Source organism: Ylistrum balloti, unplaced genomic scaffold (genome assembly GCF_031769215.1).
Source record: "Ylistrum balloti isolate Yb309-2 unplaced genomic scaffold, AGI_CSIRO_Ybal_v1 Utg369740, whole genome shotgun sequence".
NCBI lineage: Eukaryota > Metazoa > Mollusca > Bivalvia > Pectinida > Pectinidae > Ylistrum > Ylistrum balloti.
Window position 1 is genome coordinate 240,124 of NW_026781950.1, and position 72,089 is coordinate 312,212.

Consider the following 72,089-nt stretch of genomic DNA (forward strand, 5'->3'; position numbering starts at 1 on the left):
ACAAAAGTCGTTCAAATGTGAACGGAAGTGAACAATTATGAATAAATTATCTTTCTGAGAGAGACACAACATATATAAAGATTTTGTGAATATACTGTCGAACCTCGTTATGTCGAACTCCGCGCAACCACGGGAAAACTTCGAGATAACATAGTATTCGATTTAAGTGAGTTCGATTGTTTTGTGTGACGTTAGGCCGCGACCGACGAAATACTTCGAATCTAACATGGTCTTCAAGTTATACTAGATCGAGATAATGACTTTATGTCACTTTTTTCATGGCGCAGGTCAGAAATAGACAAAAATAGACTTGTTTTTAATAATGTCTGTTATGAGAATAAAGTTAGTGTCGTCGGTGGCGGTCTCTGTTTAGTTAGTTGTGACTGCGGCTGTCTATGTCTGTTAAGTTACTTGTGAACTAAGTGTTGTCTGTAGTCACCTCGGTCTGTTAAGTTACTTGTGATGTAAGTGTTGTCTGTAGTCACCTCGGTCTGTTAAGTTACTTGTGAAGTAAGTGTTGTCTGTAGTGACCTCGGTCTCTTAAGTTACTTGTGAAGTAAGTGTTGTCTGTAGTGACCTCTGTCTGTTAAGTTACTTGTGAAGTAAGTGTTGTCTGTAGCGACCTCTGTCTGTTAAGTTACTTGTGATGTAAGTGTTGTCTGTAGTGACCTCTGTCTGTTAAGTTACTTGTGATGTAAGTGTTGTCTGTAGTGCTGTCAATCTGTTAAGTTACTAATGAAGTAAGTGTTGTCTGTAGTGCTGTCAGTCTGTTAAGTTACTTGTGAAGTAAGTGTTGTCTGTAGCGGCCACAGTCTGTTAAGTTACTTGTGAAGTAAGTGTTGTCTGTAGTGACCTCTGTCTGTTAAGTTACTTGTGAAGTAAGTGTTGTCTGTAGCGGCCACAGTCTGTTAAGTAACTTGTGAAGTAAGTGTTGTCTGTAGTGACCTCTGTCTGTTAAGTTACTTGTGAAGTAAGTGTTGTCTGTAGCGGCCTCAATCTGTTAAGTTACATGTGAAGTAAGAGTTGTCTGTAGTGACCTCAGTCTGTTAAGTTACTTGTGAAGTAAGTGTTGTCTGTAGTCACCTCGGTCTGTTAAGTTACTTGTGAAGTAAGTGTTGTCTATAGTGACCTCAGTCTGTTTACTTACTTGTGAAGTAAGTGTTGTCTGTAGCCCCTCAGTCTGTTAAGTTACTTGTGAAGTAAGTGTTGTCTGTTGCGATCTCGGTCTGTTAAGTTACTTGTGGAATAAGTGTTGTCTGTAGTGACCTCAGTCTGTTAAGTTACTTGTGAAGTAAGTGTTGTCTGTAGCGGCCTCAGTCTGTTAAGTTACTTGTGAAGTAAGTGTTGTCCGTAGCCCCTCAGTCTGTTAAATTACTTGTGAAGTAAGTGTTGTCTGTAGTCACCTCGGTCTGTTAAGTTACTTGTGAAGTAAGTGTTGTCTGTAGTCACCTCGGCCTGTTAAATTACTTGTGAAGTAAGTGTTGTCTGTAGTGACCTCGGTCTGTTAAGTTACTTGTGAAGTAAGTGTTGTCTGTAGTCACCTCGGCCTGTTAAGTTACTTGTGATGTAAGTGTTGTCTGTAGCGACCTCTGTCTGTTAAGTTACTTGTGAAGTAAGTGTTGTCTGTAGTGCTGTCAGTCTGTTAAGTTATTTGTGATGTAAGTGTTGTCTGTAGTCACCTCAGTCTGTTAAATTACTTGTTAAGTTTGTGTTGTCTGTAGTGACCTCGATCTGTTAAGTTACTTGTGAAGCAAGTGTTGTCTGTAGTCACCTCAGTCTGTTAAGTTACTTGTGAAGTAAGTGTTGTCTGTAGTGCTGTCAGTCTGTTAAGTTACTAGTGAAGTACGTGTTGTCTGTAGTCACCTCGGTCTGTTAAGTTACTTGTGAAGTAAGTGTTGTCTGTAGTGCTGTCAGTCTGTTAAGTTACTAGTGAAGTAAGTGTTGTCTGTAGTTACCTCGGTCTGTTAAGTTACTTGTGAAGTAAGTGTTGTCTGTAGTCACCTCGGTCTGTTAAGTTACTTGTTAAGTAAGTGTTGTCTGTAGCGGCCACAGTCTGTTAAGTTACTTGTGAAGTAAGTGTTGTCTATAGCGGCCACAGTCTGTTAAGTTACTAGTGAAGTTAGTGTTGTCTGTAGTGCTCTCAGTCTGTTAAGTTACTTGTGAAGTAAGTGTTGTCTGTAGTGACCTCGGTCTGTTAAGTTACATGTGAAGTAAGTGTTGTCTGTAGTCACCTCGGTCTGTTAAGTTACTTGTGAAGCAAGTGTTGTCTGTAGTCACCTCGGCCTGTTAAGTTACTTGTGAAGTAAGTGTTGTCTGTAGCGATCTCGGTCTTTTTGTTTCCTTTGTTGAAAAGTCATTTGTAGAGGTCTTTGCCAGTGAGGTTTCTTGTAAAGTTAGTGTCCTCTGTAGGCATATAGGGTTTTCCATTTACGGATAAAGTGTCAGAAAATAACGTATGAATTTTATATCTAAACTGTCTTTAATTTCATCAAAATCCTGTCATTAACCAGACTGTTTATTCTGTAAAAAGTACAACGACATTACATTGTTAAATCAAGTTGTCACTTGTGGAGAAAATCTAAAGTTTAAAAGACAGATTTAATAGTTCGCACGAGTCCTAAATACGGCTTGAAGAATACTATTTGGTCATTTGGCCATTTTGATAGCGTTACTGAAACTGCTGAATTAGCTCCGCTGATCATTTTCGTGTCCGCCTATTGCGGTTGGCATATAAATTACTGCACCTTAATGAATCATTATTTATCCATTGTATGTGAATATATGTTTTTACAATCTTCGAAGTATATATATTTCACATTTACTAAAATCGGAAGTGTATCTATATATATGGAGAACTTCTAAACAATACCTCCTTGATAATCAGTCTTATATGTATGTATTGCCGTCTTCCAGTTTTTAAGATCAATGGCACTATACATTGTTATTCTATCGGGTAAAATTATTTCAATAATGATTTTTTTTATTAGTAAGTTTACACATGGCTGTCTTATACATATCAATTAATACGTTGATGTGTTGATCAAATCGGAAGGTGTCCAGATGTTTTTCGTCCCCTTTATACACTTCTTTGTTGCCTTATTTCACTACAATGCAATACACTTAAATAATATTTCAACAGTTAACCTATATATCTAATCTGTCTGTCTGTCTGTCTGTCTGTCTGTCCTTCTTTCCTTCCTTCCTTCCTTATACACTCACCTTCGAAAAAGAGAAACATTCCTAGAAATGTTTCGTTTTGTTATGATCGTTTGAACATTCTTTCGCGAATTTGCGCCTTACGGTGTTTCGGTTCTTGAAATGTAGGATGTTTTTATCAAAATGGAACTAGTTGGACAGTCACGCGCATGGGAACTTTAAATATAAAACATACTTTTTTAACATTCCCAGTTTGTTAGTAAAGATTTACAAGTTTGTCATTGTAGTAAAACCAACGTTATATTCTTGATAAATATTTTGAAAACGTGAAATAGAATAAATATAAGAAAAAATAAATAAACAAACAAAACACAACAAAAAAACAAACAAACAAACAAAAACAAAACAAAAAACAAATCGGTGAAAATAAAAACACACACACTCACGCACATTTTTATATTTGGATTGCATGAATTTTTTATGTAAGTTTTCCATCGTCTTCGGCCATTATGTCGTGCTATTTCTCACGCCGAAAATTTGATTTAAGTTTCGTTTTGATTTCCTTTACATGCGTTTGCGAGATTTGTTTTTTCTATCGCGATACCGACTGAAATTACATTCTTTGAAAAATATTTTGTCAAAGGAATAATTATCTCGTTTCCATACTATGTCTTAATTAAAATAAGATTTTATTTTGTAAAAGTCCCATTAAACACATCTCAGTAAGTTTCCCACAGCGGCTGAAACTTCCCCTGATATATGTAATTAACTTTTTATCTTAATATTGTTTTGACACAATCTAGGAGAAATGCGATCAAACAGCCATCAAACGATAAAACGATGATGATATATTTTGACTGTATACAAATACAACGATCTTATACCAACGTAAAATTCCATTAGTAAGCAATAAATCAGCTTTTAAATATCTTCACGTTATCTCAATCGTTTTGAGAAAGTTCTGTGGTGAAATTCTTAAAACAATTGTTCTTCTGGAATTAATTTGCCCCTATAATTAAACAACCCATTAACTTTAATCAATTTACATAATATCTTATCTCTATTTTTTTAATCTCTTCGCAAGCCATGCATATATCAAAACCTAATTCCTGACTATTTCGGAAATATGCACATAAATAGATCTTTTGTACATCTCCAAAGAGAAATTGTGGTAGTTCAAAAATCAATATATTGATTGCCACATTTGATATTTATGTAGTTTAAAAGAAATATATCTGCATCCCAACTAGACGGAAATCAGGTATAAACTCAGAAAGAACATTGAATTTCGAGTTACCTACCCAACCACGTGGGTTTCTCAGGGCACTCCGATTTCCGTTCAATATTCAGACCCTCACGTGCTTCAGCGCGGACAAACAAGACTGAATAATACTGGTGTTCTTTGTTCCGCATTTGTTGTAACATATATCATGGTTACGTGCAATCAAATTTACGGGGAATGGGCATAAAATTCAAGACTAGGAAAATAAGCTGAATAAAACGGCAAATAAAATTTATTTGCGTATCTAAATATTTAAGATCAGAGAAAGTCGATGCGTCCACGATTGACATTATTGAACCAAATGAGCACTGGAGGTGTAAGTTACGCTAGAACAACATGTACAATATTACATCGTATATTGTAACTTACAGCATTTCCTTACTACAAATTGCGAATGCAAACTAAAATTTAAATTTTCAAATATTCAAGTCACATTTCGATGTTTCAGCACTATATTTCGTCGCGATTTCTACAATTGAAATACTACTTCCGGTTTTCGGACCATCAAAATGTAAAGGTAACAAATATTGGAAGGGAGATAATTATGTAAAGACTCTGATTTCTTTTTAAAGTAAAAAGTATAATACGCAATACAGATTGATGGGCACAACATATTCTGTGTCAAGAGTTCCTCGTGGTACTTATTGTTATGAATTAGCTCCCTTTAATGGGAGTATCATATCTCTGTTTCACTTGCACTTCCTGTAAACCCCGGCTTCTTGTTGGTTTCATTTGTGTCTAGGTCAGTTACAAATGGAGCTTCACTATTTTGCATTTCGAGGAAGGATGTTGAAAGTGAAAGTTCAGTCCCAGGAATAGTGTTGCTATGGAAATCTTGATCTTCAAAATTTGCGAAAAAAAATAAGCTCGTCATATACATGTAACCCCTAATCTACTTACTATTTAGGCAAATAGATACGTACACTAAAGTGCATAGAAAAATAGTTTCTAGTGTTCACAAGCACATATATTTTATGTAATACCGGGTTGTTTTTTAAGTTGATAATACATTTCTGTACTGAAGGGAATCGATGATATCATTCATTCAGTACCAGCCTAGCGCAAACGATTTTACTTCAACTATATCGCTATTTTTGATTTGTTTTGTTTGGGTTTTTTTTTTCTGTAATCTTCATGTCAATGTTAATTCTAAAATCACAAGGTGTCCGTTTTTCGTGACGATTATCGGCTTTGAGCTATAATATAGATACCAATTCTAGATACATATCTTCTTACCAGAAATTATATAGCAGGGTATTTAATCAGAATGAAATGTTCTTGTTGACACCAAAGATGTTAGTTGTTGTTGTGGTTGACGACGACGACGACGACGACGACGATGACGATGATGACGATGATGATGATGACGATGATGATGATGATGATAATGATGATGATGATGATGATGATGATGATGATGATGATGATGATGATGATGGTGGTGGTGATTGTTAACGTGGAACGAGCGTCGGTCAGTGATCCGGGAAACAAAAACTGACGAGATTGATTACAAAATAAAATGTTTATTTACAATTGAAAATAATGAAGAATTATAAACAACAATCAAAACAAATCACATCCGCTATTTCACACACTTCCATACACAATCGCTATAGTTCATGTAAAGTAGCTTTGCCACGTCAGTAACGCCAGTAGAGACCAACCACTGACACAAACATGAAGGGACTCCTAGCCGTCACGTAACACCCAGTCACTAGAATGCGTTCCAGACACTCAATCCAGAGCAGCAAGCAATACCATGCTTGGGAAAACTAAGTAGGCTGTATCACCGCAGCCAAATCAGGCAGAACTCTTGCCTGGGAACACCACAAACCTCAGCCTCCAGTGTAGGTTGCACGTGTCAGGGTATCCATGTCGGGGCCGTTCAGCTGGTTCTGGTCGCCAAGAAGTAGACGCTGGTTATTTTGGTCCACCATGCAAAGCGCAGACTGTCCTCTGCGCCAGTCACATAGTCCAAAATCCCAATATACAAAGATATCGCGTAAGCGAATACCAACAATGGCCATTCAAAAAGTAACGTCCATCATGTGTCTCCCAAATACGTAGATCCTGACAATGGTACTCAAATATTAAGGTTACTTACCTCGTACAATAAAATGAAGAACCACCATACAAAGTATATTCATGCTTACGTGACAAATATCCCCCCGGTTCCGAAGAAAGCGGTACACTTTCTCCACTGATAGCACGAATCTTCACCCGGTATGGTTGCAGGAGTAACGCCCATCTCATAAGTCTTGCATTTGCTGTCTTTGATCTGTGCAAGTATGTCAATGGGTGATGGTCCGTCTCGAGGATGAACTCTTGTCATTAGATGTATGGTTCAAACTTCTGGACCGCCCACACAATCGCCAAACACTCCTTTTCTATAATCGCACAGTTCTTCTCTCTGGGAAGTAGCTTCCTGCTAGCGTAAGCGATTGGTGTCTTATCTCCCTCCTCCTCTTGCAGTAGCACCGCCCCAAGACCAGTGTCTGATGCGTCTGTTCGAAGGATGAACTCTTGCTTCAGATTTGGCAGTCTAAGGACCGGCTTGGCAGTCAACATTTTCTTTAGAGTACAAAACGCTCGGTCACGCACATCACTCCATATCACCTAATTTGGACATCCCTTCTTCGTCAGATCAGTTAACGGGACAGCGATCGCCGCGAAGTTCGGTATAAACCGTCGATGAAATCCCGCTAATCCCAAAAATGATCTCACTTGCTTTTTTGTACCTGGTCTTTGTGCGTTTCCAATAGCCGTCACTTTAGCTTCTTCTAGTGTCAAACTTCTCTTCCCAACTAAGTGACCCAAACAAGACAAACTTGAGAATCCAATCGAGCATTTGGTTGGGCGTGCTCTCAGGACTGCTGCACGAAGTCTGGCAAACAGATCGCGAAGGACTTCCATATGTTCCTCCCATGTATCCGTGTAAATCAAGATGTCACCAATAAAGTTATCGATGTGCTCCATCCCCACCAACAGCTTCCTCATCAGCCGACTAAATGTTGCTGGAGCGTTTACAAGACCAAACGACATTACCTTAAACTGGAAAGGCCTTGTTGAGTTGAAAACGCCGTCATCTCTTTTGCTTCGGATGACAAAGGAACTTGCCAATAGCCTTTGCTTAGATCCAGCTTTGAGAAGTACTTAGCCCCTTCTATCCGCGAAAAGATATCATTGGTGTTTGGCTTTGGCTCAGCATCAAATATCGTTACTCGATTCAATCTCCTGAAGTCGATACAAAAACAATTTGATCCATCTTTCTTCTTGACCATTACTACCGGAGCTGAGTATGCAATGATGACGGCTCGATGACGTCCATTTCCATCATCTTCTGAACTTCTTTGATAACCTCCTTAGTGGAATAGGGCAACGAGTATGGTTTTACATGAACTGGTACACCCGTGGTAGTCCTTATATCATGTTTGGCGAGATTTGTCCGTCCTGGAAGGTCTGTTAACACATCTTCATTGCTGTCCATGAGCTCCTTTATTGCCTTTAGTTGAGACGTGTTCAGATCTTCCCAAACCTCAACATCCTCTACATGTCCTTTTCCCCTATCACTAGGAAGAGACTCTAGTCTGCTTGGGAAAACTGTGTCTTCACTAACGTCCTCTTCATCAGAAACAACACTTGTGACGGCACATGCAAGAACTTCCCCCGTATCTTCATCAACATCTTGCTCCGCTTCCATATACTTCTTCAACAGATGGATATGTAAGGTCTTGATCTTCCCATCCCTGTTCACGCGTTAGTCATACGGTCCTACCTTCTATACCACCTCATTAGGGCCTCACCATTGCATCAGTAACTTGTTTGTCTTGGTATGTAAAAGCACTAAGACTTTATCGCATGCTCTAAGCTCCCTTGACTTTGCTTTCCTGCTGAAATTTCTTTTCTGGACTCGTTTAGCATCTGTGAAGTTACCCATTGCAACTTGGCAATTTCCTTCCATTCTTTCTCTTAAATCCATCACTTATTGATAGGTTGTCTTAATGTCGTCATCTGGAATCTCCTTGGTGAGCAATTCTCTTAAAATCACATAGGTCCCCGTACCACTCTTCCGTACAGCAGTTAAAATGGTGAAAAACCCAAGCTTTTCTGTGGAACTTCTCGGCAGGCAAACAACAGGGCGTTGATGTATCTATCCCAGTCCTTGGGTTTCTCAGCAGCCTTCTTCCTCATCATCTGTTTCAATGTACCATTGAACCGCTCGACTAATCCATTACATTGAGGATGGCACGGTGTCGTTGTTAGTTGGCGTACCGACAGTAATCTGCTGACTTCTTTCATCAGTCCAGAGGTAAATTGTGCCCCTTGATCTGTCAGCATCTCAGTTGGCACTCCAACACGACTGAAGATATCAACCAGTGCCTCTGCAAAACGTTCTGCCTCAATGCCTTTAAGGGCAATTGTCTCCGGATATCTGGTTGCGTAATCCACCACCGTCGGAATAAACCGGTTTCCTCGATCAGTCGCCGGCTCGAGAGGTCCCACTTTATCCACTGCTATCCTCTTGAATGGTGTGTCTGTCAAAGGCATGCTGCCTAGTGGCGCTTTAGGAACTATGCCCTTTCGAATAGTACGTTGGCACACATCACACGAACGACATAACCGAATCACGTCCGTTTGAATTCTCGGCCAAAAGAACTCTGTAAGGATCCTGCTTGATGTCCACTTTGCCGCAAGATGTCCGAACATAATCGGTGACAATGATGATGATGATGAAGATGTTACAAACGCCGATGTATCTAATTATACCAACAATCTTTTCATCAGAGAACAAAATATTTCACTCTGAAAAAAATAATGGTATGAAATGACGTAACACGGTTAAGAAGGAGGGGCTCTAATCTAATTTCTCGATTTAAAATAACACTATTTGCCATCGTATGGCATTCCTACGATGTAACCTTACCGGAGCCTGTTGTGTATTACCAGCTCATGAATTCCCAACAGCGTCGAAATATTACAAATAAAGAATTAAGGTTTTCGTCCGTCATAACAAGTATGAATAAAATGGCTGAACTGCTTTCAATTGGCATTCAAGGACACATTAATGCCTACTGAAAACAGTTCAATTGTTAGATATTTTCAGAGGAAATCATATGCCGAATAAAAATTAAATGTTATAATTAGATTTATTTTGTAAAAGTGACGCCAAGTATGGCACTGTGTGATACAAAATACAATTTATATACAGTGGGCTTATTAATGCACACCTACTATTGGCACACAGAATTTCTTTCTCCTTTTTTTCATAGTGGGCGGATTTTAGTCCCTAGAAAACTAACCTGCATGGTGCTTAGGAATGAAATTCATTTAATAGTGTTAGGTCTATGATGGCTTAGCCTTAATTGGAAGGTCAGACCCGTTGTCGTTCCTTGCTCACGTGACATGTTCGCACGTTCCATAACCTTTGCTAATTAACCACTTTCTTTGTTCTCCATTAGTTCCAATAATTAGCTTTGTCAACAAAAATGTGTTTCTGTTTTTTTCAATGTCTGCACGAAATGAAAGCAAACATGTTTTCGTCTCCAGTTTATTGGAAACCAATAAACAAGATTTTTGCAAATTTTAAAACGTTCTTAATTATTTTTCTACACATTAGTTTTAACAGTTAGCTGGCATTTATTGTGTTGAGAGTTTGATTTTAACGTCGAAATAGATTTTAACAGTCCTCGAAAGCAAATTAAACGAGTAAAGATTATTTTTAAACTTCTTTAATTTGAACAGAATATTTTATGAGGACTTTGTATGAGGATCAAATCAGTTGTTTTTACCCATTGACAAAGTGAACAGAATTCATAAACATCATCTTTTGTACAAACAACACATATTTGTCTTGTCTGTTTTTCTCTCTCGTTTTTCTAATTTTCTTACTGATAATTAAATGCAAAATTGTTTGAATTTACAGAAAACCAGGAAAGTAACACTTTTTCGATTAAAGTTTTTATTATGATTTTCCTATGTTTTAACGTGAGAATGACTTGTTTAATATATTGATATTTCTGCAACTACGTGAACTGATGTTACAGGAAGATAGCGGGCCGTTCAGAGAGAGCGCGTATCTCAACTGGTTCTAATCAGTTTTACATGTAATCATGAAATCCGTTAGTTAGGGCAGGTCCATTAAAATTGTACACGGAATAGATTTAACGGTTTCCCGTTGCACAGAATATGATTTAATGGGTATGGTAGAGAATCGGATACTGGTGAATAATGTATTTTCGTGGGATTCATATTTTTGTGGTTGTTTTTCGAAAAATGCTATTTCATGGACACTTGATTTCATTGATGGATATATATGTAGCTCAATCAATCGACTGATGTCAATTTTAAGAGGAATTTGTGTATTAAGAGAATCCATGAAATCAACGAATATAAATATCCCACGAAAATTATTTTTTTACAGTATCATGTAAGATTTGTTTATAGAAAATCAGAAACCAGTAACCTATTTGAAAGTTTGTTCATTTATTTTTGAAACTGGATGTAAGAAAGCTAGATTTGAAAGCAGTTAATAGGAAATGATATGTTAGAAACGGAGATAAGAACAGAAATATATGTGTTTTTGGCGTTTCTTCCCAAAAATATTTTTCGATACATAGATGTTTGAATGAATCTAAATGTTAACTCGAGTACGTAAATACAATTCCGTATCCAACATCACGGCCAAAATATGAAAATAAACGGCATTACTTCTTATCGTATTTCTTGTCTCTCAACAAATTTTCCGAAGAAAACAAATTATGGTAAGAATATTTTTTTTCGATTTCCAATAAAAACTAGACTTCTTAAATTTATGTCATTCCTTTCCACTAAGCGTCACTCTAAAATCGTCATGGATTTTTTTACAGCAAACATTAACCGATTTTCATAAAACTGTAAGGCACATTGGTGAGATGTTCATCACGTAAATATTTCGCAAAAAATACATTTGAAGGGAAAGATGATTTAAATATGAAATATGATTTTTCCCATGACATTGGACGTTAGAAAAGTAGCTATAGCGGGACAAATATCTAACGAATTTTAAAACACAGAAGAAAAATTTCCGTATAGCATATGCGTTTTGATTTTACATAATACCCATATGGTTTTTTTAATTTATCTGACAACAGTTAAGTGTTATGATAGCGTCAATTCACTAGGACATGATGAAGACAACACTTCATGAAACTGGCGGTACACTATATCGTCAGTTAATTAACATACGAGACAAAGAGCGTGAACAATAGGTAATCAAAATAAGCTTTGATTAGATTTAAAATATTTTCCCTTCTTAGGAGACCCCTAAGATGTGCCTAACTCGCCAGCTACGGGGGTAATATAGACAGACATTACCTTGTAATGTGTCTAGCTAATGATGTATCATTCTATTGTCAATGTTGTCATCAAGCTTCATGCGTCTGTAATCTTTCGATTTGTTTCATGTCTCGTGTCTCTTCCCATGTCCACCTGTCTCATGTTCTAAGTATCGTTACACTGTCCCAACTGTCTCGTGTTCTGTGTGTCGCTATACTCTATACGCTATACACTCTTCCAGCTGTCTAGTGTGGTGTTCTTTACACTATTCCATCTGTCTCGTGTGATGTTCTTTACATTATTCCATCTGTCTCGTGTGGTGTTATTTACACTGTTCCATCTGTCTAGTGTGGTGTTCTTTACACTGTTCCATCTGCAACGTGTGGTGTTCTTTACACTGTTCCATCTGTAACTGTGATGTTCTTTACACTGTTCCACCTGTCTCGTGTGGTGTTCTTTACACTGTTCCATCTGTCTAGTGTGGTGTTCTTTACACTGTTCCATCTGTCTCTTGTGGTGTTCTTTACACTGTTCAACCCGTCTCGTGTGGTGTCCTTTACACTGTTCCATCTGTAACGTGTGGTGTTCTTTACACTGTTCCATCTGTCTCGTGTGGTGTTCTTTACACTGTTCAACCTGTCTCGTGTGGTGTTCTTTACACTGTTCCAGCTGTTTAGTGTGGTGTTCTTTACACTGTTCCATCTGTCTAGTGTGGTGTTCTTTACACTGTTCCATCTGTAACGTGTGGTGTTCTTTACACTGTTCCACCTGTCTCGTGTGGTGTTCTTTATACTGTTCGATCTGTAACGTGTGGTGTTCTTTACACTGTTCCATCTGTCTCGTGTGGTGTTCTTTACACTGTTCAACCTGTCTCGTGTGGTGTTCTTTACACTGTTCCACCTGTTTAGTGTGGTGTTCTTTACACTGTTCCATCTGTCTAGTGTGGTGTTCTTTACACTGTTCCATCTGTAACGTGTGGTGTTCTTTACACTGTTCCATCTGTAACGTGTGGTGTTCTTTACACTGTTCCATCTGTAACGTGTGGTGTTCTTTACACTGTTCCATCTGTCTCGTTTGATGTTTTTTACATTGTTCCATCTGTCTAGTGTAGTGTTCTTTACACTGTTCCACCTGTCTCGTGTGATGTTATTTACACTGTTCAATCTGTCCCTTGTGATGTTCTTTACACTGTTCAACCTGTCTCGTGTGGTGTTCTTTACATTGTTCCACCTGTTTCGTGTGGTGTTCTTTACACTGTTCCATCTGTCTAGTGTGGTGTTCTTTACACTGTTCCATCTGTCTAGTGTAGTGTTCTTTACACTGTTCCACCTATCTCTTGTAGTGTTCTTTACACTGTTCCATCTGTCTCATGTGATGTTCTTTACACTGTTCCATCTGTCTCGTGTGGTGTTCTTTACACTGTTCGATCTGTCTAGTGTGGTGCTTTTTACACTGTTCCATCTGTCTACTGTTGTGTTCTTTACACTGTTCAACCAGTCTCTCGTGATGTTCTTTACACTGTTTCACCTGTCTCGTGTGGCGTTTTTTACACTGTTCCATCTGTCTAGTGTAGTGTTCTTTACACTGTTCCATCTGTCTAGTGTAGTGTTCTTTACACTGTTCCACCTGTCTCGTGTGATGTTCTTTACACTGTTCGATCTGTCTAGTGTGGTGTTTTTTACACTGTTCCATCTGTCTACTGTTGTGTTCTTTACACTGTTCAACCAGTCTCTCGTGATGTTCTTTACACTGTTTCACCTGTCTCGTGTGGCGTTTTTTACACTGTTCCATCTGTCTCGTGTGGTGTTCTTTACACTGTTCCATCTGTAACGTGTGGTGTTCTTTACACTGTTCCATCTGTCTCGTTTGATGTTTTTTACATTGTTCCATCTGTCTAGTGTAGTGTTCTTTACACTGTTCCACCTGTCTCGTGTGATGTTATTTACACTGTTCAATCTGTCCCTTGTGATGTTCTTTACACTGTTCAACCTGTCTCGTGTGGTGTTCTTTACATTGTTCCACCTGTTTCGTGTGGTGTTCTTTACACTGTTCCATCTGTCTAGTGTGGTGTTCTTTACACTGTTCCATCTGTCTAGTGTAGTGTTCTTTACACTGTTCCACCTATCTCTTGTAGTGTTCTTTACACTGTTCCATCTGTCTCATGTGATGTTCTTTACACTGTTCCATCTGTCTAGTGTGGTGTTCTTTACACTGTTCGATCTGTCTAGTGTGGTGTTTTTTACACTGTTCCATCTGTCTACTGTTGTGTTCTTTACACTGTTCAACCAGTCTCTCGTGATGTTCTTTACACTGTTTCACCTGTCTCGTGTGGCGTTTTTTACACTGTTCCATCTGTCTAGTGTAGTGTTCTTTACACTGTTCCATCTGTCTAGTGTAGTGTTCTTTACACTGTTCCACCTGTCTTGTGTGATGTTCTTTACACTGTTCGATCTGTCTAGTGTGGTGTTTTTTACACTGTTCCATCTGTCTACTGTTGTGTTCTTTACACTGTTCAACCAGTCTCTCGTGATGTTCTTTACACTGTTTCACCTGTCTCGTGTGGCGTTTTTTACACTGTTCCATCTGTCTAATGTAGTGTTCTTTACACTGTTCCATCTGTCTAGTGTAGTGTTCTTTACACTGTTGCACCTGTCTCGTGTGATGTTCTTTACACTGTTCAACCTGTCTCGTGTGGTGTTCTTTACATTGTTCCACCTGTCTAGTGTGGTGTTCTTTACACTGTTCCACCTGTCTAGTGTGGTGTTCTTTACACTGTTCCATCTGTCTCGTGTGGCGTTTTTTTACACTGTTCCACCTGTCTAGTGTGGTGTTCTTTACACTGTTCCACCTGTCTAGTGTGGTGTTCTTTACACTGTTCCATCTGTCTAGTGTAGTGTTCTTTACACTGTTCCACCTGTCTCGTGTGGTGTTCTTTACACTGTTCCATTTGTCTAGTGTAGTGTTCTTTACACTGTTCCATATGTCTCGTGTAGTGTTCTTTACACTGTTCCATTTGTCTAGTGTGGTGTTCTTTACACTGTTCCACCGGTAACGTGTGGTGTACTTTACACTGTTCCATCTGTCTAGTGTGGTGTTCTTTACACTGTTCCATCTGTCTAGTGTAGTGTTCTTTACACTGTTCCACATCTCTAGTTTGGTGTTCTTTACACTGTTCCACCTGTCTAGTGTGGTGTTCTTTACACTGTTCCATCTGTCTAGTGTAGTGTTCTTTACACTGTTCCACCTGTCTCGTGTGGTGTTCTTTACACTGTTCCATTTGTCTAGTGTAGTGTTCTTTACACTGTTCTATCTGTCTCGTGTAGTGTTCTTTACACTGTTCCATCTGTCTCGTGTGATGTTCTTTACACTGTTCCATCTGTCTCGTGTGGTGTTCTTTACACTGTTCCACCGGTAACGTGTGGTGTTCTTTACACTGTTCCATCTGTCTACTGTTGTGTTTTTTACACTGTTCCACCTGTCTCGTGTGGTGTTCTTTACATTGTTTCACCTGTCTCGTGTGGTGTTCTTTACATTGTTCCATCTGTCTCATGTGGTGTTCTTTACACTGTTCAACCAGTCTCTTGTGATGTTCTTTACACTGTTCCACCTGTCTCGTGTGGCGTTCTTTACACTGTTCCATCTGTCTAGTGTAGTGTTCTTTACACTGTTCCACCTGTCTCGTGTGGTGTTTTTTTTTTTATACATTTCCACCTGTCTCGTGTGATGTTCTTTACACTGTTCCATCTGTCACGTGTGGTGTTCTTTACACTGTTCCATCTGTCTCGTGTGGTGTTCTTTACATTGTTCCTGCTGTGTCGTGCTTTACGGATCAGTTTCGTGGCATTTGTCTTTGTAATGTTTCACCTATCGTGTCTATAAACCTTTCCAACAGTCTCATGACATGTATGTCTGCACTGTTCCGTCAAGTGTCATGTCTTACCACACTGTTCTATCTGTCTCGTATTGTGTGTCTCTATACTGTTCCACCTGCCTCGTGGCATATCTCTGTATATTGCTTTACCTAATCCTTGTTATGTTTCTGAACTCATCTGTCTCGTGTCGTGTCATTCTACACTGTTCCATCTGTTTTGTATTGTTTTTCTGTTCTCTGTTCTCTGTTCATGGGTCTCGTTTCATGTGTCTCTACACTCTTCCATCTATCTTGTGTTGTGTCTCTATTCGTCGGTCTCGTGTTAAGTGTCTTTCAATTGTTCAACCTATTTTGAGCGTGACTCTAACCTTTTCAAAACGATCTCGTGACACTGTTTTATGTGTGTCTCTTCACTGTTCGACTGTCTAGGGTTATGCTTATATGTTCCCCTGCATTAGTCTAACTTTCACGTGTTCGATGTGTCTCTACACTGTTCACCTACCTCCTGTCATGTGTTGGTTCAATGCTCAAACTAGATTGTGTCATGTTTCTGCACCTTGATCCATTTGTCTCATGTTGTTGGTCTCTAAACTGTTCCACCTGTTTGGTGATCTTAACACTGCCAATAGTGTGTCATGCTTTATGCATCTGTTTCTTGGCATTTTGTCAGGTGTCTCTAAATTTTTCAGCAACCCCGTGACACTGTTTTATGTAATGCGTCTCTACGCTGTTCATTTTTTCTCATGTTCTTTGTGTTTCTACATTGTTCCACTTGTCTCGTGTTGTGTTGTATCTCTGTACACTGTTCAATGTGTCTCGTAAGTTGTGTCCTTAAAATGTTCCAACTGTTTCATGCCATCTCAATCAACACTATTCCATGTTCTCGTTTTATGTGTCTTTACTCAGTTGCGCCTGTGTTGTGTTTTTTGTGTCTATTATGTTCCGTCTGTGTCGTGTTATTTGTGTATACACTGTTCTGTCTGTGTCGTGTTAATTGTGTCTGCACTGTTCCGTCTGTGTCGTGTTATTTGTGTCTACTCTGTTCCGTCTGTGTCTTGTTATTGGTCACTACACTGTTCCGTCTGTGTCGTGTTATTTGTGTCTACACTGTTCCGTCTGTGTCTTGTTATTGGTCACTACACTGTTCCGTCTGTGTCGTGTTATTTGTGTCTACACTGTTCCGTCTGTGTCGTGTTATTTGTGTATACACTGTTCCGTCTGTGTCGTGTTATTTGTGTCTACACTGTTCCGTCTGTGTCGTGTTAATTTTGTCTACACTGTTCCGTCTGTGTCGTGTTAATTGTCTCTATTAGGTTCCGTCTGTGTGGTGTTATTTGTGTATACACTGTTCTGTCTGTATCGTGTCATTTGGGTCTACACTGTTCCGTCTGTGTCGTGTTAATTTTGTCTACACTGTTCCGTCTGTGTCGTGTTAATTGTCTCTATTAGGTTCCGTCTGTGTGGTGTTATTTGTGTATACACTGTTCTGTCTGTGTTGTGTTATTTGTCTCTACACTGTTCCGTCTGTGTCGTGTTTATATCTACACTGTTCCGTCTGTGTCGTGTTATTGGTCACTACACTGTTCTGTCTGTGATTTCGTTTCGGGTGGTTTTTTTTTCTGATAAAGAAACTAAATGCTTGTTGGTCAAACTACAATGGCAGGAAAGTCTTCGACTCTATCAAAGTCCTAACAATGGTTGGTGATGACGGGGTTTTTTTTAATCATAACGTTATAGAGAGATCCAACAATATTTTTCACAACTTCACAATATCGCCTTTTCATCCCCGCGTATATCCCTTTTCAAACTAATTCGCATTGGTGAATCAGCTGTGACACGTAATTTCAGATTTACATGTAAATACAGCCTGTCCACCAGTATTGAAAAAGCTTCGCAAAATCAAGTACTCATCAATGAACTCTACAATCGGACAGATCGTAAAAATATAGCACACGTAAAATAACGTTTTTACAGTATAGGTACCCGAAGAAAGTTTTTTTTTTTTCGAATTAATACTTTAATAGTCATATATAACTAAATGTATATGTTGCAAACTGAAGAGAATGAATGAATAAATAAATAAATAGATAAATAAATACATAGATAGTGATTCCGATCAAATATGAGGAAAAAGTCATTTGTTCTATTTACATTTAAAACAAATCAAACTTTTAAAAGAAAGTAGACGCAGAATCCAAATCAATAAAAGTGTCGTGCCTTTGATCTAATAACAGTACTTATGACGTTTAAATTAGTATGGACTTAATATTCTTATGAATGGCTGCTAATTGTGAGCGAGTCGATTTTCTTTAATGAGAAGGTAGTAATTGGTACCCTAGTCAACAGCGACTTGAATCTTACTACACGTTTTCGTTCTGAAACACAATTAACTTACTGATTACAGGTAGACACAGGTGAAAATCAAAGATAATCGACGTCCACCTGTCTGCTAATTCGCTTTGGTTATTAAGAAAGGATTGTATCTTTTTTTTATTTACTAACGAAGATGCACAGTTAAAATGTTCGACATTACTATCTTCAATGTCGAACAAGATATTCTGTTACATATAAATACTAATACAAGTATAGAATAAGTTGACAATAAGTTGTTAATATTTGATTTTTTTTATACCTTTGATTTATTTTTTTCTAATTAAGCTCGTAAAAGATGCTGATTGGTAACATCGTTTTCTTTTTATCATTTGGCATGAAACGAGCATTGATTGTAAGAATGTTGTGTAAATATTTTCAATGAGATCATGATTTGTTTGTTTCCGGTAAACAGACTACAAAACAACCCGACTAGTACGCAGGGTAGAGGAAACGTCTCTGAGTTACACACGTGGAACATACATGGTAAAACCTGAATATAATGATTAATTGTGGAAATTGTGAAGAAAAAATATGTATTTATTGATACAAGAAAGAAAGAATTAATGAATGAAGAAAGAAAGAAAGAAAGACTCAATAAAGAAGGAAAGAAAGAAAGAATCAATGAATGAAGAAAGAAAGAAAGAAAGACTCAATAAAGAAGGAAAGATAGAAAGAATCAATAAATGAAGAAAGAAAGAAAGACTCAATAAAGAAGGAAAGAAAGAAAGACTCAATAAATGAAGAAAGAAAGAAAGAATCAATGAATGAAGAAAGAAAGAAAGAAAGACTCAATAAAGAAGGAAAGATAGAAAGAATCAATAAATGAAGAAAGAAAGAAAGACTCAATAAAGAAGGAAAGAAAGAAAGAATCAATGAATGAAGAAAGAAAGAAAGAAATTAAGAAAGAAAGAATTAATAAAGAAAGAATCAATAAATGAAGAAAGAAAGAAAGAATCAATGAATAAAGAAGGAAAGAAAGAAAGAATTAATAAAGAAAGAAAGACTCAATAAAGAAGGAAAGAAAGAAAGAATCAATAAAGAAGGAAAGAAAGAAAGAATCAATAAAGAAGGAAAGAAAGAAAGAAATTAAGAAAGAAAGAATTAATAAAGAAAGAAAGAAAGAATCAATAAATGAAGAAAGAAAGAAAGAATCAATGAATAAAGAAGGAAAGAAAGAAAGAATTAATGAAGAAAGAAAGAAAGACTCAATAAAGAAGGAAAGAAAGAAAGAATCAATAAATGAAGAAAGAAAGAAAGAAAGAATCAATGAATGAAGAAGGAAAGAAAGAAAGAATCAATAAAGAAAGGAAGAAAGAAAGAAAGACTCAATAAAGAAGGAAAGAAAGAAAGAATTAATAAAGAAGGAAAGAAAGAAATTAAGAAAGAAAGAATTAATAAAGAAAGAAAGAAAGACTCAATAAAGAAGGAAAGAAAGAAAGAATCAATAAAGAAAGGAAGAAAGAAAGAAAGACTCAATAAAGAAGGAAAGAAAGAAAGAATCAATAAAGAAGGAAAGAAAGAAAGAAATTAAGAAAGAAAGAATTAATAAAGAAAGAAAGAAAGAATCAATAAATGAAGAAAGAAAGAAAGAATCAATAAATGAATAAAGAAAGAATTAATAAAGAATTAAAGAAAGAAAAAGATTAAATAAATGAAGAAGGGAAGAAAGAAAGAATCTTTAAAGAAAGTAAAAACTTAAATAAATGAAGAAGGAAAGAATGAAATAAATAAAGAAACAAAACGTAACAGAATCCTTACGTACACGTATAGATGATATATGTATATTAATTACTTCTCTAGATTTGATGCTGATCTGCTGTATAGAAAGTGATGAAAACTTAAAATTATAAATGTGTTAATAGTTAATATTTAAAACATACCAACAATGATACTTGAATGAATCTGCTCTTCCTTACCAAAGAAAAGCCTACCAACAATATTTACACAGTTTAATTACTCGTGGATATTTCTTCTAGTTCATAAATACTAAATATATGTGAATAATGCTTATTAAGAAAAACAATTAAGACCTCAACCTGCAAAAAATCCAAGGTAAATTTCGAAAGCCATTCCACATATCAAGAACGGCATACAATTTTCTCTTGTCGAAAATTCGAACTTTTTTAAAATTCAATTCATTTGTGCCTCAATTGAATCAGTTGAATTTAAAAACATTGTTTCAGTTCACAAAAGACAAGTTGATAGATTGTTTCCAATGAGATAAATTTCATGGCGTTTTAAACATAATTTTCCTTGATTGTCCGTCTAGCTGAATCTGTGTTGAAAACATGTTCCTTTTTGAGAATTCCGCGTCCCAGTAACTAGTGCAAATTGGCTTTAAAACGCTTAATTGGCGTGTAAGAGCGACGGGCGCTGTCTCTTTTACCAATCGGCACTTATGTTCAGGCCATCGGCTTTATAGTTTGAATACCCACACTCAACGCCGTTCTCGACGGATTAGCCGAAGTCTTTGGTGCCTCTAGCTATTCAGGGGACTTCTATCATACTCATTTGATCAATTTTTGTGTTAATACCGTGTGCGAGGTTTTCAATCACTGCCTTAATTTATCAATTTCCCTACTATATAAAAGCTTTTAGATGATAATGTAACTGTCCCTTTCGGTATGTCTTCCGCAAAATGGTCAAATTCCCTTGACGAATGAACAAATATTGAGACACAATTTGATCAAATGAATGGCTTTTACAACAACGAGTATGTCATTTTTCCGTATTTGCATCAATTTTGTATGTCACGTGACCCCATAACGTGAGCCTACGATTTAACAAATTGAGGCGCTATAATGATAATTTTCTATTCACTAATGATCGTGTAGCGACGAGTATGCGTAAACATTTTTTGTTTAGGGTATAACAATACAGTGCCCTTGTAACGCCGAGTAAAAGAGAATCGCATCTATACCCTGAGGAATCGGTAAATCATTGAGTAGCGCGGAAGAATTTCCTTGCCTATCCCCTCGGTGTAAATCGGTGGTAATTGCTATGAACTCTATTACCATATATGGTGTCTGCCGGGAAATTGGTCAGGAATCACGCAAAACATACACACAGCATACAGAGTCATAATTTAGTATCTGTTATTGGTGTAGAAGTTCCTTCCTAAATTAGCAGTGTTAGGCGGATATGTCACACGATCAAGATGTGTGAAAAACATAAAAACAGGCAAGTGACGGTTTGTGATTATCAATCCTTGATATTTTCTTAAAAAACCACAACTAACGACAAAAACACCACCAATACATCAACGACGACGAAAACAACAACAACAACAAAATTAACAACGTCAATAACAACACAAGTACAACAAAGACAACGAAATTAACGACATCCCCCCCTCCTCCTCCTCCTCCTCCTCCTCATCATCATCATCATCATCATCATCAACAACAACAACAACATCATCAACAACATCATCATCACCGTCATCCTCATCAACAACAACAACAACAGGAAGTAATGCTTGAGTTAAAGTAACAAATCCATCTGGACATTTCCATGCAAAAAAGTGATAAGAACATTTATGTTTTACTGGGACATATTTAGATGGGTATTAGGATGTTAATGCACAATTTGGTATCAATGTATCTTATGCTTAATTTGAATTGAAAGGTGTCTTAACTTGTGTGTCTTTTGTACAATCCTTGAGATGGCAGATGGCAGAAACTGCTCGTGGATTGTAACCTCGAGGTTTACCGTAACCTGTATCCCAGGTTTTAATTATTTGAATATTGCTAAGGTTCAGAATAACGGCATGCATTTGACATTCATTTTAATACCTAAATATAAAATATTGAAAAATATCCGATTGATTGGATCTGAGGATTAGTGCGCCTCCCTACCAGGGGTTTGACAATTCTTTTCAACCATTTGGAATGTCCTCAGTAGCATCATGGTGTAAACATCTTAGTGTCACTGACGAGTCCTAGAAGGATGAAACAGGTGTATGATGCAATTTTAACAATTATCTAGTGACTATTTTGTACAATGTTAAAGGAATAAATCTTGTTTTATAATGAATTTGGCGTGGAGTCTGAAATGGAGATTCATTCAGAACTCGATAGCATTGTGACATTTTCAGGTACATAGCCATTTAAAGTGTTGTCAGTGCAGTGCGAGTAATTTCTTGGTTAATAAGTCCCTGTTTAGTCTGTCTGTTGTAAGTAAACGTGTTTTATTGCATCACTTATGCTCCATAATGGTGCACAATCCCAAATATACATTAATACAAACATAAATAATTAAAGTTATCAAGAAACATCCTCATTAACATCATCTGATGAAATGTAAACAATAAGTTTGTATTTAATGTAGATTTCGTTAGGTGAAGTAGTTAATCATGTTATGAAATATTTTATATTTTAATATCTCTTCAACACTTTTTGTAAATGCCACAGCATTTATGTAAAAGGATTTTTATTTTGCTTTAAAATATAGAATAATTGCTAATCGTTGAAATGTAAGATTTTCAGTGTAAAATGTATATCAAATAATTCTTTAAACCAACGTAAGCTATAACTGATATCAAAAAGATACAAATCAATTGGCTACATGTATCGACTGCTCCGATCATTAGATATGTCTTATGGCATAAAATCAAATATATTTATCTATATCAAATCAATGATAATATTAGGCTTACAATGATAATTTGCAGATTTATCAAAATTATTCAAAATGCCTTCATTAATCAAAATATTAATTCATTCATAATAGATTTCACCTAAAAATCCCTTCATTAAATCAAAATTTGCATAATATTATTGTGATTAAATCCTATATCAAATATATGTCAACTATATATGTAGTTTTAACTCTTTTTGTTGGCCTCAGATCGTGATCATGATATTAGAAAAACACAAAAACAAGAAAAAAAAACCCGGAAAACCCAAACAAACAAACAAATAAAGCAAAAAACAAAAAAACAAAAAATTCCCACAAAAATCTACAACAAAACAAAAACAAAACAGATTTTTTTTAAATAAATAGAAAAACAACACAAAACGAAAACAAAAAAAGGAAACAAACAAAAATTTACAACAAACAAAAAAACAAAAAACAAAAACAAAAAAAAAAAAAAAAAAACAAAGAACAAAAAATATGTAAGAAAGAAAAAAACATAAATATAATTGCGTCGACAATTCTGATTCAGAAGGAACAAGTTGCTAATATTCCTGGCGAGTTGAGATCCATTGTACAAATGTATGTATAAGTAATCTGTTACTAATCGTTTGAACCTTTTTTATCATAAATCAAATAATTATATATGGTTCCGTGCAAAAGCCACATTACCATTTATACCGGGCACTGTTAATACGTTCTCTCAGACATGTAACCATTTCTTAAGCAGTCTGAAATGTCATCTACGTCAAAATGTTTTCAATCTTGTATTCTTGATTTTACCACAGATTTGATAGTAGCTCACTGTACAAAGTAAATTGATTTAATATGTCCAAATAGGAAACACTGTTGATCCATTAAAACTCCACAAATATGTTATCTGACAAAATTTCAATTTCACCAATGTATCTTAAAACCGATAGTTGAATTGTGGCGACCTATGGATTACGTTAAAGACATTCTCTTGCCATCATCAGCCAGCGATTAATTGGTATTATTTTGAAACAGTCGCACGCAACGCGTCTCTCAGATCGAAGTAAATTATACCTGTTCTTTTGAAGTATCCTGTTTTTTCTTGACGATCCATAGGCTTTATATTAATGTTATATCTCTCTACAAACGTGTACTTTAAGGATTTGTGTTTTTTATTCCCTTCAGTATTCTCAGTTTCCCGAAAAAACTGTTAGATATTGCGCTGTTTAAAGATTAAACTCGTTCATTTGATACAATTGCCTACAAGCAAATAATATCATTTCAACACGTAAATGATATTACCTCTTATAACATTTTGCTAAATCTTGTTTTAGGCGTTTTTTTTTTTTTTTTTTTTTTTCGTTTCCGCATCAACTGGGGATATAAATTAAGAAAGGTTACAACGATTTGACATTTTCCCTTTGTGACCAATAAACTTCAATCAAGAATTACTTTAAATCTTAGATGGACGAAAAAATAAATGAAATTACCTGATTTTATCCTAAAGTTTAGACACCGAGAGAAATTCTTAATAGCGAAAGAGATTTTCGAATAAACCATAACAACCTTCCGTTTGTTCTTTTAATGACAATCGCACCGCGCCAAATTTGACAGGAATACAATGGTGTAGCTTAGATGTGTTAGAAATAAGTGTTCCTAGACGTACCTTAATTAACTTTTGCTAGTTTTATTGACTTATTTGAATAATCCAATTCTAGGAAATCCCTTTAACGGGTTGATCCTTCTTCTACACAAGTTTCAGAGCTTTCTTGATATACAATATTGTTGTCATCATCCCATTTCCTATCTATCAAGAAGATTTTTGTCTTTCTGCTTTCTCGTCTCTTATTAAATAACTGACAGATGATATATGAAATTTGAAAATTTATCAATGATATCATGTAAATGTAAAAAATATGTGTCATATTAAAACTACATTTATATAACCTTAAAAAACACATGTTATCAAATGATTTTCATCTGTTTCGTTCCATTTTAACTTCCCTCCGTCTTCTTGATATGGACCCTTCAGAACCCTAGCGTCCCTGACTAGCTCTACGAAAGTTTTTGGGGCTTTCTTTTCTCTGATTCTAAATTCATACTGAGCCTTTGTTCTTTGTTCAAATAATTTTCGTCATCGTGGTAGACTTGTTCGACTAATCTTAGTCAATGTATGTCTTTTATTCAGCCATCCTGAGTAAATATGTGTCTTTTATTCAGCCATCCTGAGTAAATATGTGTCTTTTATTCAGCTATCCTGAGTAAATATGTGTCTTTTATTCAGCCATCCTGAGTAAATATGTGTCTTTTATTCAGCCATCCTGAGTAAATATGTGTCTTTTATTCAGCTATCCTGAGTAAATGTGTGTCTTTTACTCAGCTATCCTTAGTTAGTACGTCTCTTTTACTCAGCTATCCTAAGTCACTGTGTGTCTTTGACTCAGCTATCCTGAGTCATTTTGTATCTTTTACTCAGTTATCCTGAGTCATTTTGTGTCTTTTACTTGGCTATCCTAAGTCACTGTGTATCATTTACTCAGCTATCCTAAGTCACTGTGTGTCTTTAACTCAGCTCTCATGAGTCATAGTGTCTTTTATTCAATTATCATGAGTCATTGTGTCTTTTACTCAGCTATCTTAAGTCACTGTGTGTCTTTGACTCAGCTATCATGAGTCACTGTGTAACTTTTACTCAGCTATCCTTAGTCATTGTTTGACTTTTACTCAGCTATCATTAAGTAATACGTGACTTTAACTCAGCTATCATTAGGTAATACGTGACTTTTACTCAGCTATCCTTAGTCAATATGTGTCTCTTATTCAGCTATCCTGAGTCACTGTGTGACTTTTCTAAGCTATCCTGAGTCACTGTGTGACTTTTCTAAGCTATCCTGAGTCAGTGTGTGTCTTTTATTCAGCTATCCTTACTTAATACGTGTCTTTTACTCAGCTATCTTAAGTCACTATGTGTCGTTGACTCAGCTATCCTGAGTTACTATGTGACTTTTACTTAGCTATCCTGAGTCTGTGTGTGTCTTTTACACAGCTATCCTAAGTCATTGTGTCTGTTACTCAGCTATCTTTAGTCACTGTGTTTTTTTTTAACTTAGCTATACTAAGTCATTGTGTGTATTTTTCTCAGCTATCCTGAGCCACTGTGTGTGTTGTATTCAGTTATCCTGAGTCATTGTGTCTTTTACTCAGCTATCGTTAGTGTTTGTGTGTCTTTTACTCAGCTATCTTGAGTAATTTTGTTTTTTACTGAGCTATCCTAAGTCATTGTGTGTCTTTTACTCAGCTATCCTAAGTCACAGTGAGTTTTTTACTCAGCTATCCTGAGTAATTTTGTTTTTACTGAGCTATCCTAAGTCATTGTGTGTCTTTTACTCAGTTATCCTTAGTCAATGTGTGACCTTTTACTCAGCTTTCCTGAGACATTGTGTGTCTTTTACTCAGCTATCCTTAGTCACAGTGTTTTTTTTTCACTCAGCTATCCTGAGCAACTGTGTGTCTTTCATTCAGCTATCTTAAGTAATTCTGTCTTTTATTCAGCTATCCTCAGTCATTGTGTCTTTTACTCAGCTATCCTGAGTCACTGTGTGTCTTTTACTCAGCTATCCTGAGTCAATGTGTGTCTTTTATTTAGCTATCTTAAGTCATTGTGTGTCTTTTAGTAAGCTATCCTAAGTCACTGTGTGTCTTTTACTCAGTTATCTTTCGTCATTGTGTGTCTTTTACTCAGCTATCCCGAGACATTATGTCTTCTATTCAGCTATCCCGAGTCATTGTGTCTTTAACTCAGCTTTCGTAAGTCATTGTGTGTTTTTCATTCAGCTATCCTTAGTCATTATATATCTTTTACTCAGCAATCCTTAGTCATTGTGTCTTTCCCTCAGCTATCCTTCGTCATTGTGTGTCTTTTACTCCGCTATCATTAGTCACTGTGTGTCTTTTACTCAGTTATCCTTAGTCACTGTGTTTCTTTCATGCAGCTATCCTGAGTCATTGTGTCTTTAACTCAGCATTCGTAAGTCATTGTGTGTCTTTCATTCAGCTATCTTAAGTAATTCTGTCTTTTATTCAGCTATCCTCAGTCATTGTGTCTTTTACTCAGCTATTCTAAGTCATTGTGTGTCTTTTACTCAGTTATCCTATGGCACTGTGTGACTTTTACTCAGCTCTGCTAAGTCATTGTGTCTTTTACTCAGCTGTCCTAAGTCATTGTGTGTCTTTTACTCAGTTATCCTTAGTCACTGTGTGTCTTTTACTCAGCTATCCTAAGTCATTGTGTCTTTTACTCAGCTGTCCTAAGTCATGGTGTCTTTTACGCAGTTATCCTTGATCACTGTGTGTCTTTTACTCAGCTATCCTTAGCCGCCGTATGTCTTATACTCAGCTATACTGAGTCTTCGTGTGTCTTTTATTCAGCTATCCTGAGTCAGTGTGTGTCTTTTACACAGCTATTCTAAGTCATTTTGTCTGTTACTCAGCTATCTTAAGTCATTGTGTGTCTTTAACTCAGCTCTCATGAGTCATTGTGTCTTTTACTCAGCTATCTTAAGTCACTGTGTGTCTTTGACTCAGCTATCATTAGCCACTGTGTGTCTTTTACTCAGTTATCCTTAGTCATTGTGTTTTTTACTCAGCTCTACTAAGTCATTGTGTGTCTTTTACTCAGCTATCCTAAGTCATTGTCTGTCTTTTATTCAGCTATCCTAAGTCATAGTGTGTATTTTTCCCAGCTATCCTGAGCCACTGTGTGTCTCTTACTCAGCTTTCCTTAGTCGGCGTGTGTCTTATACTCAGCTATACTTAGTCTTCGTGTGTCTTTTACTCAGCTAGCCTTAGTCATTGTGCGTCTTTTACTCAGCTATCCCGACCACTGTTTGTCTTTTACTCAGCTATACTAAGTCATTGTGTGTCTTTTACTCAGTTATCCTGAGTTATTGTGTGTCTTTTACTCAGCTATACTGAGTCACTGTGTTACTTTTACTCGGCTATCCTTAGTTAATGTGTAATATTTTACTCAGCTATCCTTAGTCATTTTGTGTCTTTTACTCAGCTATCCTAAGTCATTGTGTGTCTTTTACTCAGTTATCCTTAGTCAATGTGTGACTTTTACTCAGCTCTGCTAAGTCATTGTGTGACTTTTACTCAGCTATCGTAAGTCATTGTGTTTATTTTTCTCAGCTATCCTGAACCACTGTGTGACTTTTACTCAGCTATCCTAAGTCATTGTGTCTTTTACTCAGCTATCCTGAGTCACTCTGTGTCTTTTACTCAGCTATCCTTAGTCGCCGTGTGTCTTATACTCAGCTATACTGCGTCTTCGTATGTCTTTTACTCAGCTAGCCTTAGTCAGTGTGCGTCTTTTACTCAGCTATCCCGAGCCACTGTTTGTCTTTTACTCAGCTATACTAAGTCATTGTGTGTCTCTTACTCAGCTTTCCTTAGTCGGCGTGTGTCTTATACTCAGCTATACTTTGTCTTCGTGTGTCTTTTACTCAGCTATCCTTAGTCAATGTGTGACTTTTACTCAGCTATACTAAGTCATTGTGTGTCTTTTACTCAGTTATCCTGAGTTATTGTGTGTCTTTTACTCAGCTATCCTGAGTCACTGTGTTACTTTTACTCAGTTATCCTGAGTTAATGTGTGTCTTTTACACAGTCATTGTGTGTATCTGAGCCACTGTGTGTGTTTTATTCAGTTATCCTATCATTGTGTCTTTTACTCAGCTATCGTTAGTGTTTGTGTGTCTTTTACTCAGCTATCCTAAGTCACAGTGAGTTTTTTACTCAGCTATCCTGAGTTATTGTGTTTCTTTTATTCAGTTATCCTATGGCACTGTGTCTTTTACTCAGCTATCCTGAGTCACTGTGTGTCTTTTACTCAGCTCTGCTAAGTCATTGTGTCTTTTACTCAGCTGTCCTAAGTCATTTTGTGTCTTTTACTCAGTTATCCTTAGTCAATGTGTGACCTTTACTCAGCTTTCCTGAGTCTCTGTGTGTCTCTTACTCAGCTATACTAAGTCATTGTGTGTCTTTTACTCAGCTATCCTTAATCATTTTGTGTCATTTACTCAAATCTCCTAAGTCATTGTGTGTATTTTTCTCAGCTCTCCTGAGCCACTGTGTGTGTTTTATTCAGTTATCCTTAGTCATTGTGTCTTTTACTCAGCTATCGTTAGTGTAGGTGTGTCTTTTACTCAGCTATCCTAAGTCACAGTGAGTTTTTTACTCAGCTATCCTGAGTTATTGTGTAATTTTGTGTCTTTTACTCAGCTATCCTGAGTCACTGTGTGTCTTTTATTCAGCTATCCTAAGTCATTGTGTCTTTTAGTCAGCTATCCTGAGTCACTGTGTGTCGTTTACTCAGCTATCCTAAGTCATTGTGTCTTTTACTCAGCTATCCTGAGTCACTGTGTGACTTTTACTCAGCTATCCTAAGTCATTGTGTCTTTTTCTCAGCTATCCTGAGTCACTGTCTGTCTTTTATTCAGCTATCCTAAGTCATTGTGTATCTTTTACTCAGCTATCCTGAGTCATTGTTTGTCTTTTACTCAGCTTATCTAAGTCACTGTTTGTCTTTTTCTTAGCTATCACGAGTCACTGTATGTCTTTCACTCAGCTATCATGAGTCCATGTGTCTTTTACTCAGCTCTGCTAAGTCATTGTGTCTTTTACTCAGCTCTGCTAAGTCATTGTGTCTTTTACTCATCTATCCTTATCCGCGGTGTGTCTTTTAGTCAGCTGTACTAAGTCATTGTGTGTCTTTTAATCAGCTATCCTTAATCACTGTGTGTCTTTTACTCATCTATCCTTATCCGCGGTGTGTCTTTTAGTCAGCTGTACTAAGTCATTGTGTGTCTTTTAATCAGCTATCCTTAATCATTGTGTGTCTTTTACTCAGCTATCATAAATCATCGTGTTTATTTTTCTCAGCTATCCTGAACCACTGTGTGTGTTTTATTCAGTTATCCTGAGTCATTGTGTCTTTTACTCAGCTATCGTTAGTGTTTGTGTGTCTTTTACTCAGCTATCCTAAGTCACAGTGAGTTTTTTACTCAGCTATCCTGAGTAATTTTGTTTTTTAACTAAGCTATCCTTAGTAATTGTGTTTTTTACTCAACTATCCTTAGTCATTTTCTGTATTTTACTGAGCTATCCTAAGTCATTGTGTGTCTTTGACTCAGCTATCCTGTATCAATGTGTGACTTTTACTCAGCTATCCTAAGTCATTGTGTTTCTTTTACTCAGCTCCTTAGTTAATACATGTCTTTTACTCAGCTATCCCGAGTTACTGTGTTACTTTTACTCGGCTATCCTTAGTCAATGTGTAATATTTTACTCGGCTATCCTGAGTCATTTTGTGTCTTTTACTGAGCTATCCTAAGTCACTGTGTGTCTTTTACTCAGTTATCCTTAGTCAATGTGTGACCTTTTACTCAACTATCCTTAGTCACTGTGTTTTTTTCACTCAGCTATCCTGAGCAACTGTGTGTCTTTTATTCAGCTATCTTAAGTTATTGTTTCTATTATTCAGCTATCCTGAGTCATAGTGTCTCTCACTCAGAAATCCTAAGTCATTGTGTCTTTTATTCAGCTATCCTGAGTTATTGCGTGTATTTTTCTAAACTATCCTGAGTGTATCTTTTACTCAGCAATCCTTAGTCATTGTGTCTTTTACTCAGCTATCCTGAGTCACCGTGTGACTTTTACTCTGCTGTAAGTACGTAGCATAAAGACCAATATAAAGATATATTTTTATATCAAAATCGTTTACAATTTAGATAACAGAATTTAAAAAAGTGTCTTCAAATTACTCTTCGCATCATCGTAAAAGGATTTTTTTCGCAATAAAAGATGTAAATGTATTGCACATATATTGAATAAAATCCACGATTGGGGTTTGACGTTTAAACTATAAAAATTTGTTATTTTCCTATCATTGTTTTGATGATCTTTGTATGAATCATTCCTTTGATAAATGGCTGCCCTCGTTTTATCGATTTCGACCTTGAATCAAGATTTTGTCAACATACTGGATGTGGGTTCAATGTGATAATTGATAAAAACCCTCGACCTCAAATCTTAACAATGATATGATATAATGTAACATTGCGTTTAAACTATTACTTCAAGACAAATGTATTTTTGTGTTTCTTAGTCCAATATGAGTCTGATCGTCACTGGGAATTTAAACAGTAAATATCATCAAGCTTATCTATTACTGTTTGTCATTATCTCATTCACTCACTGTCTTCTATATGTGATCTACATGTAAACGACTTTGTCCTCCTTTTAAAACTCTACCAAGCTACCTCTTCACCATGCCAGTTGAATTCATGTATTAAACTTCAAACACCTATTTGTCCATGTTTTTTTTATCACAGCTGAATTTACATAGTAGTTATTTGGTTCATGTTAATCGAAACAACAAGTTCAGCAACATGATTTTTAAAAAATTTAGAATCGATGGCAACACCTTAATTTTTTTCTGCTATACGATTACAAATGTACAATTTAACGACACACGGATTCAGAAATTGGACAAAATGGACGATATTGATTGTAACAACAGTTGTATATACTTTTTAAAATTATCATCTACGGAAGTTCCAACAAATATGGTACAAAAGCCACACAGGTGAATAATACCTTTCAGCATCAATTCACAATTTCGATATTCAATTAATGAAACTGCGCCATACAGATGTTTCGTCCTTTTAGGACTCGTCAGTGATATCATAAGCTTAAAGTGTTGAAATCAAGGAGACGACCCAAGAAGATCGAAATTGGCATATGTTTGTAGGCTCTGTTGCAAATGTTTGTATGGCGCAGTTTAATTCCATATTTGATACTACCATATCTGAATATGAATTTGTAATGAAAGGTACTTGTCACTTGTGTGTCCTCTGCGTCACATTAGAAACCATGTGTTATGTCTATATCACGCAATATATATATATCTTTCTCTATCTAATCATAGGTATGAAGGTAAGACATTTTCATAAAATGTTGCAATGTTTGCCTTAGATGATAACAATTTATCGAGATTATATTGATGTTTCATTATTTCCGTTTTTCTACGTGCATTACAGAAAAAACGTCACTGAAGTCACGTGGTTTAAGCTAGTTTTTTAATAGTGAAAAGAACATGAAATCACTGTTCTTTAAATATTCTTTGTCTATCAGACCCAATTAATCTACTGCCCATGTGGATGTAAATACCGTTGTGATAGATTCTGTTCTCAGAGAACTGTTACTAAGTAATATCGTGGATTCCCAAGAGAATGCCTCACAGAGGAAAACACTTTGTAAATAGAATCTATCTATTTGTTTCTTTGTTCTTGGTTGGCCAAAAACTTCTCTTAATATCCTGGCTGTTTGTTTTTCATCCATATTTCACGTGGTCGAGGCGATTCCATCGTTAAAGTTCCCGCACTTAGATAACAATCAGGCAATGCTATCCAGAAGTCAAGCGTGCCCGCTTAATCACGCGCAGATTCAATTAGCACGTGCTGAAGGAAATATTTAGCTTTTCGTGTATTTTTTGCTATGTATATATGTTTGTGCACGTTTCATACATGACAGTCAATACGTTTCTAGTGAAGATAAAAACAAACAAAGATTAATACACGGGTTACCGTATATTTACATTATTTTTAATACCAAGACGTTATGGTATATAACACTGATAAAACATTTAGCATTTAAAAATAAATTGTTGAAATATTATAAGAATATCATAAGAATATCATTTTCAATGAGAGATTAATAAACTGTAATATATATTTATAACATGTGTGATAAATCTAATCAAATTATAGCATTCGTATAAAATATCAAGAAAAGGAATGGTTGTTTTATACATAACAGATAGCGGCACGGTTCAGAATATACATATATACTTTTCGTTCTTCTGAAATGATCAAATATTTGAAAATAACAAAATTTATTGAATTATGAAGCTATTTCATGTCCCCATTTTATATTTCGAAAAAAAATCAAATTAATTTTGATATTTTCTTTCCTTCAATTTCGGCTTTTGCTCAATCGCATCCTATGTTTCAAATTTTAGGCTCTAAGCATTAACAGTGAGTCAATGAAGAATAAAATGGTTGTATTTATAATTCAGTTCTTCTGTATCTAACTTCGAATTTGTAACGAACGTACTACTCACTTGTGTGTCTTTTTATACAATCTTTACATTATTTGACAACAAACATGGGCATGATAAGGAACATTAAAGGTAAAACATCATGAATTCCAACCTCTGACCAAACCTCTTTTCGACAAAAAGAACAAAAACATTCTATCGACCCTTATGTGATATTGAAGTACTCTGTGAAACTTGAAAACGAAACATTTATGACAATAAATATGAATTAATTACAAGTCGCTTTTTTATCATTTAATTTGATACAACACATGATTAAACAAACAATAATTGTATTATTATATTTTTTTAAAAGTTATCTCTCTCTCTCTCTATAACCCAGATTTCATCACATGTAAATGTTTTCAATGTACGCATCATTGTTCTGTATTACAGATGATATTGCATTTCGTATCTGTACGTGTGGTATCACAATAGACCTTTATTCAAATTTCTTTTAAACGTTTTGGCTAAACCTGAATTTATACGACCTTACTATTTTAAGAATGATTTCTTATAATACGTAGTTATGGTTACATACAAATCCCGTATTTACATATAAATTCCTTTAGTTTATATATAATTCATTATTAGTAACTCATGCCCCCCTTGTAATCGATCTGTACTGAATCACATGCTTTTTGGCAAGAGTGGTCGCAAAAACAAGCAACTCATTTAGGAAAACAAAATAAAATATGTATCCGGAAAGAAACTAGCCATAGAATCTAACGGCAGCTATCTGCTTTCATAACCAATTAGAGAGTCTTCGAGGTGCCATGTCATTTTCAAAAATGATGTATAATTCATTGATAAGTGCAGACAAAGGTATTGGTTAACTTACTTAAAAAACGTGTATCTCGTCAAAACGTCTATAATAGATGAGATATGACGTCACTGATAAGGTTAAGTTCTAATTACCATTGAGTAAATCAGATAGGAAGGAATCACCACGGCACCCAGCATGTTATCAATGTGTTTGTGGGCTGACTGAGGAGAAAAATTTTATTGCAAGAAAGCGTAAAATATTCTAACTTTTTTGCCTGTATTTATTGTTTAACAGGTGTTCGGATCGATTGAGAAGTCTAAGAGGCCCTTTTTCAATCTTCTCTTCAGCCACTTCGTAGAACGGTGCGGTGAACTTACACCTTGTAAAAGTGCTCCAACAGACAGGTCTGCAAGGGTGATGCTCTCAGTAATTCCTCTTCTGTAAATTACTTCGGCAGCTATAATGGTCAATTTGTAGGGGTCACTCCAGTACCAAGCCACACCAGGACGGCTTCACGTGGTAATAGAAGGATCAAAATGGATGATACTTGTGCCTAGCAAGGTCAGCAATATATATCAATTCTACCAAATATACAAATATGTGTAACATTGTCATTCATAAAATAAGAAAATATGTACTAATAAATAGTACATGACTGGCATGTTTAAAGATAAAAAAAACTCAGTACGATGCACCATACAACCCAGGATAATTAATACAAATTTATAATTCGTAAGCATTCTATTTTTCAAAATTTAAAAGTGACATAAATCATTGACTAATTAATTATCTTTCGGAGTGGTTTTAGACCATATAATGAATCGAAAGTATTAGTTTCTTAACTAGGCATGAAGAGAGGACATTTTCTTTTAAAAAATTAGGTATACCGTTTTATGACAGGAATACAATTATGATATTTTTTTTATGTCGGAGTCCTGATATTCAATAAAAAGCATTTTCAGTTTTTCGATCATAGCATTATTCAAAAATGGATAGAACAATTTGGTAACAAATTTTGTAAGATAATTATAGGTAAGAAAATCGGAACACATAGACGATTAAATCTGGATATTAATCAAACTCCTGGATCTGATGATAATTCGGTAGTTTTCGGATACATTGTTCTCACTAATGTTATTGTCTTTTCGGATGGTTTCTGTATTAGACTAAATGTATCGGAGAGGTTTTGGGAGGAGATAATAGGGTTGTAAGCCCCACTTTCGAAGATAACGGCGATTAGCCTTTTGGAATAAATAAACGAATGAATAAAACTAAAACGTGCAAATGTTTGACTCGACAGAGTTTGTTTGATAAGAATGATGACGTCATTTTTTCCGTTCATAAAACTTTCTTTTTCTGCTAACAAGAGTTATGTTTCCCTCTTGAATACGATAAAAAATGCCATTTTGGAGGATTTTTTTTCTCTTTTGGAGAATTACAAATACGCGTTAAATTCCTGAAAAGGAAATTATTAGACGTCTTCAATCATTTAGGCTTCCAAGAAAAATACGTCTTTTATTATTCAAAATTTTGGATAAACCGCGAACATTTTAACTTTCATTTTAAAAAAATATGTACAGAAGTAGACTAATGATGATTATCAACACTTTTAATAATCACTGGAATTGATGCTTTGAGGCCATCCTTAGCTTCGATATATTAAGGTACAGTGAAAATTTCATGTAGACTGGATGGTCTTTGACATTCGCTTGTAAAGTGTGACATCTGCAAATCAAAGCAGTATGCTTTTTCACCTTTAACTCAAAAATATAAAAGACTGAACTTTGTCATCCCTAGGCAAGTAAAAATAGACAGAACCTTCCAACGGAAATGTATCCAATATTTATTTGAAAATGTAGACATGACTTTACTTTTGCCGTTCTTAATTTTGATTACCGTAATAGTATATCAAATTAATGGTGTGAAAGTATTTGTATTCACATATTCAAATCATGTTTCGCACGACTGTTTAAATATTTAATATTCAATTAAGGAACGTGGTCAGGTATTTTCTCTCTTATTTCGTGGATAGTCTTTCTTTGGTCACCCTTAATTTGTTCCAAGTATCACAAAACGAACTTTAGCGCTATTCTAATGGTCAGTTGATGGTCACTTAATGACTGGAACGTCCAGTTGTCCCTGTGATTTACTGGTGCTGTGAAACGCGCTGTCCAAACTCGAGGCTTCTCTTCGTCCCTATATCGACACTTCATTTTGATTGGATTAGGCGGTCGTCTGCGCCGGCACATTTTGTGTAAAGCAATAAAGCGGGGCGATTGAATATTGTTCTATAATCGTGATCTTGAGGAGCTTGGTGACTAATTTGAGAAGAGCTCCCCGAACTGAGGAACAATAGGCATAACACTGACAAATCCAGGCTCTTAATTTATGGCACCTTAGAGACTACAATTTGCGGAGAATTGTCGTCTGCTCATAAGACCGTTTTCAGTCGTGAGTGAACATCGTGTGGCGGGAATGGAGAAAACTTGATTAGGAACATCATAGTTCTTCCCTCACCATATGTTAGGTTTAAAGGGGAGATAATAACAGTCAGGATACTTTGTGATTGGATATTTCCAGTTGTGAACAGTATTTACCATTGCATTTACAAGCAATTTGCTATATTCAGACGTTTGTAATCAAGGGGAAAATATGATCAAACTGGAACCATTTTTCTGAATTGCTCAATCAACCGGCAACCCGGCTATTTAGGTCGGTATATAGGCCCTACACATTTGATTATCCATGTATAACAAAGTGAAAATCGCTCCCTGTAGACAATGTTGGGGGCAGAAAAAATTGTGTGAAACAGCTTGAGGGAGTATACATCACTATTACAAACACGCTATTACAAACATCAGGGTTGGGGTTAAGTACAATTTGGATATCGGAAGGAAACCTCGATTCTCAATAGCATTGTTATCTTGACTTAAACATCCAAGATTTGTTTGTCCTAAAGGTTTATCGTTTCCTTAATTACCTAAAATATCCAATTTAACGACTTTCTTTAAAACAATCAAAGGTCATGTAATTTTACGTGTTATCTTGAAAAAAAACCCCAATAAAATTCGTTTAACGAAACATTGTACATTATAATATAATAATAATAATAATAATAAATTTATTCAGGATAAAAATGTACAGATTTGTATACAAAACATATGAATATATGGCACATATAACATGTTATACATATTCATGAATAATTATAACCTAATTAATAATAATGTTTAATTTACTAGCAAATATTCCATTTGGCAACGGATTTTTTTATGTTAAGAATAACACGTATAATTTACATTTCTTTTATATTTTCTCAAAATATATGATGAACCTTGTATTGTATAGACGCTATTGTTTTATGTTCTTAATGTTGTTCATAAAACATCAATAAAGGTTAGAATCAGACAAAGAGTGAAAACATCAATTCACTCGCAGCTCCTTAATAATTCAACTGTTATTTTTTGTCGGGTGTATGATCTTTTCTCTTGGTATTTTGATTACAGCTTCTTTTAATTATTCGTAGTCTGCTTTTAACAGGAAAATCTCTTCTGGTCAATATGCAAGTCTCGTGAAAATTTCAGCTTCTTTCCAAAAACTTATACATATGAATTGAAATCAGTTAAACGATTTATTCCAAGGCAAGATCAGAAGAGAGTATAATTATAAGAACGAAATGTTTATGCAATAAGATAGCAAATGGGCTTTTATAATTTTAGAATTGTTAATCAAATCCACTCTAGTATTTTTCTTCCAGTTGCGTAAATATTTATTTTTAAAAAATGTCTGTGTTTGAAATATTATCTATATGACGTGTATCCAAAGTACTGTTTAAAACTTAACCAAAAGTCATTGCTTTAGTCTTCAAAAGTGTTTTCTAAAATTAGTATAAAGGTCATTGAAAGTTTTGAACATTAACCAGGAGACGAAGAAAGGCAATAGATATCTCCGTGTATGTTGTGTTTAAATCTGTTCTATATATATATGATGAGTGCTATATGTAACGTTCTGTCTGGACATATCAAGGAAATATTCTTTTGAACATCTTGAAATAAATATCCAAAGCAGTCATTGGATTGGATACCAGAACGTATCTAGCTGATTATTCTCCTAAATCATGCTAGTGAACACTGGATCGATAAACAAAAACCAAATTTTTAAAAATAGTAAAAAAAGTATCATAAATAGCAAGAACTGCCTCTTTTTTTCGTTTTTTATTTTTGGGGGGTGGGGGGGAGGGGGTATCTTTTATTTTTGTTTTTGTTTTTTGTTTTTTGTTTTTGTTTTTGTCTTTTTTTCGTTTCATTTTACCCAATTAATTTAGGTTTAAATCAAATTCCATTGTTGTTTTCGATTGTCTCATTTTCAGAATGGCCAATCGATATTGTATACTTTGTACTTTGAATCTTTCGGTCACTTTATAAGTAACTACAAATGTAACAGTGAATTTTAGCTTAGCTTTGTTGATACAGTTAACGGCTATTAGCGTGTGTATATATACTTCACATTTGCAGCCTTCGTCTATTATTCCTTAATCTTCCGGCGATCTTATACTTAAATAACACACTGTACTAAAAGGACATATTAAACAAATTAAATTTTAAGGGCATTGATTTGCTTTTAATTCGTATCGCTGTCTTTTGTAATTTTAATCTCCATAAACCGTTCCCATATTAAATCATACCCAGCTCTTAAACTTGTTTTATTATAGTTTGTATTGTTCCTTATAGAACAGCAACGCTTTTGATGTTGAAATTTTGACGAAGAAAAAAATTGCTGAAAAATGTTAAATGAGACTCGGTTGCTAAGCCGTTAAAGCGATTTGGTTTTATAACCCTGGGGCGAATTTCCCCAAACTAGCATTATTGTTCATCAAGAAACGTATGGATTTTTCTGCATTCATAATTATGTTATTTTACTACACGGCTAATGAGTCTTCTTCCGATGTGGTATTCTTTTAAACTTCAATGGGATGTATTTAATATCGGTTTAAACTATTCACGAGAAAGACAATCTTTTGATACAGCAACAAAAGATTTCTGCCTATAAAAAGTTAACAAAAGCACAGTTACACTGACTTTACGATCACAACATCATTTAACCGCTTTGCCGCCATATGCCTACCCAAGCAGACGACACCTTGACTCGCGTGTCGAGCTCGAGAGCAATGGTGGACTCCATTCATAACACTTGCCGACGAGTTTGCAATTTTTACATTGCAAATTAAGAAATTTGATACAAATTCTAGCATACCTCAAAGAAGGATGTGTTTATTTAATTATTGGGTATTAAAATTGGACAACTTATTCGCTCACTCGCAGTCATAGATTTTCTGGGAGTAATTTTGCAATCCTAGTTTAACAAGCAATTTAGTCTGTGAGCCAATTCGGTGAGGATATTTGAGATTTGGACTAATTATTTCACGTCGTCTTAGATATATGAGGTATCACTAAATTTCAATGTTTTCACACCAACCCTTTCTCACAGTAATGGGACCCGCCTCTCATGATTGATGAACTTTATCCGGAAACAACTGCCGTAAAATATTGGCCCCTTTCCTTTTTAGCAATTTGTTTGCAAAACATTTGAAATTCTCCTCGCGGTACTATTAATTAGCTACGTGTTATTTTGAACAACATGCCTAGAAATTGATTAAAAGAACAATAGAATATTTAAGAATTATTTATGTCTTCGAGACCAAAGGATGTGTTAACTTGAAACATAATATTTTTCTCGGCTTCCGTTTTTTTAATGATTCTGTCTATGACAGTTGGCATTGGCGTTGTTTTCACGGCAAAGTTTGTATTTCTCTTTAACATGCGCAGATTTATGCGATCGAAAGAACACGCTCTCAACTGTCTTGTATCGTCTTAATATCTCAACTCTGTTTAAGATGTCATGCGGTTATAACGGATAGGATATTCTTAACCTTTAATGATTAAGTACGTACTTACTGTGAGATACGAAAGGTATTAAGGTATAGTTAACACTTTTGACGGCTACCTGAAATTTTTGGGGACTTGTGGGGATTCTGATCACAGTATTTGTTTGATCACACAAACCCATGTTTGCATGTTTTGTATACATGTGTGAATTTAATTAGTAGAATAGAAAGTTATCAACATAGTTTTAAAAAATGTACAATTAGATATTCGAATATATTTTGAAAACTGCTGTGAAAAAATCAGTTTTGATTCTAATACTAAAATACCTAATTTCATTCTGTAGTAATCGGTCATCTAGAAGTTAATTAGTAAATTTTAAGAGTCAGTTCTTTTTAAAAACTTTATGTCTTCAATAAAGCAAAAGACACTTTCTCTTCCGTAACACTACGCCCAAGTCGTTCAAAGGCTCGTATGAGATGAACAATGGTTAGTATAAAATTCTTAATTTGAATGAAACAAAATTAGAAACATTTAATGATTTTCATGGCTGAGACTCCGTTGTGTCACATCTGTTTGGTATATTTCGAGTGTTAATTTTTGCCTTCAATGGCAATTTTCCCCATAAACCACTGGTTGGTAAATCAATCTATAAAACCTTCATGCATTTTTACAGCGGTGTCCGTGTATATGATCACTCTGTTTGGGTTTTCGCTGTCGATTTGGAGTTTGAGAGAGGATTTTATAGAAACGTAGGTATTCTCTTCTTGCTTTTAATGTATTACCTACAAAATGGATTTTTTTAAAAATTATTTGGTGTATTGTGTCCAGTTCTTTGAGTTAACTTCCTGGAAAACTTTTGTCCTTGTAGTTTGTAGTAAATCTGAATGTCAAGTCTATGTGAGGAATCATGGTACCATTTCAGAATACAGCGCATTTGTTGTTTTTTTTTATTAATTTATTTCTTTTTTATATTTCTTTATTTAATTGATTTGATATTTTCAATCTTGATATGATCCAATGTCTAAACTTTACAAAAAATGAGTGAACAAATTGTTTTTTACTTTGCTATTTTCCCTTTTTTAAACATGTCAAGCCCCTAACATCACTTAGGAGTCGGAGAAGAACGAAACGACTGTATGTAGTTTAATCCACTATATGTAGTGTAGAGTATAGAAACTGCTGTGTGTCTTTCGTGTGCCATTTGTCCTTAAAGTTTGCATGTCTTGATAGGCTTTCTTAAAAGGGCACTGTGACATAGTTATGCTTAAACTGATAGCTCAGAAAAAATTATTAAAAAATAAATAGATAAAAAAACTTGTGTGCCATAATGATATTTGAAGCTTAATTTTACTGACTGGTGACACGTATAGATACTTATTGGGACACACCCACGTACAGGAGATGAACTTAAAGCGGATTTCACCTTACTATGATTTATCCGTTACAAGAAATAAGACACTATTGTATATTACATAATAATTATGTCGATCAAATTTCGCATTCTATATTGTTCAGGTGCTTGAATTATGCTTTCCTACGTAATTGGTATTTCTTTGCTTGGACAAATGACGGCAGTAAAACGGAGGTTGTTTGGACAAATGACGGCAGTAAAACGGGGGTTGTTTGGACAAAGGACGGCAGTGAAACGAGGATTATTTGGACAAAGGACGGCAGTAAAACGGGGGTTGTTTGGACGGAGGACGGCAGTAAAACGGGGGGTGTTTGGACAAAGGACGGCAGTAAAACGAGGACTGTTTGGCCATAGGACGGCGATAAAACGATGTTTATATGGATAAATGAATGCGGTGAAACAAGGGTTGTATGGACAAATGACGGCATTAAAACGGGGGTTGTTTGGACAAAGGACGGCAGTGAAACGAGGATTATTTGGACAAAGGACGGCAGTTAAACGAGGATTATTTGGACAAAGGACGGCAGTAAAACGGGGGTTGTTTGGACGGAGGACGGCAGTAAAACGAGAGATTTCCGAACAATGGAAATCTGGAAAAAATTAAACCGAATGATGTACAAACGATGGCAGCAAACCGAGGGCTTAACACGGATTGGCTCGGCGACATATGATGACAACATACTGACGTGATGTATATGTGTGTTTATAACTGTACATTATTTATAATTAAATGGACCAGGATTTTTATCTAACCATGACAATACGTTTCAGCAGTACCTAATAATATCTTAAGGATGGGCACTACTAATTTTATCTATCCAAATCTAACTAAGAAAGAGTTTCAACTTCATTAGATGATAACATGCAAAGTACGTTGTAGCGTTTTGTTTTAAAACTTGCTAAGGGAGGTAATTCTTACTTATAAAGGTGAAATGAAGAACGCTGAAACAACTTTAACAGTTTTAATTTTATTGATAAACATCGTGAATTTTACGTGGAATGTCAGCTACATTACGGTGTTTAAATATCAGCCCACCCCCCAACCCCACCCTCACCCCTCCTAATTGAAGTAATTCAGTATTTAATGTGTTGCATCTATTTATAGTGGCAAAATATAAGTTGATTTGTGGAGGTCACTTGTCAAATGAATAACGATTGTATAATTCATCGGACGTACAACGTTAGTTTGTTACAGCACCAAACGATATTGGTGGACATTCATCTACAAAAACCTGATTATTTTTAACTGATTTTTATACAAGGATAGCTGAATCAAATGAAATTGATTAGAAATAAAAACAAATCACATTTCACGTACTCACTTCATCTTTTATAATGTCGGAAATATTTGCTGGTTTTGTAACGTATATTTATGTCCTTGGTTTGACTTATTATTGCTTTACGTCCTTTTGACAGTCTCGGTGACAATTAAGGCCATGCTAGGTTTGGATGGTTGAGGAAAACCGGAGTTCCCGGAGAAAAACCACCAACCTGCGACAAGTACCTGGCAACTGCTACATGTGGGGGATTAGTGATAGAGACGCTCAGAAGCCCTTTTGTCTACACATTCATGTCATATTACATGACTTATCAATGGGTTTATTCTGTCCGACAGAAAAAAATCACAAAGGAAAACTTTAGGCAGTAAAACAAATATGAAATGCGAGTTGATGTAAATTAACATTTTGGGAACGATTTGTGTTCACCATCACCATCTGTAAGAGAGAGATATACCATTCCTCGATTCCTTGAACGATGGTACTCGATGTACCTGATTAGTGTAAGTACGCCAATTGATTTATTTATTATTACACTGTTCTTAGTTTTAGAACGTGACATTATTGTAATCGATCCACATAAGAAGTAAAAAAGGACGCTTAAATCCCCAGAATAATCCGTGATATTCTCCCGTACTAATAGGTCTCATATAAAATGTTTCCAATCTGATTATGTTTCCCTTAATTTTGTAAAATTTCAGTTAGATATACACGTTTCTGATGGGGCGATGTTTTCTTGGTATTTTAAAACAAATCTACATCTGTTATATTCTATGACCAACTTCTCTATACAAAAAGCAAAGTTAATTCAAGGCCTCGACTGTTTTCGTATCGTTACAACACCTGCAAAATCTGACATAATATGTTTAGACAATTCTTTGGCAAATATCAGAATGTAAATTAGGGACGAAAAAACATTAACTTTATCAAATTATTCTGCACTGTATTCGAATAAATCTGTATGAAATGACGCAAAATATATATAATTTTTTCTTTATTCTATACTATTTTCCCCTTTTGACAGTGTCTGTGACCTTCTTGATGGTATCGTTATTTGTTCAGTTGACAAAACCTAATAAACATTTTTTTTATAATTTCATAGCAAACTAGACAGCTTTTAAACACATAGGGAGACAGGCATAAAATAATGATGATAAAACATTGGAAAATAACAGCTCAAAGTTGTACTTAAGGGCATAAAGCAGGGGCGTAGCTATCCCAGCTGAAATGTGTAAGCCCTGACGAGGGGTCTGGTGGGGGATCGGGGTGGGGGGGAGGGGGCGAAGCCCCCCGACGGAAAACGAATTTCATGATTTCAAAGATGTTTTGAATCGTTTTCTGAGACAGTTTTTTATTTATTTAACAACAAACTTCAACCCCTGATATCTATTTTCAACCTCAGTTTTGTAATTTTGTCCGACATACTCTATGCACGGATTTTCTATGTGTAAGCTCGGGCTTTTTCTTTCTATGGAAGCTACGCCCCTGTAAAGTACTAAACATTTGTAAAACTCCACTATATTGACAAATCTACCTAGATCTGTGACGTCATTTTTCTCCAGGTTCGTAATTATATTGACGTTATATATGTGATGTTTCGATGGCTGCACTGTCACCTTCATCAGTCAAATGACCAGGTCTTAAACACAGCGTAGCCTAATCGACTTTCGATTTCAGAATATTTTATTGTCTTGGTGGTATTGACAATAGGAATTGGGCAACAGGCAGAGCCTATGAAAGCCCTCTCCTTACAGTGCATAAACAAGTATACAGACACATCAATCAAAATTAAAGATAACAGATAATAATAATAATAGGAATAAGAATGTAGAAGATAGATTCAAATGGATGATTATATAACCGAAATGCAAAATAGGCATCACCATCATTTGTATTATTGAGTTCCAGAGCAGTAACATAAACTAAAAAGTACAATTAGGTATCACAAGATATTACAAGACTGGGTCCAAATATGTCCATTTGTGGTGGGACAGGCTGCAGGTTCAGACAGTCCATTTGCACACAATCCTGAGCTGAGTCCCTAAAATGGACAGGCGGACCCACACTAGAGACATCAAATACAAATGAGAGATAGAAAAGATAGAAGTATAGAATGGGATGTACATTTGCTAAAATAGGCGACCAGTGTCAGTTATGAATCTCTGAACTATATCAAGAATAAATTTATTCATGTTTGCATCAAGTATAGGAGAACCTTTAAGAAATGTATCAATTATAGAAGGTATAGAATCACTAAGGTCAGAAAGGGAATTAAAGAGGAGTTGTCTCTGGTTAGTGAAGAGGGACAGTGGAAAAAGAAGTGAGTACAATCTTCAACTGGGTGGCCACAGTTACAGGCAGGGTTATCTTTAAGGTGGGAATTGAATAAATCAAAATTCAGATTACTTGCAGAGTTTCTTAGTTGACATAAAATTATGTTAGCTTTTCTTTGTCCTTTATATTTGAAAGTATCATTACAGTGGAAAGGAGAAATGGTAGCTTGCTGTAATAAAAAAGTTTTTTTATCGCATAAATGGAAGTTAATGAGGGATACAGACAAGATGGGCCATTCCATTCATTCATAAGTTTTGGAAAGAAGCTAGTACTATATTGACAAGTTATTGTATGGGGCACATCAAACAATCTATTGTGTCGAAGTGGATAAGGAGCAGTATTATTGTTTATAAAAGGTTGAATAGAATCAAATACATGAGGAGGGCATCTGTCATTTAAAATCTTAAAAGAATGGATATTTTGATGTAAGTGTCTTCTTTTAGCTAAGGGTATTAATCCAGACTCATTATATAGAATTGCATGACTGGTGCCCCGTCTTAGGCCAGTAATAATGTGAATTGCCTCTAGTTGAATTGATTCTAAGATGTTGCATTCCCTTTCTGTGCAATTAGCCCAAACAATATCAGCATATTCTAAAATAGGACGAATAAATGTAATATATATTAATTCAAGTGACTTTCTGTCAATTTTATACTTTAACATTCTAAGTACATTTATTCGTTTATAAGCTTTCCCATAGATAGAGTTTATGTGGTTTGACCAATTAGCATGACTATTAAAAGTTAGACCAAGGTGCTTATGGAAGGTAACATTTTTAATAACTGAATCATTAAAGTACAGATTTGGATGCAACATCTCAGAATCAACTCTCCTTGAAAAAAGTAGGGATTCTGTCTTGTCAGGATTAAAAATAACACCCCATCTATTGGCCCACCTAGAAATTTTTTGAAGATCATTATTGAGTATATTAGCCGCATCTTGCCTATCGCCCTCAATTAAGCCATTTAAAGATGTGTCGTCAGCAAATGATTTCACATTAGATAGTAAATCATCACCAATATCATTAATATATAACAAAAACAGATAAGGACCAAGAACTGAACCTTGAGGGACCCCAGCCTGTAATGTTTTCCAGTTGGACTTGTATCCATCCAAGACCACTTTCTGTCTCCTGTGACTTAAATAAGATGAAAACCACTTTAACATGTTATTACTAATGCCATACTTTTTCAATTTAAAAATTCACCCATCATGTCAAACTCTATCGCACGCTTTGCTTATGTCACAGAATATCATTCTTGCTTCTTTACCTTTATCCAAATGCTTAGTAATTTCATCATATATAATTAATAGTTGATTAACAGTGGAATCTTTAGGTAAGAACCCTGATTGATTTCTGGAGATAATGTTATGTCTTGAGAGATAATTATAAAAATATTTAAAGACAATTTTCTCAAGGATTTTACTGAAGATGGGAGTAACAGAGATTGGCCTGTAGTTGGAGGGGTCACTTTTTCCTCCTTTTCCTTCATATATAGGTATTACATGAGCATTTTTCCAGGAGGTAGGAAGTACACCTGCAGAGATAGATTTATTAAATATTATTGAAAGAGGTTTAACAAGGGATTGAGAAACACCTTTTATGAATTTGGGAGGGATGGAATAAGGACCTGCAGGTTTGTTAGTATTTAGAAGCTCAAGTTGGTCGATAATGTTCTGTTCAGTTATATCAATAGAGGAGAAGTTACTGTTTGGTGGGGGAGGGTCAGGTGGTAAATAGTCAGCATTCTTGTCTATCACAGAAATAGATGTGAAGTAGTCATTGAAAGTCCTGGTTGGTTCAGTAACAGTATTTTGAAGTCCATATTTTAACAAGAGTCTATAAAAATGAGAGTTTGGACTAAGGTTTAGCATATCTTGATTGACTTTCATGGAGTATCGAAAAAATTCACCTATTCGACCTGTTTTCATTAAAATTTTATCCTCGTCTCGTCACACTACTTTCCGTCTTGATGAATATAAGATTATATACAACCGAAAAGTCCCTGATGTTATTACCATCTCATCACACAACATTCCACCTTATTGTATATCAAGATCATACTACAGAGCCGAACTGTCCCTGATGTTATTTTCATCTCGTTACACTACTTTCCATCTTGATGAACAAAAGATTATACTACAGACGAAAAGTCCTAGATATTATTACGATCTCGTCCCGGTATTTTTTACCTTATTGTACATAAGGTTTTACACTTCACACTGACCATTTGTCTGACGAAAGTAATTGTGTAGTCATTGAAATGTCACCCCTTTTAACTTTTAACTATTGAATCTATGATATATCTGCAAAGTCTGTCTTTTCTTTCATTTCATTTACGCCTACCAACAGCATCTGACCTCTATTTTGAACCGTACATCATGGGATAACTTGAGGACATACTTGCTCGTGTTTTCTTGACGAACCTATCAAAGTATAACTTGAAATTGTAGAGTGTATTCAACGCCTTATATAAAAACAGTTTCACATTATCCACTTACTTTCGCTCACTATCGTATATATTCCTGATCTGATACAATACTTTTCATTCCCTAAGGTGATAAGATCATGCCGCCAGTTAAATACGAGATTATCCTCCCGCCGGTAGTGGTTATCTTGTATGTATATATCTAAAAAATACCAGCAGGTCAGCATAATCATGATCCAAACTCAAATTATTTTTTCTTTTATATTGAACAAAAAAAAAAAAAAAAAAAGATTTACACGAAGACTCCTGAAAAGTGACAAGAATATTAAGACCAGGTGTTCTGGAAGTGTAAGCGTCTTCTGCTTCCTCGACGACATCTGCCATATTTATCCTAGTCGATCAAAGTAAGTTATGTCACGTTCTCAAATAAGAAAAGGTTTGCAACAAACGAACCAACTGGCAAACTAACGAGCATCAGACACGTCCAGGTTTACATGAAAATTTGTCTATGAATACGATATGTTCACGTGATTGAATAGTAACTATGAATATTAATTAGATTGAAGCGTCACGTTCTCAAATGAGAACAAGATACACTACAGTAATGAAATATCCAAAATAGTAAACTATCAATACTCCAGCTTCCTACTATGTCCAGTCACACACAGAGAAAAACGACATTTAGGTGAAAATACCATAAGATATATTGTACTATGTTAAATACATATCGTATATATATATATATATATATATATATATATATTGATTTTATAGTGAAATACAGAAAAAAATATTTACTGACTATCCTGAAATTTTATTTGGACTACATTCTTGTGCAACAATCCTGACGTTCAAACTAAGGATCTGACTCAATACAAGTACATGTACTATACCTATGTATCGTGTCTCAGGCTTCTTAATATTATCATTTGATATTTTTTATAATTGTATGGCTTTGATTTTACAGGCGAAATCTGACATAAAGTGATAAATGATATAATATACTTTTAGATGTTAGATGTTTTAGATATTTTGAAGATACAATATTTTTTCTATATTCCCTTGGGAATATTTTTACGTCATACATGCTATAAAAAAAATTACGATTCTAAGAAACGATTGAATTGATGTCTGTAGCCCATATGGCGGCAAAGTTCACGTAAATAGCAACGTTGCTAAATACAGGGGAGGAGTATTTCAATAAATGTCAAACTACAACATAGAAATCAGTGAAACGAGGATAAAACGCTATTAAGGAGATTCTGGAGAAGGTGGGGTTTTATTTTCTTCTTATTTTGTATTTTTTTTAATGACACAAGGGATTCTTACTTCAAAATCAACTCTCAAAAGGAAAAAAAAAAGTTTAAAAAAAAGTAAAACCCGAGAAGCGAAGGGCTGTGGGAACAAAATATCCTGGAAAAATAATAAAATTACTATTGAACACGTTGAATTTCATGTTTCAAAAGTATTTCCCAAAAAGATAAATATAACGACTATTCAATTTCTCAATAGTATTTGTTCTTTACCGTACGCGCATCTATCTTGATATTGTGTTGTTACAAAAATATGTCCTGAAAGTAACCAAATAAGGGGGAAGGTATGAAATTGATACAATATTTCAATATTTACCAGGAGATCCTGGAGAAAGCGCCAGACAATAATATGACATTGTTTTCCAAGACAAACACTTGCATTCATTAACAGAAAACCGCTCAATAAACAGAAGCATTGGTCCTTTACACAAAACATAGTGGAATCAACTGGTCAGAAAAACTTCGTTAAAAGTTCTTTAATTTTTTTTTTCTTTGTGAGAGTAGTTTCAGTTCCCTTGGAAAATTGCTTTTGATGAGTGGATTTTTCAAAATTAATTTCCTTAACTGTGTGTTTCTCTGTCAATGCCTTCCCACACCATGTTTAAAACAAGATGTCGGTCATAGTCACTCTTATTTAGAGTAACCCTAATATTCAATACAGAAAGGAAAATATATTTTTGATGTGAATTTTGATATGGTTTTTGTTCCTGTCATCTCATAATATTACCACTTCTCGGCCTTGATGCAAATACGATATGCCACCTGCCATATTTCAGTTTTCTCTACAGCTTGTCAATTTGTATGATGCGGATATGTTTGATTTTTCAGTGTGGAATTCAATACTCGGATTTGAAAGCAATTTTCCAAACGTTTTCCGTAAACCTTCGTCGTCGTCATCGCCACTAATTACTATTGCTGTTTGCACTTCGAAATGCCACCTCTTTTCCTGGTTCAAAGAAAATATCTCATTTCGATATAAAGTGTGCAGAATTACGCTGAAACTGACACCCCACGTGACGTGTCCGAGCCTCGACACGATGTTTCCCTACCGTGTCCTCTCCGCTTTCTAATTGACTTCAACAGGTCTGACGGTTTGGTGTGAGTATGGTGACACTTGACATGGGAATCACATCAGGCCAATCAACACACCATCTACGCAATCTCGCGAGAGTTGATTTACAGAGGCCTACAAGGGGAACCTTACAAATTCCAAAATTGAGATTTAATATTTAGCAAAGTCTTTTATTAACTTACGTGTTAAAATGTTAAAGATTATGATCAAGCTTATTATACCATTACAGTTTAACTATGGAATGGGTTATAAGACTATTACTAATAACAGCTCATTTTGCCATAAATGTTTGCATGCTCTACAGTGTTTTTGTGCACTCTATCATATTGCTAATTGCGAAACTTCAATTATTATTATAAAATCTAATCTTGAACTTAACTGTACGAAGCTGGGCCTGATAATTAGTCTATCTGCTGGTTCCGATGTTGTTTACCTCGTTTTCATATGGGACCGTGACATTACATACTCATTTACTTGGCGGGTTTCGTCTATGAAACAGAAGACGCCTACTCTTCCGGAACACACTGTCTTGTTCACCTTGTACTTTTTTCAATGAGTCTCCGTATAAATCTTTGTTTTGTTCATATTTCGCTGTTGGTTCTTCGAATTTATGTTTGAGTTAAGATTCTGTCAACTTGTCGCTAATCCCTTTGTTATTCCAGAAGTGTGGTACAAATAAAATCAAATTAGCTCTTTAGTACTTTTATATATTAAAGATATATAATTCCATATTTTGTTATTAACCTGAAATGCCTACCGATGTATGACGTTATCTGTTATACATACAACTACTCAAAAACAAAATTATCTTAACCAAAGGGATGAAATTCAGATCTGATTTTAAAGATGTCTTATAAAGATACCAAACTCCAGAAGGCAAGAGAAGAACTGGTGAAGAAAATGAAATTTTTCATGAGGCTACCAAAATACCAATAATTCACCATGATCATAATTAACATTACAGAAAACTAGGGCAAAATATGAACAAAAGAAAGATTTACACTGAGAGTCCTTGAAAAAAGGACAAGGTGTTCCGGATGAACAAGCGATAGCTCGCGTGGACCTTAATATACTTGTACACTGTAAAGACCTTTTTTACATAACCTTTCACACATTCTTCATTTATTCAGTCACTAGTATAATACGAATAATCACAAGGGCAAAATATGAACAAATGAAAGAGACGTCCGTAAAAGTGCGAGGGAATTAAGACCAGGTGTTCGGGAGGTCGACGAAACCCGCCATGTTAACCTAAGAAAATCCTAGTTGGCAATGTTACGTTCGCACACGAGAACAATTTATACAAGGCATTTAACGAAGACTTTAGACATAACTATATCAAATAAACGTTCTTAATAGGACAGTTTTTTTAAGTTACTGTCCACGTGTATCATCGATGAGGGGAATTGTGTAGATGATGCAAGAGTGAAAACACGTTTCAAATTTTATAATTACACAAGTAAAGGTACACAATGTATTCAACTTTTTCTTAAGTTGTTTTGTCCTTCTAGGGTGCTGAACTGTTGAAACCAAGGACGCTGCTGAATGAAATGGAATATGTAAATATCAGAATTTAGTTTTTGAGGTCACATGATTGAAGACTTTTCGTAATTTACTATTTTAGATTATTTCAAAAGAATTTAAGCTCATCCTTGATTTGTCGAAGAGTAGTAAGATGAAAGTTAAGTCGTCAGATAAAATATCATTGTGATGCTTGGAACTCCACAAGCAATATAGTTTATATGAATATGAATAACCATATAATTCTATACGGCCACAATATGATGGCTTGTATTACAGGATGGAGTCATTGTTTTATGTTCTATTCTCAAAATTCCATGTCCTTTTCTTGTTAACTTCATTATATTATCCTATCTGACCATCCTTATCTCAGGAGTTTTACTTTGTGGTCTTTTTTTTTCTCAAAGTTTGGCTGACTTAAACTTCCTACAGTTGTTTACAATCATCGGCGTTTTATTTATTTACTTATTTATTAATTCATTTTATTTATTTATTTATTCCTCGAATTCTAAGTGGATTGCAAACTTCCCATACACTGTTGATATTAACTATTACCATTCATATTATAACACTGCAAGGCTTCGTATTTATGTTTTCCTATTTATGTCTTTTACGGAGTTATGGTTCTTGTTGTTATTTTGAGGAAATTTCTATAATGTTATTGAGTTATTGCATTGAGGTGCTTGATGAGTCTAACTAGGTAAGTAAAATTGATTTTTATTGAAGAAAGCATCGCATTTCTCTAGAGCACCGGTGTTTCCCGAGCTTTACCTGCATCTTGTCACAAACTCGTAGATAGTGACAAAGATGGTTAAGTTTGCATTTCAGATTTTGTGCATAAAAGATCGGCCTTTTCTTGTTAGCCATCGCATTCATTTTTAAATATGATTTTTTAAATCCCTTTTAATATGTTTTTTTTGTTGAAACTTTAAAAAGTTTTGATTTTCCAGACTTTTCCTAGGTCTCCACAATTTAGACTAATATCCATCATGGAAGAAATAGCTTTATAATGCAGTAAAAATTTTCATGTGTGACTACTTCGTCCACAAGGGATGTTATTCACTTCTTTGCCGTTTGTACGATCTTCATTTAAAGAGCAAGACTCCTCAAACGATATTATTTTATTTTAAAAAAAAATCATGATTAACTATTTTTCTCGGGTAGCAAAAGTTCTGACTAACCCTGTAATACCGCAAAGTAAATCGCTACCAATCTAACGTGATAAATAGTTTTTAAAAAAAGAATTCGAAACGACTCAGTGCTAATTTCATAATTATGCGGGAAGTCCTGCTCTCTGACGCATGCGCAATTCTTGGCGGCTGGTTCATACTCTGTATCGCTCTCTGTTTGGCTTTCTCGTATAGTATCACTCTAAAATCATATTCATTAATACTCTCTTATCATCGAATATTCGCTTTAGATAGATCCATTTCGCGATGTTCTATATTTTCGTTACCGTATCGTAGTCCCCATTTGATGGCCTCTTTGCAATTAATCGTAGTATTTCTCGTAATCTGCACGTTTTTGTGTCATATCTAAGCATTGAAAGATGTTATCAATATATGCATACCGATATATTTTGTGTCGGTAAAATATCTAAGCATTGAAAGATGTTATCAATATATACGTTATCCATACCGGATATAGAGTCAAAAAATAATGAAAAAATATCTAATTTGGTATAATTGATTTGCATCTAAGTTAGTAATAAATACAACAAAGAACATAACAGCATATTAACAGAATCTGTATTCAAACACAAATTCGATGAAACTAGGACAAGATATGAACAAAAGAAAACTTTAACTATTCATATAAAGGAAGAAGGCCAGATGTTGCGGAGGGATACGCCTTTTCGTCTTTATCTACAACACCCTTCGTGTAAATTGCGATAAATCCAAGTAAGAGAAATCACGTTCCCTAATGAGAAGTAAGGTGATACGTATTTCTTGTAAGGGAAGATATTTACATGAATGTGAGTTTTATAGTTTGCTTTCCCACCTGCGTCCACGCTTTTGTTGTAATTATAAAGCTAGATGAATGCCATTGGACCTCATGCTCTCATTAAGAATTACGTAAACAATATGTTCGTTACGTGTGATATCAACAAAATATGAGAAATTGTTGACGTTTCCGAACAAAAGCTCTGTCGTCAATAAATGATGTCATGGACGAAATCTGATAAGGAAAATATTGGGTGAACGATTACAGAGTGTAAAGTTTGACGCTTTATAAACAAAGGCTGTTTTAATTATCATATGTAAAGTAACAGAAATCATTTACGTCAGAAATGTAGATAATTCGTGACAAGCAGGAAGGAGATTAGTATATGAAACGGCTTTCTGACTCTAAAGTACCGTGAGATCTGATTACTAATACCGTAAAAGTACTGCGAAGAATTTATAATAACATGTTACACTAGTGATAATCTTTCATGGTGTGTGTAGCTTATGTTTTAAATTTCCTTATGTGATGGTAAAGGTTCCTCAGGTCCTACATGTTACGGTTTATGGAAAAAGGGATTATGTCTTTGGATGTCAATATCATTCTTGTTCTACGCGCCTGAACTTTTGTCATTGCATTTGTTTGTATCATGTCTGTGACTGAGCTTACTGGTTGTACCGATGTTCTGTATTTTTTCTCGTTTAGGTATGTAACATTACCTATTTTTATGGAGCCGAAGACGCTTACCATTCCAGAGCACATTTGCAGGAATTTTAATCTGAATCTTTCTTTTGTTCAAAGTTTGCCTTAATTTCATTAACTTTGAGTTTTAATTGATTAAGTTGACATGTCAGTATTTTCTTTGTTGTTGTTGTGTTGTGTTGTTGTATCACGATGATATTCATTTATCGGATAATTTTTTTTAAACTTTTTTTTTTCACATACTGGAAATAAGACCATGAATGTTGGTTTTAACACGAGATGCACAAAATCCGTGGTCTATACTCCAGTCTATACATAAAAACAAGCATACTATCCCATATCTGAAAATATTTCAGTCTAAAAGTGATGTAATTATTGCAGTATCAACAAAGTTCAACAAGTACTAAAACGTGTACAATTATGTTCGCAACAGTCCCTCACATTGTCTTAGCTATTCAAAACGCTCCGTTCAACCATTGTAGACGTAGAAGCTCGACACTGAAATTTGTCATACCTATCTCTGAACGGTAACGGTATTTATTTACTTCAGTTGATCATAAAAAAAACAACGGACGGCATGGAGAGACATCGAAAACAGATCATGACGGGGAAACTCCTCCGAAGTTGTCAGTGCGTTTCCTCAGATCAGGGTTATGTAGTATTATCTATATTATTTTATAGAACAGGTAGGCGACAATGTGATACCATTTGACATGATTTTATTTAATTGTGATTTTGATCCTTGGTTTGAGCATATCGCCTACTGTACTGTAACGATTACAGACAAACTTACTTGAAACGGAGAAAAAATAATCGAAATATGTCATTAACCGCCTTCAATGTCTGTCCCAACCGGAAAAGATGGCCGCCATATTTTGTCTAGCGTCAGAATTCATGAGTTTTGGGGGGATTAGGTCAAGAAAATTATCCAATAAAAAGATGCGTTACATAACCATTATTTTAGGCAACACATTTTTGACATGGGTCCCTAACTGAAAAGAAATATTTAAATTTAGGTCTTATAATGACTTTGTTTGCATGTTCTTTGTTGCATGATGAGATTTGTTTTGAAGAGAAGACCTAAAGATTTGTTTGCATTTGATGTTACATACATGTTGTTGGTATGTCGATCCGATTCCAGGTTGTTTGTAGTGCAAGTCTAAGCATTTGTTTGGGTTGACTGACTGTAATGTGCGGTTATGAAATTTATGTTTGTGCTTGATCTGTGTGCTGTTAGGTAAAATTGTAAGTACGATGCATTTGCCTGGATAGACTTTATGAGCCAATCCTACTGATACTTATTTGTCCTCTTGTTGTTATCGTGTGTTGTCTGTGGCGTCTGTTGCTTTATATACTTTCATTCATCTGTATGTAGACAAAGAGCATTGTGTTTCATATGTAAAGTGAGTTATGCTTATGAGAAAGAGGATAGACCAAAACAGCTTCCGTGAGGTACTTATGACGACGTTTTGTGTTTAGTTTAAGCTTCTGCATTGAAGTACTGCTGTTTGGTTTGTTGTCTCTGATCCGTTGAAGTGTATTACCTGTAATGCCGTTAGTATTTTATTTTGTATTGCAAGCGTCTGTTTAATACAAAGTCCGTGGTGATAATTTCTTATCGTTTTGCCAATTATGTAGGTGATAATTTGTTCAACAGTTTAAATTAGATGCACGCATATGAGTCTGTAGTTTTCTATATTCTGTTATTTTTCGCATTTGTATATGGGGGTTATTTTTTTATATTTCTAGTCTTTTGGTAGTGTTCTAATGTTAATTATGAAAATTCAAATATTTATTAAAGTTCTATCCATACAAAACCATAGATTTCCAAAATGACAAGATTTTGGTGTTTGTCTTCATATGATTGTAATGTCTTTAATAATTATTAATGAATTCGGAAAATATATGTTTCTTTCTTGCACTTGTTTTAAAACACCCCCTTTGCCTGTTTTGTTGCTTGATTGGTGTTTAGTATCTAACATGCCCATGTTTGACAATTTAGAGTGTATCGCTAACTTCCACACCAGGGAACGCCCCGGTAGGTTAAGATTGTAATCAAACAGGTATGTCACCATCTGTACACACGAACCTGAAGTTATAAGACAAAGGTTCCTGGTCAGATGACAAGTGTTAGGGGAGGGCATGTTTTCACTCCCACCCGACGGGTCAGTTTTGTTTAGATGTCACTAGATGACCAGTAATCGGGCGATGAGCCGTACGACGTATGGCTTACAGAGCCACTCTACGGACAACCCGCTGTAGCCACTCAAAAGCATTTACCGTAACGCGAGACTGACCACCACTGACCACGAGCGACCTGGTCAGCTAATTAGCTATAATTAATTTAGAATAAAACAGCGGAGAGGTCAAGTGACCATGTTAACATAGAGGTCATCTTTAAATCGATCTGGAGAAATAAATAGATCTTGATAGCATAGAGACTTGATGGTCAGTGCGTTTTGTTAGTGGTCAAAGATTTTAATAATGCCACAATATGTTACTATTTTGGAATAAATGGAAATCGCCCTTCGATTTTGGAACAGGAAAACTTAGATAAGATGATCAGCTTTAATTCACAAACAAACCATTCTTTTCACGATTAGTTTTAAATGTAAAAACGCAAAAATGAGATGGAGCTTTCAACATCGAAAGTTTGTTCTACATTGTCTAATGAAACTGGTTCTTCTATGCATTCTTTGATCTTGCTATCATCTCCGTAAGGTTTGGTCCGAGAAAGTCTTATAAATACATGTGGCTATAAGCTTGATGACCCCAACATTGACAAACTGTAGTGATTCTTCGGAAGGGAAACATTTCTCAATCTCTGATGAAGAATAAAAAAGGGAACGACACGTTAACAAATTTTTGATTCGATCAAAAAACGATTAAACGGGGTTGAAATATGAACAAAAGAAAGATTAACATTGTCTATCTAAAAAATTCAGAAATTATATCAAATGGTCCGGAAGTGAAGGCGCCTTCTGCTTCATTGACGACACCTGTCATGGAAATCTAGGTCAATTCGACGTCAGTAATATGACGTTTTCAAATGAGTAGCATGTAAACAACAACGAAAGCATCAGGCATGGCAATGAGTATCAAAAACGTCCAGTTTCACAGCGCATAATATATAGACAGTGTATATATTACTTCTACTGGAATATCCTGAGACTGTTTTATGAGAGCATCTGTTAGCTGTTGAAATCTTCCACGGACATCGTGATGTAAGGGACATAGACGTTTGATATCGTGTCATTGTGACATTTAGAAATCGTAGATATAAAAAGAGTAGTTATTTTACGATACAGAAATGGAAAAATTCACACGTGAGAAATCGAAATCATCAAACTTATAGATAAAAGAATATGGGCTCAATTTAAAAATAATGCGAAAATAAATAGATAAAATATTTTCTAGTTTCCACAGTGATATAAAATACGAAAATAAAAAACATAAATCTTTTCTACTTTTCATACTGAAAAATAATACGAAAAGGTATATAATATATTATAATTATTTTTCTTTATTTGAGTGCAAATCTTTTGTATATGAACATGTAAACGTTAACTGAAAGTAGCGAATATTGTACAGGTATCCACCTGCTGATGTTAAAATCGAGCTTTTATTAAAACTATTTTTTATGCTTGAAAACACGAAAATGAATAAGTTAAGATAAGCCTTAAATCTTTGCTGTGGAAAAGAAATAGCATGCAATCGTCCTGACAAGGGAGTACTTGTTGTATAATACATTTAGACGGGATCGTCTGAGATTTCACTCTAGGTACCAATATGCATTTTTACCACAAATTTTGTTTAGGTAATAAACCGAAATATATTATCAATATAAATACAATAAATTTCAAATATATCAACATATAAGATAAGAAAATATCGAAACAAACATTAAATTGAAAAGAATATAATAAACAGCGGTTTTTTGGCGGGTTCTGTACGTGTATGAAATTAACTTTGCCAATCTTTCGTACCATCTTGATTAATCATTTTAAAGAGGACATCGATGAGTGCTATTTAATTTTCTAAACTCTGAGATGTGTGCTGGCCCTCAAGGGTAAATTATATAATAGCGTAAACGATTAATTCTAACATACAAAAATTGCACCCATGTCTATTAACAACAATCATCTTCGATGGTAGCTTTACTGTGATATTTTCTCTCGTTACATTTATTTTTAACGCTTTTATATATCTTTAAAAGCATTTCCCTTTCAAGATAAACGAACATTTTTTTTCTTTTATGAAGTCAGAATAATTCGAAAATGGTCGATGACAATTGTCTCTTTGCCTTCAATGATTTCAATTCACCAACACTGACACTGACAACACTGACAAAACATTTATAAAATTGTATAATAGGAGAGCACGAAATGCACCATCGAATCTGATAAGAACACGTATATATTTGATAATTACATCTTTTCGTTTTTCTCAACCTGTTCAACTTTATCTATACCAGGAATCGATTTATCAGAAAGAAAACTATATTTGTCCTCAATAATGGCAATGTCATCTGCGTTCTAATTTGATCAAGGTAATTGATCAGAATTTAACTAATGATGTCGACAGGTGCAAATCTGCAAAATGCGCATGATAACATCCAAATATTTGTCCTTGACATCAAAACCGAACAAGACACGATCAGCAGCGAGGCAGTAGGAATGGTGCCTGGATTTTCTCGTATCGAAATTCGGATCTCGTCTTGATGTAAATACCAAAGGCGGACCCGTCATGTGGCCATGTGGAGCGTTACTTGTCTGCTCTTGAACTGGACTTTCTCACGATTACAGCTCTTTTCCTGATGGCACTCGAACTAAACCGTCCGAGTACCCCCCAACACGACAGACGGGTTATATTTTAATAGGACAAGTGTTGTTACATTCCGGATTCAGCGGGATTTCCCCCTCGTATAATAGTCGCGCCCTGTCAGATCTAACCCTTTTACAATGGTCATAGCCCGCGTGCTGTGATTCCGGACAAAGTCCAGTCTCTGTATTGAGTGTTAAGAGGCGTGGCCGGAGTGGTAAAATGACCACTGGTCACTTTTGTTGAAGTGTCACCACTGACCAAACCTGATGACCAGTTGAGAAGTGATTACAGAGACGTGTTTTGTGTGACAATAATTCCTGTGGCGTTCTCCATTATCACCGTTTATGATGTGATCGTATTGAAAAATAAAAAGTCAGAAATGTTTAACAATATCCATAATACAGACTAAAGGTATTCAAATACATATGGCACTGACATTTGCATACAAGCGTCGACGTTGAAAACGGACTGCAGATGTTGCCAAACAGATTTTTCTGCTATGCAACAAAGGTGTCATCTGCTGTTAGTCGAAGAACCTAATAATTTGCCATTTTGTCAGATACAATCTAAACAACATCACGTGATTCGTAAATAGGCATATTTGTCATAACTCAGATATCATTGGAAATACTGGTAAAAGTTATTTTCGTGGAGTTCTCCTCTCTTTTTTCCAGAATTAATCGATGATGAAGTACCTTCGCGAAAATAGATATCAGAGTATCATGAAAATTAAATTAGTTCATTCTTCGTATGTTTTTAGGGAACTAAAAAAAAATAACCTTCGAAAATATACCACTAAAGTCCTTTGATATAATTCAAGGCAACAAAACGGATTTTAATGATAATCTCAGGAAAACGTTATTCAAGGCAAGAAATAGCCGAATATTTGCTGGCAAGGAAAACGGAAGTTGAAGCAGCGTAGGTAGCGTCATAATACATGTTAAATTTCTCCGACATTAGACAATATAAGAATCTTGACTGTGGCTGCCTTCTTGGATAATAAATTGTTTGAATGGTATTTTCTTATTGCCACCAATACTCAGATCAAGTTTGATTATATTATGACAAACGGCTTTTCTGTTATAGTCTGTTATGTTTTAACCAATCAGATATTCTATCGGTCATCTTTGATGTCTGTTCGAAAACACAAAAAGGAGTCGAAAAAATAACTACACACGATTGTCCAATCGTTTTCGGGGGAAAATATGGAAACAAAGACGGAAAATGGCATTAGGGCAAAATATGAACAACGGGAAGTATAAAGAATAAGACCGGGTGTTCTGGAAGGATCAGGGACTGACATCGCTCGCTATGTCAATCTTGGTCAGTCCAAGTAAGTATTGTCACATTCCCAAATGAGAACATCGTAAACAACAACGAAACTGCAAGGTATTCTTAAATGCATCAAACACGTCCAAGTTGATATTGCACGAGGAAATAGAATATCTCCCAGTGATATCAGCATGACGATCATTAATCTCTTTCCCATAATCTCGATCTTCCTGCGAAAAACCAATGTTGTGAGCGCATGTGTCAGTTTTGCACAAAAATCGTGATATTAGAAACAAGACCTTTCTTTTTGTATCGTTGAAGGAACAGATAGAGATAAACAGCTGCTATGGAAAGGACTGTCTTGTCCTTGATTTCTAATTCTGATTCAAAGACAAACCAGAAGTAAAATTGAATGACTTCGCCAGGTTTTTGTGTCATGTTTTGATAAGCTCTAATAAAAATTCAGCATCGTATAAAAACAAAAATAAGTCAGCTAAGAACGGGGCACAGTCTGTTTCCATGTGTAAGTCATTAATCTGTTTTAAGTCCTTACCATCCACTTTTAATAACTAAGACATTGACAAGAGAAATTCAATACACTTCAGTATAGTTTACAACAATATATATGTACCACCGTTCATATTTCTTTGAAAGTAAAGATAGAACAGGGTTGTTAATTCAGTTAAGCATGGAGTAAGGCATTGTTGTAGAGAATGGAAACATCAGATGTTCTTATAGAAGAAATTGTTTATAGAAGAGGATGTTCAAGGATCGGACAAAAGACACATGGGTGAATTACACTTTTAAATAATGAATTTAACTACATCATACAGCTGTTTCGTCCTTCCAGAATTTGTCCGTGATGCTAAGGGTCTAAATTTGGAAACCTGGGATGCGAATGAGGAAGATCAAAGTTATTGAAAGAAATTTTAAATAAACCAACATGGGGAGGTGAACTAGCCTTATCATTCAATAGATTTAGTAATATTCATATACCTTGTATCTGATGATTTTAGAACAACGTCAACTCTGAACCGTGCCACTATTCGAACCAACTAAAACGTCTTAAACTATACAAATCCCATAGTATGATTGGTGTCATCGTAGATCCTAATGACGCTGTCGAGGAAGTTTTGATGTCATCACCTTGCTGTGAATCGTTTCTGTAATCGCATCACCTTACATTTCACTGTCACCTCAAATAAGAGTACATAGTTGATGAAAATCCTCAAAATTAGAAACGCCCAGGAGTACAACAAATACAAGTGGTCATAAACTAAGACGGTGAGACTTGTAAAATCTGTTCAAATCCGTGACGGATCGTCCGTATGTTGTTCCCTGAGGTAGCCCAACATATACTGCAAGGAGATTCCGCTTCAAAGTGAGCATGGAAGACCGTAGAATGCAACTCGGAGCAGCTAGGGTAAAGTATCTTGCCAAAAGACATAACCATGTCACCACAGACCGGTCTGTTTCTCAGCTTCCCGAGAGATTCACACAAGCAGGGAGTGTCGAACCACGCACTTCGGATCTTCACCTGACGTTAGGTATACCAACGCTCTACGTATTGTACAAAAGACACATAAATGAATAGCACCTTTTAATACAAATTAAGAGTTACAGTAGAGATAACCAGCGAATTCATATCTGGATGATGAAACTGTTTCTCCTTCTAGGTCAGTGATACTAAGGGCCTAAATTTTAAAGCCTAGGAGGTGAGGAAAATCCGAAAAGTCGATGGACAGATGTCAAAACCTAGATGGAAAGGTGCACTAGTCATATCTTTCAATAAATTTCGCAATTTTCATATAGTTGATTATTTTAGAACATCAAGAACATCGTGTCCTCCATCTTCCAGTATGTACCTACCCTTAAGATTCGTATTCAGAAGTATCCTATGGCAGAAAGGTAGAAATAATGCAACGTTGAAGGCAGTATTACTAAAAACAAAATACTGAAATGATAACTTGTTTCTCACAGATTCAATAATAACCGACTCACAAAATTATAAAGGTTACGATCTCTTCATTGTGTCGTTTTGAACACTTTCGGCTCGTGAAAAGCACAGAAATGCCAACTTGTATGAAAAGCAGAGTATGAGTATGAATTGTTATGAAATAATGCATTGTGCAAACTTATGAGTGCGCTTAAAGAAAGTATAAGGACGTTAGAACAAGGAGATTGGAAATACGTTAAGGAAGTTAACCATCATGAGCAAAGACCACTAACAAACCCATGAGAAATTATGGTCATTCGGAATACTTGTAAATAAACGAAATCCATTATAACCTGTAAAGACGTATTTCGAGCAGCTATTTCTTCGTGAGTTTTCGTTATTTTTCCTTAAAAGGGTTTGATTTTGTGCTTTTTTATTCGTGAATTTGATTTCGGACCAGATTTTGAACATTAGCAATTAGCCTGTTTACAAATCTGTAGCATTATTTGTGAACATGAACTTATGGAGTGTAAACATTAGATAGGTGATACGATATCGTTGTCGCCACACCCTGTTGTGTTGAAGGTAAACCTGGTGGTCTCAAATTCAATGCGCACGTGGCTAGCATCGATTATGCATTACTATGAAATACACATAATTACTGCGCAAGTCAAATATTAGCGAATTGTCCCTTAAAATTCCATTCCATTATGCGATACCGTTGGTTTTATACGTCACAAAGATACTGACTTTGTATTAAAATAATATTCAGAGCACAGGAGAAAATTCTGAAAATCATAAACGTACATCTCCTATAGGTTGTCTCAAACATGTCAGAATCTTTCATGTGAAAACCTCAAAATAAATAAATAAACATGGAGGGGCAGAATTTTCAATGTCCATGTTTTTCCAAATACCCTCTTGAATGATCTAGTCCGAAACCCAAAGCATGCAGTGATCGCCATATTTGTGTATCACCATGTACAAAAGCTGTACTCGGTGGCTCCATATCGAAATGGCCTCTTCATTATACTCTATGCGGCGTTATTTCCGAATTCCTAGACACAAATTTCATCACCATTGATTCATTTCGCGACCGGTTCTTCCCGGCCAAGTCTGACATGCCATAACAGGAAGCCTTAATGTCCTCATGTTTTTGTCTGACATAAAAAACATTTCGTGTTTGATTTCAGCAAGATTTTTGTCACGAGCGTAGGAAGGAAATTGATTACGAAATCGACGTTTTCTCATGTTTCTTTTGTTTGACATTTGATGCACAAATGTATATTTTCGTATTCCATGTTTCTATTCAAATTTCGAAATTGTTTCGTGCCGTTTTTTTTATTTTGTTTTGTGTTTTTTATAAGATTACGTTTATATTCCACCTGTCTGCATAAACAAGACAATCTTTCCTTTTTAATGCGTCTTGGGGTTCTCTCAAGAGTGTAGCAACCTAACAAGAGAAGATATTACAAATTTTGAAAGCAATTTGATTCATAGCGTCATGTTTTTCGTATCCTACATTTCCAACATATGGTTGTTTTGTGGTGTTCAGAGGTACAAGTAACCTGACAGGATGATTACTGATAGTGTGTTTGTAGATCGTTAAAATTCTCGAGGCTTCTTCACCAAATGCTGTTCTTTGAGATTGCAGGTTATAGACAATGCTGGTGGTCGGTGCGTTTTTTCTGTAATTTGCATACAAGTATACCTGATATTCTATGGAAATTATCACGTATGTGTGAAAATTCCGAAATTTATTTAATTTTGGGGCTGATGTTCCTCCCAATATAGAGTTTAACATTTCTTGCGTACTTGCAGGTTTTCCTAGGTTTCAAATGTTTAGACCCTTAGTATCACTTACGAGTCCTAGGAGGACTGAACAGCTGTGATATAGTATAATTCGTTATCAAAATGTGCTGTCGACTTGTGTAATTTATACAATCTCCGATGGAAGCCCTGAACGGACTGTGGTTATCTCTTGTTTATATCCTGTTCAAGGATCTATTCTATCAAGTTTGTTCTATCCTCCAAAATAGCGAAACATGGTACTAATCAAACGTCTCAGTATAAGACTAGCAGAATCCTCATATAATACGAAGGAAGCGAGGTAGGTTCACTTCATTCAATCTTTAAAATGATAGGTACAGTACCGTAACTGTCATCCTTTCAAAACCCCAGGTACATGCTAGTATGCAAATTTTAGAGCGAAACCCTTGTACTTTGAAGATGGAACTAGGTTTGCAATAAAAAGCTGACTGTGGAAATCAATAACTTAGCTCTGTATGTTTCAATAGAATACTTAAAGTTTAGAGATTGGGTAACATGTGTCCACAATATGAATATCCCCAAGTCAGGATCAGAAGTGTTGTTTTTTTAATTTGCCCGGAATCCAATGGCACATGATATTCATTCTACATCTTATCAATTAAAGTTTCATTGGCTCCATGTATTGCTACAATTCTAAATCTAACATTGATTGACCATGTCAATCGCATCTACCTCCCTTGATTAGAAATAATAGCCACCTTTTTTTCTACAGCGAAGATCAGATTCCCGAAAAGCTGTATGATAAGGGTATTGATTTGGATTTCCCAAGTGGTGAGGTTTCTATTTCAGACGGTAGCCTGCCTGCTCCCAAAACCTATAGTGTCCAAGTAGATAAGCTATTCAATGGCTTGTTCCCAAAATCACGATTTCCGTGAAACACGACATTAGCTGACAGATAAACATTTACACAACCGTTTTTTTTTCAGAGATGCGGGTAGTCCGATTTATTCTGACGCTCTATCAACTTTTTTCATCAGTCTGGAGTTGGTGAACGGCTAGAGATGCGGGTTAATGAAGACTATGTGTCCCAAACTCGTTACCAAGTCGGCGAGTTTTGTTGTAGGTGACCTTAATTATCTATAACAACGCGAAATCGACTACTTATATCAAAGAAGAAGGCGCTTAATCTTCTCGAACATCTCATTGCACTTCGTCTCGATTGTTTGATGAGATGAAAATTTTCATGCGGTGAAACTTTTAATGCGGTGGAATTTCAATCAAACTGAGACATGATCTGAACAAAAGAAAGATTTACTTAGAGACTCCTGAAAAAAGTACAAAAAGACTAAGACCAAGTGTTCGAGAAGAGTAAGCGTCTTCTACTCCATCGACGACACCCGTCATAAACAGTTTGATCAATCCATGTATGAGAACAATGTGTACAACGGTAGCAACAAGCAAAATAAAGAGCATCAACCACGTACAGCTTCATAACGCTGAAAGAAATTGAATATTTCTCACCGAGTAAATGTTACCAGTTTGCCGTTTTCATCGGGGTTGTCCTATAACATGACTTCCAGGAATGTCAAACGACTGGACAGACGTTTAGTAGAAATGAGAAAACAAGAGAGACTTCCAATACCGGACGTTCATCGAGAAATTCCAGTCGACCAGAAAGGCTTCAGAAAATGCTAGATGACTAGAAAAGTTTCTAGAAAAGCTTGATGAAAAGACCAATTTCCGGATATACAAGACGTTTAGAAACTTTCCGAATGCCAGGCGTTCAGAAAACTTTCAGAAATGCCCCGCCGATTTTCGGAAATATCAGAACGACTAGGCGAATCTCTAGAAATGCCAGAATTCCTGATATGCCACACAACTAGCCAGATAACAAGAAATAATTCCAGCAACTCAAGATGACTATACAAACTTTAGAAAATGTCAGACGTTTAGGAACATTTCTGAAAATGCCAAACGAAAAAACATATTTCTGAAAAAAGCTAGTAGCGTTGCATCTTCGATACTCCACGGATTACAATCACTTTCGCTCTCTGCAACCCTGAAACATGTCATTGCAAACTTGAAGTTTCCATGTGCGACACCTTGTGGACAAGACGAAAAACTAGTTCGATCCTCTGATGTGCATCAAACGAATCTCGAGGTCGTGAAACAGTATGTTGCAACGGCGTTGAAGTTGGTTTTTGCTCCTTTGATTTTTTTCAAAAGGAGCGCATCAGTCTGTGATTGGTCACTTTTTTCCTAGAACCAATTAAATACTCCACTTGTGCCTTCAATTTCGCCAAAACATGTTTCAGTGGCGCAGAGGGCGAAAGTGATTTAAACCACTGGAGTATCGAGAATGAAAGTTTTTTATGAAATTGAAATGTGATTTAAAATAGTTTAATTCTTAAATCAGAATACAAGAATATTTGTTTTGATTGGATAAACATTGACACAAAATATTAATTAGGAATGATTATCATATTTATTGCTGATTATTAAATAGGATATATATCATATTTATGGCATTTAATCATTATAATCACTGATTTCAATCGTTCTCATCATTGGTCATATTCATTAAATAATTGAGTCATAGAAACCACGTCAAACGGAATACTGTCCGAATTACAGCATTTATGCTAATTTCATACCTTCCAAATGCAGACATCATGATAGGAAGTAAAATCATATCAAACCATCTTTTGATTCCATTTAAATACACACATCTTATTAAAATAATTGTAATTAAATGTTCATATTTCAATATTCCTCTGTGATCAATATTAGATATTATCTTTCTAATTTTTAATAAAATCAGTCACATTTTATTTTTAAAAAAATCATTGTAATTAAAAAAACGCCCTAATTTGATTCTGATGATGTCCCAGATCTACCAATTCTTAACAAATCAACTTATGAATCATGAATCAACACCTTAGAAATATATTGACAACATCTGGTTTATACATGTGCTTTGTAAATGCAAAAACAGAAACCAGTACAATTGAAAAATCATATACAGTTCGAAGTTACCACATTTTCAACAAAAAGTTGAATAACACCTATCGAGCACATTTGATCATGACCTTAATTCCTTCACCTCTCAAGGTCGTTTCAAAAGCTTTGATAGAATCCTCCAATGAAAATCTGTGTGTTATCAATGGTTTAACATCAACTTTCCCAGAAGCCACCATTGCTAATGCTGTTGGATAGCTACAAAGAAAAAAACGCAGATTTCTATTTTATATATTTGTAAACAAAAATCAATAGAAATTCATATCATGGAAATAAATATAATGTTTCATTTAAACTACATACATCACTGAAACTCAAAATTTTCAACTAATGTCAAAATAAGGTTGCTTTAAGTTGCTTTTTTTAAAGCTGAATTGATCAAAGTTTTTTTTTCTAACATTCTATGTAACAGCCATAAATATAATTAATACTATTTCCACATACAACAGAACTACATCAATTTGGTATTTATTGGTAAAAAACACCAGTAAATGTTTAAAATGAAAAGAAAGGAAATTGAAGTTTCAAAACTAATCCTAAATTTTCTCTCAAAATAATTCCAAATACATATATATTTCAGCAGAAAACTTCTAGCAAAGTAAACCCATAACTGACCATTGTATAAAGTTTGACTAAAATCTGTCACAGAATGAAGTTGCAAGGTCATACATTAAACCAGGATGGAACAGGACAGAAGGAACAGACATAGGTGACAATATATGCTTATACACATCCCCATCCCTACCTTTTCCAGTTTAAGGCCGGGGACATAAAAATTTGAAAAGGAATTGAAATTTGATTGTGCTAAATTAAACGTTTCCAATACAAGAAAATGTTAGATAATATGATTTTATAAATAGTTTTATCGTCTGAAAATATTTGCTGAAAATAGTAATTTGAACTATGACCTTGGCACTTTAAATATAAATTGAGTGTTTGGATTCTGTTGACAAGTTGTGGATGTTGTTGTTTTCCTGTAAGGTGATATCATGTGTTCAAACTCTTATCAGAATTTAATCTATTGAAACAATGACATTGAGATCAAACACATGTATGTCAACAGAAATGTAAAATATTGCGACCAACATATGGCATGTCACTTCAACTCCAACTAAAAAAAGTGAGTTTTGATACTGATTACTTTGATAAAGAACTTGCTTTCAAAATCTCAAAGGTGAACCTTAAAGTTGCCTTCCACATTTACAAGACATGGTCGAAAACTGTCAGTTTTATGTTAGAGGGGAGATAACTCTCATTAAAAACGGACAACAAATAATGAAACACTCTACCAAAAGCCTGTCATATTGTCCTAGTTGTAAAATAAGTTTTACATAAACGTTTAAAAAATTTCACAAAAAAATCTCAAAATACATTCTCCTGAATCATATTTTGTCTCATATAGATAGAGAGTCTTTTTCAAACCCAATATACACAATAGATATTATTCCTCAACCTTTCAAATTCATCCGATTGAAAGAGAAATAAAAAACTTTAATTTCAACTTCCAACTTTCAGTTTTTTGTGGGTTTTTTTTTTCTGATATTGTGTAAAGAAGTCCCATGCCAAATATGACCATTCTTAACACCTCTCTACAAGGTCAACTTTAAATAGACTTGAGTGTGAACACTTAGATAAACTGTCCATAACATGATGGATTTAAATTGTCTAACATCTATTGCCTGGAGGAATAAATCATAGCATGCTAGACACCTCATATTCACATCACTGTCCATTAACAAAAGTTTTTGATTTTTGTTTAAAAGTTGCTACAAATACAGTCTAACCTCAAAAGTAGAACCATGGGAAAATTTCAAGTTATATGTGCATTTGATTTAAGTAAGTTTGAATATTTACTGTAAAGTTTAACCCAGAATGATGAAATACTTAAAATTATACATGGTCTTTGATTATCAGAATTTGAGTTAATGAAGTTTAATTGTATGTGTTTACCAGTTGACATATCTGAAGATCCCTCTGATGTCAACCTCTCGAACTGCGGCATTGACAATTGGCATGGTAACATCTGCTTGGCCTAGACCCACCAACACCACACAACCACCAGATTGGGTTGCCTTAAAAAGCAAAAGGAATTCAACAAAGTTTTAAAACCTAGAAATTTGATGAAACCTCATAATGGAAACAATAAAAGACAGATAATGCTGAAAAAAAATCAAAACATTTAACTGTACCTGATACATATCTTAACAAAATTGAAAAATTTGAAAAAAAAAAAAAAAAAAAAAATAAAAAAACTGAGAAGAATCTTTCTGCATAGAAATTTAGCAAAGAGTACTAATAACAAAAATGTTTTGGAAAGGAATAAGTATAATATCTAAGCCTGTTTTCCAATCTTATATGTTGTAAAATAACTGAATATATAATAATTATTCAAACTTGTTTAATGAACAAATGTCTGAAATTATAATCTTAATTTACTTACATATAAAAAATCAAGCAAGGAATGCTATAAAGAATTTGAAACCAAAAATCTGATTTCACCTCATGTAAACAATATCTAAGGTTGGGGGTAGGTAAAATACATTTGTCAGTATGTTTTGATGTCTGTAACAAAAACTACATCAAAGACAGATATACCTTGAATATAACACTTATTATCATGCTTACAAAAAGAACAAAACTTGTTGAAGAATTGGAAATATAATTGTAGATTAAATAAGGTAAAATAACTGAACAGATAGGTAATTGTATCTGTCAAGGTGAGATAAATAAGTAAAAAATTAAAAAGTAAAACAAGGGGAGACAACTGAACATAAACATACTTGCAGCATAACAAAGAGAGAAGTATTTAATTGTCAATTAAAACAATAACAAAGGGGAGATAACTATACATGTTTGTTAAGTATACAGGTGTATAATAAAAACAAGGGAGATAACTACATACATATATAGCTGTCTGTATACTTGGTGTGGCCCCACTACATTCGATCGTGATCTCAGGCTTGCCTCCCATTACTTCTTCCACTTGCTGTGCCACTACCTGAGGATCCCGACTTGATACTTTAAGAGTGAATGTGGCACCTAATTGTTTAGCTATCTCCAAGCGGGATTCGGCAATATCTGTATAGATAAGAAAGTTCTATACATTTATATATAAATCATGACTAGGAAATGTATCAGACATGAATCACCCTACTCCCATACATACAGGTATCTTTTGAAAATATCTCAATACAAGACATTGATTCTGAACATGACATGACAAACTGACAAAGCTCCACTTTACGCCAACTTAAAAATGGTTGAGGCCAATAGTAACACATAGTTTTCATTGATTAACCTGCTTCAAGATGCATTTTAGAATTTTTTTTCTTAATTTTTTTCAATAGAACACCATTATGATGTAGAAGATAGCAGTTCCAACACATATATCAAGTAAGAATGCTTTTACAAAATATAAGCATTCATCGCGACTGTTGTTTATTTCTCAGGGGCAGCTGATATGAATTACAATATGATTTTATATAAAAATGTTTACATTCATAGAAAATAATTTCTTTTCTGTTATCTACATTTTTACGCCTTTAAACAGATTTTGAAATGCTCAATTCTCCATATTTGAATACAGGCTATAAATAGGAGTATTTTACTGATGAGTAATTTATGTAGAAATTGTGGAAATTTTGCAGAACAACAGAGCAAATTTGTACTTTGAAGATAAATAGTTCAATTAATAAATGCAAAGATAATGAGAAAATAAAGTGAGTTTCTGATTGATAGTGAAGCAATTTTAAAAATTATTGACTCACAATGCACAATTGGAATTACACAGCTCAATGTAAAATATTTACAACCATTTATTTGAGTAGCCTCCCCTTACCTGTAATGCACACCTCTGAAGCACCATTAGCCCTAGCTGTTAAAAGATTGACCAACCCAATAGGACCTGGAAAGAATTAATAGAAAATGACCTATTACACCAGTTATTCTCCTTCTATTTCATGGACAAGATTCCAAATATAAGATAAAGAATATACTGTATATATATATATATATATATAAATACCAATCTAAGAACTACAAATACATTTGATGGAAGTTTGAGTCATTTTTCTGTGATCATAAGTGATCACATTGCTGGTTCATTTTGGAAACAATGATCAATAAAACTCTATATTACATCAGATGAATGGTGGAACTTGTTTTGATATCTTATTTTGATATCATATCTTGATAACTTATCTTCAATTTATATAAATCTTAGCTTTAAATGCCTTTATTTGTGTTTTAGAAAAGTACACCCCAAACACCAGACATTTTTGTAGAAAGGGGGACAATAAAGACCTACAAGTCAATATGCTCTGGATCTAGGTAACCCATTGAGGTCTAAACATACATGCATAAGGGAGATAATCCACACTTACCTGCCCCACAGACAAGTACCCTGCTCCCAAGCGTTACCCCACCTCTATTACAAGCATGAACCCCGACAGATAAGGGCTCCAACAGGGCACCCTCTTCAAAACTCACATTGTCTGGTAATCTTTAAAAATATATCCAATTAACTTGGTTCAATATCATGTAAAAAAAATTGTCCTCTTAATCAGTTTACACATTTTTCTTTTTTTTATTTTTTATTTTGTAGGGAGGGGTTGACTGGTAATACTTTTCCATAATCCCTGTAATTAATAATATATCGTTGTGACCAAGATTTGTTTGATTGTTTACCAATCAACAAGTCATTTAAGTCACAAAGATAGAACAAATAATTGAATAAATGAACAGATACTGATAGGGCTAAGAGATAAATATGTAATTCAGTTATAGAAAATGAAAATAAATACATGTAGTTCAAATATAGCTTCCATGTACCAACCAACAATTTTCCTTACGCTTTTTCCAAAACAGAGTCTTTTATACAATCATCATAAAATCATAAATTTTCATGGATGATTAATTTCATTTACTTTATAGGAATGCTTCACCCATGAATTCATTTATCTACGAACTGTAATAATTAGTATATAAACAATTACAGACTTGCATTTATCCACAAAGTCAAATATGTTCAACTATTTCTATAAAATAATGATTTTTTATTCTTACTTGAAACAGAAATCAGCTGCATGGACGTAGAAACGTGAAAGGTTACCATCATATGGAGGTGTGGCACAAAACTTCATGTCACCACAGAGATTGTAGCGGCCAGATTTACAGAAACGACACATTCGACATGGTACACCTGGCTCTATAGCGACTCTGTCACCTAGAAAAGATTTAAGTGACATTAAATTCTTCAAGAATTTACTTTATTTAAATAAATGCACTTTTGAGAATTTTTTAAATTAAAAGAAACACAATTTATTAAGCAAATATAATCTCACACCATGATTCAGTGACATGTTTTTACTTACCAACTTTCAGTGAAGTAACTCCCTCACCAAGTTTACTGACCACTGCACTGGCTTCATGTCCTAGTATCATTGGTGCCTTGACAATGAAATCACCAATGGAGCCATGCTGCCAGTAGTGGACATCTGACCCACAGATTCCGACCTGCTGCATACATAACTGGACCTCTTTTAGGAAAACATATTTAATCTTCAATACAAGTTTATGATATTATATTTCATCCACAGATTGTGACTAGATATTTTCTGATTAAAAACCTGATCATCAAAATTTTTAGATATAAAATTTCAGGCATAAATCTCAAAAGACATACAATTGTTTTATGTGGGCCTTGTAAGGCTTGGTATAGCTTTTGGACAGTAGAGTAGGTGAGGGAATGTTTTGAATTCAAGTTATATTGGTAACTTTGATATTGTGTGGAGTGGGAAAGACAGAAAACATATAACATACTTTATCTGTAGTTTTCACTATTAAGATGAACT

General features: G+C 35.0%; 4 protein-coding genes across 5 annotated transcripts in view; all 4 read right to left on the minus strand.

Moving 5' to 3' along the window:
• Positions 1–11,977: 11,977 nt before the first annotated feature.
• Positions 11,978–12,817, minus strand: LOC132543072 (sex-determining region Y protein-like). Its single transcript, XM_060206527.1, has one exon. The coding sequence runs from the start codon at positions 12,815–12,817 to the stop codon at positions 11,978–11,980; it is 840 nt and encodes a 279-aa protein (XP_060062510.1).
• A 264-nt stretch (positions 12,818–13,081) lies between these two features.
• Positions 13,082–13,609, minus strand: LOC132543073 (G-box-binding factor-like). The gene has a single exon (XM_060206528.1). It carries the CDS (start codon positions 13,607–13,609, stop codon positions 13,082–13,084), a length of 528 nt encoding a protein of 175 aa, XP_060062511.1.
• A 910-nt stretch (positions 13,610–14,519) lies between these two features.
• LOC132543074 (sex-determining region Y protein-like) lies at positions 14,520–15,392 on the minus strand. Its single transcript, XM_060206529.1, has one exon. It carries the CDS (start codon positions 15,390–15,392, stop codon positions 14,520–14,522), a length of 873 nt encoding a protein of 290 aa, XP_060062512.1.
• Positions 15,393–65,715: 50,323 nt separating this feature from the next.
• LOC132543100 (sorbitol dehydrogenase-like) overlaps positions 65,716–72,089 on the minus strand; it is a 10,453-nt gene continuing 4,079 nt past the window's right edge. The window contains exons 3-9 of one of the 2 annotated variants that reach the window (XM_060206555.1): positions 71,610–71,774; positions 71,302–71,461; positions 70,620–70,738; positions 70,076–70,141; positions 69,140–69,315; positions 68,188–68,309; positions 65,716–66,435 (exon numbers count right to left, since the gene is read on the minus strand). In XM_060206555.1, coding sequence (XP_060062538.1) covers positions 66,285–66,435; positions 68,188–68,309; positions 69,140–69,315; positions 70,076–70,141; positions 70,620–70,738; positions 71,302–71,461; positions 71,610–71,774 — 959 coding nt within the window. In that variant the 3' untranslated portion in view covers positions 65,716–66,284. The remainder of the gene's footprint in view (positions 66,436–68,187; positions 68,310–69,139; positions 69,316–70,075; positions 70,142–70,619; positions 70,739–71,301; positions 71,462–71,609; positions 71,775–72,089) is intronic. The other variant, XM_060206556.1, reaches the window with a different exon arrangement.

Excerpts from the sequence above, each read along its gene's own strand:
- LOC132543073 (XM_060206528.1), bottom strand. The coding sequence starts at position 13,609 with ATGGAACAGTGTAAAGAACACCACACGTTACAGATGGAACAGTGTAAA.
- LOC132543074 (XM_060206529.1), bottom strand. The coding sequence starts at position 15,392 with ATGGAACAGTGTAAAGAACGCCACACGAGACAGGTGGAACAGTGTAAA.
- LOC132543072 (XM_060206527.1), bottom strand. The coding sequence starts at position 12,817 with ATGGAACAGTGTAAAGAACACCACACGTTACAGATGGAACAGTGTAAA.